The sequence below is a fragment of the Bufo gargarizans genome, chromosome 3 (assembly GCF_014858855.1).
Source record: "Bufo gargarizans isolate SCDJY-AF-19 chromosome 3, ASM1485885v1, whole genome shotgun sequence".
Lineage (NCBI taxonomy): Eukaryota > Metazoa > Chordata > Amphibia > Anura > Bufonidae > Bufo > Bufo gargarizans.
Genome location: NC_058082.1, coordinates 480,074,074 through 480,135,021, shown reverse-complemented (window position 1 = coordinate 480,135,021; position 60,948 = coordinate 480,074,074). Strand labels below are relative to the sequence as shown.

General features: G+C 46.4%; 1 protein-coding gene across 1 annotated transcript; it reads left to right on the top strand.

Annotated features, from left to right (window-relative positions):
- Positions 1-2,372: 2,372 nt before the first annotated feature.
- Positions 2,373-46,129, top strand: RSKR (ribosomal protein S6 kinase related). The gene is made up of 12 exons (XM_044288282.1): positions 2,373-2,399; positions 4,730-4,975; positions 25,051-25,134; positions 25,216-25,284; positions 27,466-27,535; positions 31,531-31,638; positions 32,164-32,204; positions 33,236-33,263; positions 33,344-33,433; positions 40,406-40,494; positions 43,125-43,235; positions 45,905-46,129. The coding sequence occupies exons 1-12, from the start codon at positions 2,373-2,375 to the stop codon at positions 46,127-46,129; spliced, it is 1,188 nt and encodes a 395-aa protein (XP_044144217.1).
- The last annotated feature ends 14,819 nt before the right edge of the window (positions 46,130-60,948 follow it).

The window sequence follows — 60,948 nt, the reverse complement described above, 5'->3', positions numbered from 1 at the left end:
ATAAATAGGCCCAACAACGTAGTATGATAAACATCCGCATATCGTGATGCTTGCGCCACCATGCTTCACTGTCTTCACAGTGTACTGTGGCTTGAATTCAGTGTTTGGGGGTTGTCTGACAAACAGTCTCTGGCCACTAGACCCAAAAAGAACAATCTCACTTTCATCAGTCCACAAAATGTCTCTTTAGGCCAGTCAATGTGCTCTTTGGCAAATTCTAACCTCTTCAGCACGTTTTTTTTCAACAGTGGGACTTTGCGGGGGCTTCTTGCAGATAGCTTGGCTTCACATAAGCCTCTTCTCATTGTAACAGTACTCACAGGTGACTTTAGACCTTTTTTGCCCATAGCAACCAATCAGATTCCACTTTTCAGAGCTCCTTTAGAAAATGAAAGGTGGAATCTGATTGGTTGTTATGGGCAACTAAGCCGTTCTTCTTTATACCAGTTTGATAAATCTCCCCCAATGTGCCCAAAAAAAAAGATGCAACTGCTTTTATACAGGTAAGACAGCATGTACAGTCGTGGCCAAAAGTTTTGAGAATTACATAAATATTGGAAATTGGAAAAGTTGCTGCTTAAGTTTTTATAATAGCAATTTGCATATACTCCAGAATGTTATGAAGAGTGATCAGATGAATTGCATAGTCCTTCTTTGCCATGAAAATTAACCTAATCCCAAAAAAACCTTTCCACTGCATTTCATTGCTGTCATTAAAGGACCTGCTGAGATCATTTCAGTAATCGTCTTGTTAACTCAGGTGAGAATGTTGACGAGCACAAGGCTGGAGATCATTATGTCAGGCTGATTGGGTTAAAATGGCAGACTTGACCTGTTAAAAGGAGGGTGATGCTTGAAATCATTGTTCTTCCATTGTTAACCATGGTGACCTGCAAAGAAACGCGTGCAGCCATCATTGCGTTGCATAAAAATGGCTTTACAGGCAAGGATATTGTGGCTACTAAGATTGCACCTCAATCAACAATTTATAGGATCATCAAGAACTTCAAGGAAAGAGGTTCAATTCTTGTTAAGAAGGCGTCAGGGCTTCAAAGAAAGTCCAGCAAGCGCCAGGATCGTCTCCTAAAGAGGATTCAGCTGCGGGATCGGAGTGCCACCAGTGCAGAGCTTGTTCAGGAATGGCAGCAGGCAGGTGTGAGCGCATCTGCACGCACAGTGAGGAGAAGACTTTTGGAAGATGGCCTGGTGTCAAGAAGGGCAGCAAAGAAGCTACTTCTCTCCAAAAAAAACCATCAGGGACAGATTGATCTTCTGCAGAAAATATGGTGAATGGACTGCTGAGGACTGGGGCAAAGTCATATTCTCCGATGAAGCCTCTTTCCGATTGGGGCATCAGGAAAAAGGCTTGTCCGGAGAAGAAAAGGTGAGCGCTACCATCAGTCCTGTGTCATGCCAACAGTAAAGCATCCTGAGACCATTCATGTGTGGGGTTGCTTCTCATCCAAGGGAGTGGGCTCACTCACAATTTTGCCCAAAAACACAGCCATGAATAAAGAATGGTACCAAAATACCCTCCAACAGCAACTTCTTCCAACAATCCAACAACAGTTTGGTGAAGAACAATGCATTTTCCAGCACGATATAGCACCGCGCCATAAGGCAAAAGTGATAACTAAGTGGCTCGGGGACCAAAACATTGACATGGCCTGGAAACTCCCCAGATCTTAATCCCATTGAAAACTTGTGGTCAATCCTCAAGAGGCGGGTGGACAAACAAAAACCCACTAATTCTGACAAACTCCAAGAAGTGATTATGAAAGAATGGGTTGCTATCAGTCAGGAATTGGCCCAGAAGTTGATTGAGAGCATGCCCAGTCGAATTGCAGAGGTCCTGAAAAGAATGGCCAACACTGCAAATACTGACTCTTTGCATAAATGTCATGTAATTGTTGATAAAAGCCTTTGAAACGTATGAAGTGCGTGTAATTATATTTCACTACATCACAGAAACAACTGAAACAAAGATCTAAAAGCAGTTTAGCAGCAAACTTTGTGAAAACTAATATTTGTGTCATTCTCAAAACTTTTGGCCACGACTGTATATCTGGAAATAGTCTTTTACAGTATTTCATGCTGGTGAACTGGTGGCTTTATTGACAAGAGATTCTGAAATCACATGCCCTAAATATTGCACCGTAGTTGCCTCTTATGTAAAAGAGAAGTCACAGGTTCCATTCCACAAATCTAGAAAGATGCATAAGTAATGACCAGCGCTTAGGAGCAGATTAAAGTTGTTTGTCAGACTAAAGCAGATTAATGGTGCACGTGACCCCACACTCAGATCACAAACCGTCCAGAGGGGCCAGGAAAACAAATCCTCTCCTAGCATGTAAACTGATAGGAGCGATGAAATGGGAGCCACAAGCAGCGACACAAAGGTAGGAAGAAACATATAAAACATGTGGAAGCTTGTGGTTAATTATTTTTTTTATGTTAGTAATTGCAAATTCTCAAAACTACAGTACATCTGTCGATTTCTGGGAATTTGAGCAGAGGACACTAGACGATTCGTCTCTGCAAAATGATAGCACATTCAATGTATTCTTTCCTATAAGGTTAAGCAGCTGGACTGAGGCTATGAGGGCCAGTTCCCATGACTGATTTTGAAAAACACACTTAAAAGATCAGCGCAGAATCCGCATGTCTTTTTTCTTTGTGTGGTTGTTGCCATGTTTTTTATGCAGTTTTTTTATGCAGTTTTTTTAACCAATGGGTGTTCAGTTCACTTCACTACAAATCTGCATTTTCAGCTTGAGGTGTACAGTCTACGCGGATCCGCACCATAAAAAAAAAGAGTGGAAAAAGCACAAAAACCGCATGGACTTACATGGAGCTGTTTTTTATGCTTCCCACTCATTTCAAAGGGAGATTCAGCGCTGATTTTGCCCCAAAATAGAGCACACGGCTTCTTTTTTACATGTGTAAAAAAAATAGCAAGTCCTGCTTCCCATTGGGATGCTGTTTTGAGGTGGGTTTTCTTTAGCTGAATTTGAGGCAGAAACGCTAAAAAATCAGTGATAAAAAACTCTGTGTGAACTGGTCCAAAGGGTGAATTCACATATGGCACATATTCCTAGAGGAAAAAAAGTCACTACAAAAACTTACACTAATCATTCTTGTGGGTGCAAATAGTACGATTTTGGGTGACAAATTTTATTTTATCATCGACTTCAATGCCACGTGAAATTTCGCATTGGATAATAGTAAATACACAAAAAAATCTGCAGCAGCAATTTCACTTTTGAGGATGCTGTGGCATTTTTATGCCATGTCCAAGTCAACACTTTTTTTTGCTGGCTTGATTTTGGCGTAGATGGCTGCGCAGTGAAGATTGTGGTGCGGCAGTTTAAAGCCGCAACTGTGCCAAGATGGGACATGTTCCACTCATGGCTTAGCTCTCTAACGTTAAGAACCGCATCAGAAACCACTGCAGCCTCTCTGAAGGTGTGAACGGCCCCTTGGACTGTTTTTTACTAGCATTTTTTAAGGGATTATGTTGTGTTTTTTAGGAGAAAAATGCCAGTTCCTGTTGTTTCATATACGTCTATGGAATATCTTAAAGGGGTTCTTTGAGCTTTTTTAACAATCAATACTTTATTTTATCCTGTGAAAGAAAGACAGTTTAGTCAGTAGTAATACTTACCTGTCCAATGCTTTATTGATGCTGCCTGTGTGAGTGCAATGGAGATGGAAGCATCAGCAAAACAATGGATGGGTAAGTACTACAGTAACTAAATTTTTATTCACAGGATAGAAGAAAGCTTGGATTTTTAAAAAGCCCAGAGAACCCCTTTAAATGTACGACATAGAGGCATTTTTTGTAGTGGTGTTTTTTTTTTTTAAATTGCTGCTGGCATTATCCCCCTCATTGCCTGTCATTTAAAAAAAAAAAAAAAAGAAAAAGCATGTCCAAGGTGTGTTGGTGTTTTTTTAATGGAGTTTTTGCATAGCGTTGTCTTTTTACTAATGTCAGGACATTGCAAGTGGTGAATAATTTTTTTTTTTACTCCTTTCTTGTCCCCCCCCCCAAAAAAAAAAACATGACAAAAAACTAAAATTGTGGGTGAAAGAGTCCGTAGGGTACGTGTACACTGTTTGGATTTTCATGTGGAAAATCTGCAGTATAAAACAGTCCCACCAAAGTACATGAGATAAAAAAAATAATAATGACATGCAGTGCAGATTTCAAGTGCAGATTCCACCCTTTAAGAGATCGGAGGCAAATCCATGCCAAAATCCACTACAAAACTCGCAAGTAAACACGTGCAAATTTAAATGTGGAAATGCAGCAAAAACTGTATAAATAACACAATGTGTGTGTATAATCTTAGGCCACCTGCACATGTTGCGGAATACATGCGTATTACAGTACCAGCAAAGTGTATGAGATTATACTTATCTCATATACACTTTGCAGATTTTTTCCATGCGGAAATTTACCTGCATTGCAGTTTTCTAATTTAATAGCATGTCAATTATGTTTGTTGTTTTAGTTGCAGATTTCACCCTTTTCAATGGAAGGGTCAGATCTGCGACAAAACTGCACCAAAAACAACTGTTAGACTTTGCGGATTTTGGTGGCAATATGCTGCAGCAATTCGTGTCTGTTCACCCGCACCCCTTTGCAGGTGACCTTAGAGTCGTGGTGGTTGATAACATTATACGTGATCTTGTTCTTAGCTATCTTACGCTTCTCCTTGTATGGCAGAGCTTTACCTCCTTGTCACCCAACCTGTGGGTTCCTCCCTGGAAAGGTTTCTGGAATGGGGACCTTCAGACTCCATCACGACTGAGCCAGCTGTGGAAGACTGGACATACAGTAAAGAATAAACTTAAGACATCTCATCAGACTAGCCCTCCAGAGGAGGCAGCGGAGCGGATTCTCCCACAGTGCATATCCATATTCCTGCCAGAGTTCCCAGTTTGGTCCCCGACTACAAAGCCAGAATTAAAGGTATCTGTAAAATGAATGGACTCTATGTAGATGTTTCTAAGTATTGTTCAACATCAGAGCCTAGACTGCTATGGTTATGCACAAAAAAGGGCTCCCACTTGGCTGCTTCTGTACCTTTCACAGAGTTTTATGTAGTGTCGGTGTACATACTCTGCCACCTCTGCAGTGTAACTCCCCTCACCATTGTCTTGCTAGCATGGAGCGATGGGGGGTTTGGGGTTCCTCATGCTTGTGTGAGTCCCACTGATCTAATATTTGTCACCTATCCCTTAGAATACCCATTGCATCACTGTATAATTTAAAGTATTGCAACTTTTAAGACATTTGAAGGTGTTTTAATTTTTTACCCTTTTTATTATCTCTGATTACTTTCAGCAAATTAACACAGACATTATTTACATCCAGAGGCTTAAAACCGTTTTGGTTATGTTGGTGTCACATCTGTGACAGGTCCCAGAAGGTCTGAAAGATTATCTATGCATTAGTGATCTGACAGCCTCTTTTGGTTTCACTTTGTCTGTGTGTTGCTGGTATGTCCACACCTCCTGTTCAGGTGTGGATCATGTGACCTTTACCTCGCCCCATTTAGTCAGACTTTTCCCATCACTCCTTGCTTGGGATAGATTCATTTGGTCTTGGAAGAGCTGGAGTGTGGTTCGTGTTGAAGTCCTGTTCATCCTTCATCCTCTGAAGTTAAGTGTTCCACTTGTCGTGTTTTGTATTCCCCCCACCCCCGGTTGTTTACTAGGCCTCAGTGAGACGCTAGTTCCTTCACCAGGGAAGGAACAGGTGGTCTCTGCCCTGTCCTTATCTTTAGGGCATCTGAGGGTCACCAGGGTTTTCTAGGTTCCCGTGTATGGGTATCTCTACCATCGAGAGGAGCCCATATGGATAGAAGTTAGGGCCAGGAGCAGGGTTTTATAGGTGGTAAACCCTTTTCCTTCCCTAGCGGTGAGGCCTAGTGTCTTTCCCTTTCCTTCTTCATTGTCTTTTGGTGTTCTCCCCTACTACATCCGTGACATTATCCCAAGCCCAACCGACATTTTTGTTTTGATCTGTGCAGCTATGGATACTATGTCTGCACTGGTTGAACAGATGCAGAATCTGACTTTGGAGGTAGCAGACCTCCGCGCAACTGTCTTGCAGATTCAGAGTCCACAGGCTACTGGTTCTGGTGGTGGGTCCCAGGCCTGTCCTGAACCGAAGGTGGCTCTCCCGGACAGGTTTTCCGGGGGTAGTGACAATTTCACCCGGTTCAGGGAGTCATGTAAATTATACTTTAAGCTGCGTCCATACTCATCTGGGGATGAGTGTCAACGTGTGGGCAGTGGTGTATCTTGGTTTTGTGCTGCCCTAGGCGAGACTAAACTCGGACACCCCCCTAATATAAATTTGACCCACCCCTTCCTGTCAAGGCCAAACCCCTTTCTCTCTAAACCCCACCCCTTCCTATGTGCCATCCACAGATCCCCTCTAAACAGTGCCATCCACGGATCCCCCTCCCCTAAACGGTGCCATCCACGGATCCCCCTCCCCTAAACAGTGCCATCCACAGATCCCCCTCCCCTAAACAGTGCCATCCACGGATCCCCCTCCCCTAAACAGTGCCATCCACGGATCCCCCTCCCCTAAATAGTGCCATCAACAGATCCCCCCCCTAAATAGTGCCATCCACATATCTCCCCCCTAAATAGTGCCATCCACAGAGCCCCCCCCCTAAATAGTGCCATCCACAGATCTCCCCCCTAAATAGTGCCATCCACAGATCCCCCTTCCCTAAATAGTGCCATCCACAGATCTCCCCCCTAAATAGTGCCATCCACAGATCCCCCTCCCCTAAATAGTGCCATCCACAGATCCCCCTCCCCTAAATAGTGCCATCCACAGATCCCCCCCTCCCCTAAACGGTGCCATCCACAGATCCCCCCCTCCCCTAAACGGTGCCATCCACAGATCCCCCCTCCCCTAAACGGTGCCATCCACAGATCCCCACCTCCCCTAAACGGTGCCATCCACAGATCCCCCCCTCCCCTAAATGGTGCCATCCACAGATCCGCCCCCTCCCCTAAACGGTGCCATCCACAGATCCCCCCCTCCCCTAAACGGTGCCATCCACAGATCCCCCCCTCCCCTAAACGGTGCCATCCACAGATCTCCCCCCTCCCCTAAACGGTGCCATCCACGGATCCCCCTCCCCTAAATAGTGCCATCCACGGATCCCCCTCCCCTAAATAGTGCCATCCACGGATCCCCCACCCCTAAATAGTGCCATCCACGGATCCCCCGCCCCTAAACGGTGCCATCCACAGATCCCCCTCCCCTAAACGGTGCCATCCACGGATCCCCCTCCCCTAAACAGTGCCATCCACAGATCCCCCTCCCCTAAACAGTGCCATCCACGGATCCCCCTCCCCTAAACAGTGCCATCCATGGATCCCCCTCCCCTAAACAGTGCCATCCACGGATCCCCCTCCCCTAAATAGTGCCATCAGCAGATCCCCTCCCCTAAATAGTGCCATCCACAGATCCCCCTCCCCTAAACAGTGCCATCCACAGATCCCCCTCCTCTAAACAGTGCCATCCACGGATCCCCCTCCCCTAAACTGTGCCATCCACGGATCCCCCTCCCCTAAACAGTGCCATCCACAGATCCCCCTCCCCTAAACAGTGCCATCCACGGTTCCCCCTCCCCTAAACGGTGCCATCCACAGATCTCCCCCCTAAATAGTGCCATCCACAGATCCCCCTTCCCTAAATAGTGCCATCCACAGATCTCCCCCCTAAATAGTGCCATCCACAGATCCCCCTTCCCTAAATAGTGCCATCCGCAGATCCCCCTCCCCTAAATAGTGCCATCCACAGATCCCCCCCTCCCCTAAACGGTGCCATCCACAGATCCCCCCTCCCCTAAACGGTGCCATCCACAGATCCCCCCTCCCCTAAACGGTGCCATCCACAGATTCCCCCCTCCCCTAAACGGTGCCATCCACAGATTCCTCCCCCCCTCCCCTAAATGGTGCCATCCACAGATTCCTCCCCCCCCCCGACGCTCACAGGAGAACATTTAAAAACAAATCAGTAACCTTAACTTTATTCATTGGTGATGTCTTTACTGTATTCCTTACTCTGTCTTTCAGCTTCGGTAACAGCAGGCAGTGCGGGTGGGCGGCGCTCACTCACTGACATCACGCGCCTGCTCCTCCCACTAGGCGGCGCAGGCGCGTGACGTCAGTGAGTGAGCGCCGCCCGCCCGCACTGCCTGCTGTTACCGGAGCTGAAAGACAGAGTAAGGTATACAGTAAAGACATCACCAATGAATAAAGTTAAGGTTACTGATTTGTTTTTAAATGTTTTCCTGTGAGCGGCGGGGACCTGTATATTCTAACCCCCAGGCAAGCATCCCCGTCACCATGGGAACGCCTGGGGGTTAGAATATACCATCGGATCTTCTGAGTATGGCCTCATGCACACGACCGTTGTGTGCATCCGTGGCCGTTGTGCCGTTTTCCGTTTTTTTTCGCGGACCCATTGACTTTCAATGGGTCCGTGGAAAAATCGGAAAATGCACCGTTTTGCAGCCGAGGCCGTGATCCGTGTATCCTGTCCGTCAAAAAAATAGGACCTGTCCTATTTTTTTGACGGACAACGGTTCACGGACCCATTCAAGTCAATGGGTCCGTGAAAGAACACGGATGCACACAAGATTGGCATCCGTGTCCGTGATCCGTGGCCGTAGGTTGCTTTCATACAGACGGATTCGAAGATCCGTCTGCATAAAAGCTTTTTCTGATCTAAGTTTTCACTTTGTGAAAACTCATTTCCGACAGTATATTCTAACACAGAAGCGTTCCCATGGTGATGGGGACGCTTCTAGTTAGAATACACTGCAAACTTTGTACAAGACTGCCCCCTGCTGCCTGGCAGCACCCGATCTCTTACAGGGGGATATGATAGCACAATTAACCCCTTCAGGTGCGGCACCTAAAGGGGTTAATTGTACTATCATATTCCCCTGTAAGAAATCAGGGCTGCCAGGCAGCAGGGGGCAGACCCCCCCTCTCCCCAGTTTGAATATCGTTGGTGGCACAGTGTGCGCCCACCATCGCCCCCCCTCCCTCCCTCTATTGTAATAAATCGTTGGTGGCACAGTGTGCCCCCACCATCGCCCCCCCCTCCCTCCCTCTATTGTAATAAATCGTTGGTGGCACAGTGTGCGCCCACCATCGGCCCCCCTCCCTCTATAGCAGTAACATTGGTGGCAGTGTGCGGTCTCCCATTCCCCCCCCCCCATAGTTGGTGGCAGCGGAGTTCCGATCGGAGTCCCAGTTTAATCGCTGGGGCTCCGATCGGTAACCATGGCAACCAGGAAGCTACTGCAGCCCTGGTTGCCATGGTTACTTAGCAATAGTACAACAGTAGAAGATTCATACTTACCTGCTTGCTGCTGCGATGTCTGTGAACGGCCGGGAGCTCCTCCTACTGGTAAGTTACAGTTCTTTAGCAATGCGCCGCACAGACCTTTCACTTACCAGTAGGTGGAGCTCCCGGCCGGACACAGACATCGCAGCAGCAAGCAGGTAAGTATGAATCTTCTACTGCTGTTGTACTATTGCTAAGTAACCATGGCAACCAGGGCTGCAGTAGCGTCCTGGTTGCCATGGTTACCGATCGGAGCCCCAGCGATTAAACTGGGACTCCGATCGGAACTCCGCTGCCACCAATGATGGGGGGGGCGATGGTGGTTGGCACACTGTGCCACCAACGATTTAATACAATAGAGGGAGGGAGGGGGGGGCGATGGTGGGCGCACACTGTGCCACCAACGATTTATTACAATAGAGGGAGGGAGGGGGGGCGATGGTGGGCGCACACTGTGCCACCAACGATTTATTACAATAGAGGGAGGGAGGGGGGGCGATGGTGGGCGCACACTGTGCCACCAACGATATTCAAACTGGGGAGGGGGGGGGTCTGCCCCCTGCTGCCTGGCAGCCCTGATTTCTTACAGGGGAATATGATAGTACAATTAACCCCTTTAGGTGCCGCACCTGAAGGGGTTAATTGTGCTATCATATCCCCCTGTAAGATATCGGGTGCTGCCAGGCAGCAGGGGGCAGTCTTGTACAAAGTTTGTAGTGTATTCTAACCTGAAGCGTCCCCATCACCATGGGAACGCCTCTGTGTTAGAATATACTGTCGGATCTGAGGTTCACGAAGTAGCTCATATCCGACAGTATATTCTAACATAGAGGCGTTCCCATGGTGATGGGGATGCTTCAAGTTAAAATATACCATCGGATTGGAGAAAACTCCAATCCGATGGTATAAAAGAACTCCAGACTTTACATTGAAAGTCAATGGGGACGGATCCGTTTGAAATGGCACCATATTGTGTCAACATCAAACGGATCCGTCCCCATTGACTTGCATTGTAATTCAGGACGGATCCGTTTGGCTCCGCACGAGCCATGTCCGTGGATCCTCCAAAAATCAAGGAAGACCCACGGACGAAAAAACGGTCACGGATCACGGACCCACGGACCCCGTTTTTGCGGACCGTGAAAAAAAACTGTCGTGTGCATGAGGCCTATACCGGAGGCAGATAAGACTGATTGATGGGACAAGGGGCAAACAAGGCATTTTGCCGCCCCATTGGCAAGTGCCGCCCTAGGCAAATGCCTTGTTTGCCTCGTGATAGATACGCCACTGCGTGTGGGTATGATTATTTCATTGCTTAAAGAGGACGCCCAATCTTGGGCTTTTTCTCTGCCGACCGGATCACTCTCCCTCCGGTCGGTAAATGAATTCTTCATAGCCTTGGGTCTTATCTACGATGACCCGGATCGGATCTCTCAGGCCGTAACCAAGTTACGGAGTTTGCAGCAGGGAGATCGTTCCGCGGAGACCTATTGCTCTGAATTTAGGAGATGGGCTACCGATACTGAGTGGAACGATCCTGCTCTCCGCAGCCAATTCTGTCAGGGTCTCTCAGAGACTGCAGGACGTGTTGGCCTTTCATGAAAATCCTGTGTCATTGGAGGCAGCTATGTCCCTTGCTGTACGTCTAGATAGACGCCTGAGGGAGAGATCTAGGGGTCCTCACCTTCAGGACGTACTGTCCAATAAGGGTACTGCTTCCTTTGACACTTATGGTGGAGAGACACTGGTAGTTGTGCCTTGTGATAAGCCTATGCAGTTAGGAGGAGCTACTCCTGGCAAAAGCTTGGGTCATGTAAAAGGAGTCTGCTTTTATTGTGGCAAGAAGGGACATTTTGTGAACATTTGTCCGTACTTGCAGCATCAAGGTGTAAACAAAAAGAAAAAAACTTTTAATCCTCAAATTACTATTGGTGGTGTGAATGGGGAGCAAGAAAATCTACATTTGTCTTTTACTGGTAGTACCCGTTTTCTCCTGTCTGCCAAGGTGGCGCTAGAGTCCAAAACTGTGAAAATCGAAGCATTTATCGACAGTGGTGCAGGCGTTAACTTGATTGATGGAGAGTTGATACGCATTCATTGGTTGACAGCTAATGCATTAGAGAAAAGTATTTCTGTCTTTGCAATTGACTTAGCACCACCTCTCACCCAAAAATGCCTATCGCAGGTAGTGAATGACATTCATTTAAGAATGGGTGATTTGCATCAGGAATCTACAGTATCTCCTGTTATGTATTGGAGGGTCTGCCTGCTCCATTGGTGTTGGGCTTACCATGGTTAAGCAAACATAACCCTAACATCAACTGGCAAACGAGACAGATTCTCGATTGGAGTGATTTTTGCATGGACAACTGTCTTAATGCATCATTCTCTATGGTGACCACTAAAAACTGTACCCTAGTTCATTTCAGAATTTTCTGATGTTTGCTCTGAGAGTGGTAATCAGGAGTTGCCTCCGCACTGGGAGTGTGACTGTACGGTCAATCTTATTCCCAGAGCTAAATTGCCCAAATCTCGGTTGTATAATCTGTCAATGACATCTTTCATCATCTGGTGCGGAGGTTTGTCATTGTATACCTTGATGACATACTAATTTATTCGCCTGATATGGAGACTCATCAGGATCATGTGAGACAGGTGTTACAGATCCTAAGAGAGACTAAGTTGTATGCTAAGATTGAAAAGTGTGTATTTGCTGTACAGGAAGTGCAATTTCTGGGCTACCTGCTCTCATCCTCAGGTTTTCGTATGGATCCCGAGAAGGTCCGTGCCGTGTTGGACTGGGATCGACCCGAAAATCTGAAAGCGTTATGCGGTTTTTGGGGTTTACCAACTACTACCGGAAATTTATCTTGAACTATTCATCGGTGGTTAAACCTTTAACAGGCATGACTAGGAAGGGTATGGATATTTCTGTCTGGTCTGATGCGGCATTACAGGCCTTTTCTGCTGTGAAAGAATGTTTTGCTTCAGCCCCTATTCTGATGCAATCGGACGTGACTCAGCCATTTATTGTTGAGGTTGACACGTCCGAGGTAGGGGTAGGAGCAATCTTGTCGCAAGGTCCTTCACCTAGTAAATGGCACCCATATGCATTTTTCTCTAAAAACCTCTCGACTGCTGAAAGGAATTATGATGTGGGGAATAGAGAATTGCTGGCCATTAAGTTGGCATTCGAGGAATGGCGGCATTGGTTGGAAGGAGAAATTCACCCTATTACAGTAATTACGGATTGCAAGAATCTGGCCTACCTGGAGTTAGTTAAGCGACTGAACCCAAGGCAGGCCAGATGGTCATTGTTTTTCACCAGATTTAACTTCATCGTCACTTACCGCCCTGGGGTTAAGAACGTCAAGGCGGATGCTTTGTCGTGTAGCTTTCCTGGGGGGCAGTGAGTCTAATGACCCTAGTCCCATTTTATCTAAAGAGGTAGTCATATCCGCTCTTTATCCTGATCTTGAGGCCAGGGTGTTGGAGGCACAGGAGGATGCTCTGGACTCTTGTCCTCCGGGGAGATTGTTTGTTCCTTCCAAATTATGTCACAAGGTGTTCGAGGAACATCACTGTACGGTGCTTGCTGGGCACCCTGGGAGCACGATCGACTGTCGATCTCATCTCTCACAGATTTTGGTGGCCGGGGTTGCGTAAGTGTGTTAGGACTATGTGTCAGCCTGTGGTACCTTCCGGATCTCTGCTTTTATTGCCCATCCTGTCCAGACCTTGGACCAATTTGTCCATGGATTATATCACAGATTTACCGAATTCTTCGGGAAAAACTGTGATTATGGTGGTTGTAGATCGTTTTAGTAAAATGGCACACTTTATTGCATTACCTAGTCTTAATTGCAAGGTGTTTGTCGACAACATTGTGAAACTACATGGCATTCCCTCTGATGTGGTGTCCGATAGAGGGACTCAGTTTGTTTCCAGATTCTGAAAAGCGTTCTGTACTCGTCTGGGTGTACAATTGTCCTTCTCTTCGGCTTTTCATCCTCAGTCGAACGGACAGACGGAGCGCACTAATCAAAATCTGGAGACTTACTTGAGATATTTTGTTTCAGAGAATCAGGAAGAGTGGTCTTTATTTTTGTCGTTAGCTGAGTTTGCTATAAATAACCGTAGACAGGAATCCACTGATAAGTCGCCGTTTTTTGGGGCATATGGGTTCCATCCACAGTTTGGTACATTTTCTGGTGCTTAAAATTCCGTAATTCCTGAGGAGGAACGATTTTCCTCTTCTTTGTCTTCTATTTCACGGAAAATCCAAAATAACCAGAAAAAGATGGGCAACAGGTATAAGCGTGTGGCTGACAGGAGACGTATGAGTGGTCCGGACCTGAGAGTGGGTGATTCTGTGTGGTTGTCTACAAGAAACATTAAACTTAATGTACCTTCTTAGAAGTTGGCCCCAAGATTTATTGGTCCATATAAGATCACTGCCATTGTTAACTGTAACGGATCTCCTGGCACCCCGACCGGGTACCTCAGTCGATAGATGCTCCTAGTGCTTTCCGAGGACTCCAAGCACTCCACTTGACACCGTACGCACTGCAGGCCCCACAAACCGCCGAAGCTTGGTTGAGGTCTCACCGTCTACTACCCATCCTGGCTCCAGTGGGTGAACCTCTCCTACATCCAGAGAGCCAGAACAGCTCTTACAAGAGCTAGTAGTTATGCCAGGGCAGTATAGCAAATCTTCAGCGTATAGCAATTCCCCAGTGTCGATCAGTTACCCAAACACCAGCCTCAACATGGTAAAGGGTAAAACAGGAACACACTTTATTTGAACACACAAGCCTTGATTTATACACATCTTCCAACAAGGTTACCACCCACAGGGTTTTGTAAAAACAGCCAATCACATGCATTTACAGTATTGAAACCTTCCCAGCAATTGTACACAAAATCCCCTTCCCTCTGTCTGTAACGCAATCAACAAAATACAACGAGCATTGTCTGTGACGCAATTAACTAACACACTGGCATTGTCTGAGACGCAATCAACAAAATACAATTACCAAACATAATGGGCTAACTTAATCACTCACAGACAGGAAACACACATTTTTCCCCAAAACACAGAAAACACCCCAAAACCCCACATCATGATAACATCCATGGATAGCTCTGATCTGGGTGAACAACATAGATGCAAGCTCTTCCGCTGGGGTAGCCTGTGGGAAGTCCGGCTCTGGAGAAGAGGATAGGGGAGGGCAGAGGCCAACTGCGCTCTGCCCAGATGCCAGCTCTTCTGCTGGGGTAGCCTGTGGGAAGTCTGGCTCTGGAGAAGAGGATAGGGGAGGGCAGAGGCCAACTGCGCTCTGCCCAGATGCCAGCTCTTCTGCTGGGGTAGCCTGTGGGAAGTCCGGCTCTGGAGAAGAGGATAGGGGAGGGCAGAGGCCAACTGCACTCTGCCCGGATGCCAGCTCTTCCGCTGGGATGGGGTCAGGGAATCCTACCCCCAGGACCTTGTTGCGGATCAGCTGGGGAGAGGAGGGATCGCTTACCTCCTCCTCCTGGCCTTCCTGCGGGGTTGGTGGGGACTCTGTACCGGCCGTCCAGCATCCCGGTAGGCCTGGTGCAGAGACGGCGGTCCCATCTGCATCATTGGAGTTAGGGGTGCTGCCCCCCTGTGGTTGGGGAGAGAGACTGGTTGTCTCCTCTCCCTTCAAAGTACACTGCCGCTGGGGAGCAGATCCAACTGTCCCTACTCCCTGAAACTCCGCCTGCCGTTGGGGATCTGGGCCAACTGCCCAGCATCCCTGTAGGGCCAGTGGAGAGATCTCGGTCCCATCTCCACCTGCCATATGGGTTTCCCCCCCAGGACCAGTCTATGAGGTCCCCTACCTCTGTAGCTGGTTGTTGCAGGGGTAAGGGACCGACCAACTCCTCCCCCTGGGATTCTACCTGCCACTGGGAAGAGAGACCGGCTGTCTCCTCTCCCTGTAGAGTATACTGCCGCTGGGTAGTGAGACCGACTGTCTCCACTACCAGTGATTCTGGTTGTTGCAGAGATGAGGGACCGACAATCTCCTCTCCCTGTATTCCCAGTGGCAGTTGGGGATCTGGGCCGCCTGCCCAGCCACCCTGTTGGGCCGGTGGAGTGACTACGGTCCCATCTCCACCTGCCGACTGGGGTTCCTCCCAGTACCAGTCTATGAAGTCCCCTACCTCCACAGTTGGGTCGGAAGTAGGGGATACCTCAGCTGTGACTTGCCAGGGGTAGGGCTGCAGGTCTGGGCCTGGTATCCAACTGTCTTGTATCTTGTGCTGGGCTTGAATGGAGCGAAACAACTGTTGATAATCTTGCTCCAGTTCCCACTCCCTTTGGACCAGAAAGGTCAGATCTGCCCTCACCCCACTAGTTGTAGGCCAATTGTGCAAGTCCCCCCTGTAGTCAGTAATGTCCCAAAGTCAATGTCTTCAAAAGACTCCCACAACAAACCAGGGCCATTATATTCCTCACCTTCGGGCTTGGCGTACTCCTCCATCCATGGAGACTGTCGTACTGTGTCCCACCATAGTGGATGGTGTGACGAAACCAACCTCGCCATGGTGTTTTGGAGGGGGCTGTTTGCCAGCCTCCTGCCTCAGGATTATGGCCCATACTAACTTTAAAGAAGACAGGCCGGCCGCATCTGTCTTTGGAATTGTATTTTGTTATGTTAGGGTACCCAGATGGCTAGTTTAATTGTATTCGTGTGGTCTGAGTGCCATTCGCCTAATGATATGCACTCAGACTTGAGCTATCTGGGAATATGTTAAATGTCTGTGTTTGCTGGGAGGGTGTGACATTGTGTGTTTAAATGGTGATTTCTGTCCTGTTGTCCCCACATGTGTATTGGCGATTTCCCTTTGTCCTGAGAGATAATTGGATTATTCCTCGGTTGTCTCTGGGGCAGAGAGGAGGAAACCATGATGCATTGTGGGGATGTGTTGTATCTGTTCTGTGTGTCGCAGTCTCCATTCTGGTCCCCTGGGGGCGTGTCCACCAGATGGGGACCTGCATAAATACGGGCGGGTAGCCCTCAATAAAGTGTTCCTGTTTTATCCTTCATCATGTTGAGACTGGTGTTTGAATAACTGATCAAAACTGGGGGATTGCTATACGCTGAAGATTTGCTATACTCCCCTGGCATAACTACTAGCTCTTGTAAGAGCTGTTCCTGCTCTCTGGTTTTAGGAGAGGTTCACCCACTGGAGCCTGGAGCCTTGTCGTAGGTCCAGGGTGGGTAGGAGACGGTGAGACCTCAACCAAGCTACGGCGGTTCGTGGGGTCTGCAGTGCGTACGGTGTCAAGTGGAGTCCTTGGAGTCCTCGGAAAGCACTAGGAGCATCTAGCAACGGAGGTACTCAGTCGGGGTGCCAGGTGATCCATTACATTGGTGGCAGCAGTGGGATGGCGTCCTAGTGTGAGGAGAAGCAGCTCGGAGACACCGTTCGTGGAGTATATTGAGGGCAACGCTAGTATCCGTACAGCTCCCCTGGCTACAGCAGGATGGAATCGGCTAGTCTTCAGACAGCGTTCTATGACGAGGAGGAGGAGGCAGCCGCGGACTACAGGGATGCAGACAGAAAGGAAGTCTGGTATGATGCCCTGGAAAATGCCCAGCGGCGGCGAGGTGAGAGTCTCCCCAGTTATGAGCAGCGGCTACAGAAGCGTGTGGCGATGCGGATGGGTCTCTTGGGAGAGCAGCCCCTGGATGACTGGGTAACAGAGCTCCAGAACCTGGTATGTAAGGAGCTTTGGCTAGAGGACGCTTACCAGGCCCTAAGGTGGCATGTCATTCAACATTCCCCCTGGATGGCTGAGCACGACAGACCTGAGGGTGAGGATTATGATGGACCTGGGTTACTATGGGATGCCTTGGAGGAGGACATTGATCTTGGCAGCACGGAGGAGTCTAGGTTTTGGGACATCTACGACTACCGGATGGGCATGCATGATTATGCTGACGGAAGGGAGGTGAGCAAAGACATGACCCACCTGGTAACAAGGGAGTGGGAGCTGGAGCAGACCTACCAACACCTGCTCAGCTCTGTTCATCCCCAACCTACTCGACAAGTAGAGCCAGATCTGCCCTCCTACAACTGGGAAGACTTGCCGGCGATACCCCCTGCTTCCCTACCAACTCCCAAAGTAGGGAACTTCATCGACTGGTTCTGGGAAGACCTCCCGACGGCAGGTAGAGATGGGACCAAAGTCTCTCCAACGGCCCTACAGGGATGCCGGGTAGCCGGCCCAGATCCCCAACTACAGCCAGCATTACCTGGAGTCCAGACAGTCAGTCTGACTTCCCATCGACAGCTTAACTTACAGGGAGAGATGACAACCGGTCTCTCTCCCCAGCGGCAGACAGGATCACAGGGAGAGGAGATTGTCAGTCCCCCGTCCCTGCAGCAACCAGCATTACTAGGAGTGGAGATGGTCGCACCCACTACCCAGCACCAGGCAGCGTTACAGAGAGTTGAGACAGTCGGTCTGACTCCCCAGCAGCAGTGTGTTGTAAAGATAGAAGAGACAACCGGTCTCTATCCCCAACCACAGGGGGACAGCACACCTAACTTCGATGGTGCAGATAGGACCGTGGTCTCTGCACCAGGCCTACCGGGATGCTGGACGGCCGGTTCAGATCCCCCACCAACCCTGCAGGAATGCCAGGAGGAGGAGGTAAGCGATTCCTCCTCTCCAGAGCCGGACTTCCCACAGGCTACCCCAGCGGAAGAGCTTGCATCTGGGCAGAGCGCAGTCGGCCTCTGCCCTCCCCTATCCTCTTCTTCAGAGCCGGACTCCCCACAAGCGACCCCAGCGGAAGAGCTGGCATCTGGGCAGAGCGCAGTCGGCCTCTTCCCACCAAGTACCTACAGCTCCAAGCTGGAGAACCACAAGGCAGCAAGGAGTCGCAGATGCCCACTCAACAGCTGGGGACATACAGAACAGAGCCAGGCCCCAAAATTCAACAGGTCCAGTATGGGGTTGTGGTTGGACTGCCAGACTAACTCAGGTACTGACCGTGAGGTCAGGTATATGGTTAGTCTTCCCTGGAAGAGGGAGATGTGTGACAAAACCAACCTCGCCATGGTGTTTTGGAGGGGGCTGTTTGCCAGCCTCCTGCCTCAGGATTATGGCCCATACTAACTTTAAAGAAGACAGGCCGGCCGCATCTGTCTTTGGAATTGTATTTTGTTATGTTAGGGTACCCAGATGGCTAGTTTAATTGTATTCGTGTGGTCTGAGTGCCATTCGCCTAATGATATGCACTCAGACTTGAGCTATCTGGGAATATGTTAAATGTCTGTGTTTGCTGGGAGGGTGTGACATTTTGTGTTTAAATGGTAATTTCTGTCCTGTTGTCCCCACATGTGTATTGGCGATTTCCCTTTGTCCTGAGAGATAATTGGATTATTCCTCGGTTGTCTCTGGGGCAGAGAGGAGGAAACCATGATGCATTGTGGGGATGTGTTGTATCTGTTCTGTGTGTCGCAGTCTCCATTCTGGTCCCCTGGGGGCGTGTCCACCAGATGGGGACCTGCATAAATACGGGCGGGTAGCCCTCAATAAAGTGTTCCTGTTTTATCCTTCATCATGTTGAGACTGGTGTTTGGATAACTGATCAAAACTGGGGGATTGCTATACGCTGAAGATTTGCTATACTCCCCTGGCATAACTACTAGCTCTTGTAAGAGCTGTTCCTGCTCTCTGGTTTTAGGAGAGGTTCACCCACTGGAGCCTGGAGCCTTGTCGTAGGTCCAGGGTGGGTAGGAGACGGTGAGACCTCAACCAAGCTACGGCGGTTCGTGGGGTCTGCAGTGCGTACGGTGTCAAGTGGAGTGCTTGGAGTCCTCGGAAAGCACTAGGAGCATCTAGCAACGGAGGTACTCAGTCGGGGTGCCAGGTGATCCGTTACAGATGGTAAGCGTCATCCAACCAGGTTTCCTGCCATACCAGTGTCTCAAGCTCTGACACCCACTCCATCAATGGTTGCTCTCCAAGTAGAGGTAGTTGCAGCGCCAATCGCATTCGTAATCTCTGCTCCTCACTGGGAAGACTCTCACCCCTCCGACGCTGCACGTCCTCCAGGGCCTGGTGCCATACGCCTTTCCGCTCTGCATCCCTGTATGCCCTCAATTGTAAAATCCATGAACGGTGTCTCTGAGCTGCTTCTCCTCTCACTAGGACACCATCCTACTGCTCGCCACCAATGTAACGGATCTCCTGGCACCCCGACCGGGTACCTCCGTCGATAGATGCTCCTAGTGCTTTCCGAGGACTCCAAGCACTCCACTTGACACTATACGCACTGCAGGCCCCACAAACCGCCGAAGCTTGGTTGAGGTCTCACCGTCTCCTACCCATCCTGGACCTACGACAAGGCTCCAGGCTCCAGTGGGTGAACCTCTCCTACATCCAGAGAGCAGTAACAGCTCCAATCACATGCATTTACAGTATTGAAACCTTCCCAGCAATTGTACACAAAATCCCCTTCCCTCTGTCTGTAACGCAATCAACAAAATACAATGAGCATTGTCTGTGACGCAATTAACTAACACACTGGCATTGTCTGAGAGGCAATGAACAAAATACAATTACCAAACGTAATGGGCTAACTTAATCACTCACAGACAGAAAACACACATTTTTCCCCAAAACACAGAAAACCCCCCAAAACCCCACATATCCCCATAATGTATACATCCATGGATAGCCAGGCCCCTCCAAAACCCAGTGGCGAGGTTGGTTTCGCCACATTAACCCTGTAGCCTTCCGTCTTGAACTTCCTCAGGCATTGAAAATCCATAACGTATTTCATAAATCGTTGCTAAAGAAATGTGTCGAACCTGTTGAGCCTTCCTCCTTGCCTCCTGCTCCTGTCATGGTGGACAGCAATTTAGAATATTAGATCAGCAGGATTTTGGACTCCTGAGTTCTCCGGAGATCCCTCCAGTATCTCGTTCATTGGAGAGGGTACGGACCAGAGAAGAGGATGTGGGTTCCAGCAACCAATGTTAATGCTAGTCGTCTGGTGAGAGCATTCCACAGAGCTCATCCTGATAAGGTCAGTCCTGGGTGCCCGGAGGTCACCTGTAGAAGAAGGGGTACTGTCACATCTGTGACAGGTCCAAGAAGGTCTGAAAGATTATCTATGCATCAGTGATCTGACAGCCTCTTTTGGTTTCACTTTGTCTGTGTGTTGCTGGTATGTCCACACCTCCTGTGTTCAGGTGTGGATGTCACCACCAGACATCTGAGAAGCTCTGTCAGACGTTCTTCAGAACCTCCTGCTTGAGGTTCCTTTTGTTTTGCTTTCGTTTTCTCATCTCGTTAGCCTCTCTCAGCTGTCATGTAGTTGCACTGATTGCATCCCTTTAAATCCCTTCCCATACTGCATCACTTTGCGGTTTATACAACTTCCTGGAGTGTGTGCATGCTGGATGCTACTACTGAGTCTTATACAGATAAGCTTTGTTCATTCATTTGTGTTTTCCTGTTTGCTGGATCCCAGGTGACCCTGACTCCCTCTGTATCAAGTGTAGGGAGCCGGTGGTCGTGTCCCCTCACTATTATAGGGTGTTCAGGTGTTATACAGTCGAGGAACGAGGATATGCAATCATCTACCATTGAGATTTTTGCATAGGCTGAGCAGTTAGGGAGAGAGCCAGGTCTGTTGCAGGGCTTACCCTTTGGTTCCTTAGTTTTGGATCCAGTCAGTCGGATCTTCATTTTGTGTCTTCTAGTTTTCTGTAACACCTTCCGTGACAGTGGATCATGTGACCTTTACCTCACCCCATTTAGTCTGACTTTTCCCATCACTCCTTGCTTGGGATAGCTTCATTTGGTCTTGGAAGAGCTGGAGTGTGGTTCGTGTTGAAGTCCTGTTCATCCTTCATCCTCTGAAGTTGTGTTCCGCTTGTCGTGTTTTGTATCCCCCCCCCCCCCCCGTTGTTTACTAGGCCTCAGTGAGACGCTAGTTCCTTCACCAGGGAAGGAACAGGTGGTCTCTGCTGTTATTATCTTTAGGACATCTGAGGGTCACCAGGGTTTTCTAGGTTCCCGTGTATGGGTATCTCTAGGGCCAGGAGCAGGGTTTTATAGGTGGTGACCCTTTTCCTTCCCTAGCGGTGAGGCCTAGTGTCTTTCCCCTTCCTTCTTGATTGTCTTTTGGTGTTCTCCCCTAGTACATCCGTGACAGTTGGACTGTTGCACTACTTGCTATTGGTATCACAGTTCTTTCTTTTGGAATGAGGTGTACACTATACACCTCTGTAGGTTGATCAAGGTAGATTTTCAGCCTATAGGTGTAAAAAATAAAATGACTACTCACTGACAGCAAACAGAGATCTTGAACATATCAACATAAAATACTCGCACATGCAAAGCCTGACTGCCTGTTAATCAAAATGTCTGAGCTCAGACTTCTTTACTCTTACTCGTTTCGGAATTCATGGATTTCTTTGTCGAGGATGCTTGAGTAAGGAATCTGTATATTACAAAATCTATGGGACCAAGTCTGAGCCTCAAAAGCATCCGTCCAATAGTGTGACGTCAGCAGAACTTTTTTTTCAAAAAACTTGTTTGCTTTCACTGTAGCGATTAGCCACCAGCCGGGGCTGATTTGCTTATTGAGAACTAATACCTAGTGCCATATTGATTAACAGGCAGAGTCAGGCTTTGCATGCGCAATATTTACTGGGGATAAAACCCAGCCCTGGAAAAAGTTGCATACCAGCCCCACAGCACTGCGTCATTATTTACTTGTTTATAATATGAGAAAGCATTCATTTTAAAACACGTGTGTAAACACAAATATGAACTTTGCCCCACGATAGCTCTTTTGTAGAACCCCCATTGTTCATATTATCACAGTGTTTTCCCAACCAGGATGCCTCCAACTGTTGCAAAACTACAACTCTCAGCATGCTCAGATAGTGTTTTACCACACCCTTTGACCCGCCCCTTTTTTGTTGGCCACCTATTTAATGATTGTTGCATGCAACATTTTACTTAACCAGCTATTTTAGATATTCTACGGCAGTCCTGTTACAATCCCCCCCAATGAGCCTTTCGACCAAATAATAAAAATATTTATAAAATCTTACCCATATGCTGCAAAAAAAAATTATAATCTGCAATGTAAAATCGATAATAAAGATCAACTACAAACATAAACATATTTCACATAAAAACTTACAGTTACTTGGCTTGGCCCTTGGGGATCTCGGACGCCACTTCAACACTTGGCCGGGGGCTCGGTGGAGCTGATGTTGTGCTTTATCCTACTGAGAAAGATTTTATAATAAGGATTTGGAGAAGGGGCAGAGGGATAGCAGAGCAGGGAGAGGCTGTGCTGCTACTAGCGGGTCATACCATGGGGGAGTAATAAAGCCCACCATAATGCCCCCCCCCCAGTAGTAATAATTCTCCTTATAATGTGCAAAACATACCCCTTTGTAATGCCCCAAGTTGAGCTAATGTTCCCATAATGTGCCAATATAAAATACCCCTTCTCAGTGCCCCCATAGATGACCCACATAGTGCCCCCCCTTCCCCATAGTACCCACCATAATGTGTCCCAGAATAAAATGCCCCTATACAGAGCCCCACATATAAAATACCCCTTCTTTTTAGCCTCAGTAGATGCCCCTATAGTGCCACCCAATAATCTGCCAGTAATAAGTACCTCAAAAGATGCCCCCCAGTAAGATGTGCCCCCATAGATGTCCCCAATCATGTGCCAGTAATAAGAGCCCCCACCATCATGTGCCAGTAGCTAGAGCCCCCCCATATCATGTGTAAGTAGCCAGAGTGCCCCCTATCATGTGCCAGTAGCCCACTCTTATTATGTGCCAGTAACCCCCCTTATGTGCCAGTAGCCCCCCTTATGTGCCAGTAGCCTCCCCTTATGTGCCAGTAGCCCCCCTTATGTGCCAGTAGCCCCCCTTATCATCTGCCAGTAGTCGTCCTTATGTGCCAGTAGTCGTCCTTATGTGCCAGTAGCCCCCCCCTTATCATGTGCCAGTAGTCTACCTTATGTGCCAGTAGTCTACCTTATGTGCCAGTAGCCCCCCTTATGTGCCAGTAGTCCCCCTTATGTGCCAGTAGTCCCCTGATGTGCCAGTAGCCCCCCTTATGTGCCAATAGCCCCCTTATGTGCCAGTAGCCCCCTTATCATGTGCCAGTAGCCCCCCTTATGTGCCAGTAGTCCCCCTTACGCGCCAGTAGCCCCCCTTATCATGTGCCAGCCCAGTAGTCCCCCTTATCATGTGCCAGCCCAGTAGTCCCCCCTTATCATGTGCCAGCCCAGTAGTCCCCCCTTATCATGTGCCAGCCCAGTAGTCCCCCCTTATCATGTGCCAGCCCAGTAGTCCCCCCTTATTATGTGCCAGCCCAGTAGCCCCCCCCTTATCATGTGCCAGCCCAGTAGTCCCCCCTTATCATGTACCAGCCCAGTAGTCCCCCTTATCATGTGCCAGCCCAGTAGTCCCCCCTTATCGTGTGCCAGCCCAGTAGTCCCCCCCTTATCGTGTGCCAGCCCAGTAGTCCCCCCTTATCGTGTGCCAGCTCAGTAGTCTCCCCTTATCATGTGCCAGCCCAGTAGTCCCCCCTTATCATGTGCCAGCCCAGTAGTCCCCCCTTATCATGTGCCAGCCCAGTAGTCCCCACTTATCATGTGCCAGTATTGTACCTATATAAATAAAAAAAAACACTTATACTTACCTCCAGCGATGCGATGCAGGCCTCTTCCGGCCTGTGTCCCTTGCTATACGGCTCAATGACGTCATCGCGCCGCCAGCATCGGCCTCTGATAGGCTGCCAGCACTAGGCATTCCACATTTACCTACTGAGGAAGGTGCTTCGTTCCGAAACGCGTCTAGTGTGGATTAGACCTGGCTATTGGTGCGGTTTTTATAATCTTGCAAGAAAAGGACTTTTTTTCAACTATCGCAAGAAGTCCTATACCATTGTCCATCTGCGAACTACCGACAAGGTAGTTTAATCTATGTTGATACATTCAACTTTGCCGAACAAATCAAGTACCAAGTAAACTCTGCTGTACCAACTTCCATTAATCCGACGGGCCCAAGCAACTTCGAACTCAGCTGCATCAGCTTCCGTCAACCCGACGGCTCCAAGCGCCTACGTCATCAACCAGCAAATTGCCATCTAGCTGGTCACGTGGGACACTGTGAGAACAGGTCGGAAGCTCGCTCCGTAAGAGGAGTAAGTGGAGCGCCATCGATCGGAAGCGGTGTAATTACCATCGACAAACGGCACCTGAGTACAGAGCTTTCTTTGTAGGAGACCGCAGTAAGGACATTCCTTGAACCTCTCCGGTTCCAACAACTGGTAAATCGGCATACAATCATATAGACATTTTGAGTGGTTAACCGAATGATTCTTACATTTTAGCCAAAAGGTCTTATTCATTTGTTTGGAGTACTCCAGCAGTATAGGTCTGTGCGTGAGCTCCGCACTATATATATCTATACAATATATATACTTATGTATTTATGCTGATATGTCGATATCAAATTTGTTTAATATTTAGTGGGTCAAAAAAAATTATATGCAAAAATACTGTGAGCCAGCCTATATTATTATTGATTTAGTTAAATAATCAATATTTTATCTGTTATAGATTTTAGGTTGTGTTGCTAAAGGTTCCTTGGGTCCAGTACTCAAGGTGCTCAACTGTACTGAACAGAAGATCTTTGCCTTAAAGGTATCAATTTTCCCCATTTAAACACACTTACCACACCTACGTGTTTCTGGTCGCCAAGTGAAGTTTTGTATTTATTCTCAGGTATTACCCAAAGGAGAGGTTCTCCGTCGCAACACACTGAGACAATGTAAGGAGGAAGTCAGCATACAGGTACAACCGCTCTTCTGGGTAGAGGGAACTGTTGTATACAGAGGGAAGTTATAACAAAATTATATTGTGGTATGTAATTAATACATGTGAGAAAATCACATTGCTATCTAATTTCCAGAATGATTACTGATGAGAGATTTCAGTTCCTGATAACATATGATTGATTAAAGGTATTGTCCAGCCATTGTCTTTAAAAAAAAAAAAAAGGCTCCGAATGGTGTATAATAATATAATAATTGGCAATCATTTCCTGTGTGTTGAGGGGGACCAGAAAATAGAGACTGGCGGGGGTCTGTGAAATATTAGAACAAGAACAGCAGGGAAAAAACAGTTGGTAGGAACCTAAGACTATTCCTGGGTTCTTCTTTAAAGCCCAAAGCAAGAAGGCAAGACTGAATGAACTTGACTGCTAGGAACCCAGGTTACGTCTGCAGAGTAAGGTAGCAGAAAACTGGTGCAGGTTGGCTAGAAGCAGACCTACCAGAATGACCAGGGATGCAAAGAGTAATTGAAAATAGGGTCAAAATTAGGAGAGACATATAATGCCAAAACAATAGATGCGGGTTAATCCTGAAAGCAAGTCACAGTCAAAATAACAGGAGAATCAGTAGAAACCAAAACAGCAGATGATGGACTAATCCAGAAAATAAGCCACAGTCACATACCAGGCGTTTAAATACAGACACAAATAGCACAAAACACAGCCATGATGCAAACAAAGTGAAATCACAGGCAATGTCAATCAATGAGCTGCAGTCTAAAATCTTCCACCTAGCTTTGGGATTGGATGCTGAGACAGGAACCTGGCTGGCTTGGCTTTCCGTCTCACTCAACTATTTTTGGAACTCCAATAGCAATGAATGGATGGATGCTGTACATGTCCGGAATGCTCTCCATCGCTTGGTTCTCCCCTCTGGGAGTGGGTCCAGAGGGGGGAACTGTACCTATCCGACATTGATGGCATATCCTAGTACTCATTTGAATAGGGCTGAACTTCGCCTAGGCCATGTGACAGATGAATGTGACATTACATGGCCTCTTCATACTGCTAATTGGTGCGAGTGCCGGGAGTTGGCCCCCCACCGATCAGATATTGATGATCTCTTTCGATCAGATATTGATGACCTAAATAGGTGATAACCTCTTTAAAAATGTAATAAATGAGCATAGTTGGATATGCTAATCGTTGATTTTGTCTCATTTACTGGTAGATAATCTAAAAGGACCTTCAGAACGCTGTGTTAGATTTTCAGTAACTGAAATCTCTGTGCAGTACCAAAGGGGACTGAGCTCACTATGGAAAGCAGTGATAATGTGAGGTCATTGACTTCACCAACGTAATCTTCTCACATATAACTATTACATTTCACATGATAGTTTTGACTGTGTCTCCCCTTTTGAGTCTTTTCACATAAGTGTAGATATACACCGTTCAGGTTCTTCTTCGCTCAATACAATATCTTATTTTACAATATCAGAAAAATCTAATATGAATGCCAGTCAGATAATTCTAAGATTGTTTTATGCAACTCACTTCGCAATACAGGGAAGGGTGACAATTGGGCAGTGAATGTGGAGATATTGAGCTCATCTGAGAATGGACAGATGACCATGCCATTAACCCTGGGACTTTGGCTGCTCCAAAAATTCATCACATTCTATGTTTCTCTATAGTGGAGCCTATATGAGGAAAAAAATATGTCTGAAACTGCGGGAGAAAAAGAATGGTACTCAAAGTGTGCAAATCAATACAGCCACAAATATTAAAGTGATTGTCCACTTTGTTGTTAGAAGGGTGCATAAGCTGATCACAGGGTTTCCCACACAGCCATATTCGGTGGGGGAACCTGCAGCGCCCCCACAGGAGAAATGAAGCATTGCATGTGTACCATTGAAATCAATAGACTGTCCATGTAATGCATGGACATGTTGTGTCTTCCAGATCCAGATATGCCCTTTGTTTGTGTCCTCTCTCTGCTCTAGCTAACAGATGAGGGTAGGGGGGTATGGAGGATACTCCTCAAAAATTTCATAATAGGGTATTAGGTGAAACATTTTTGTGTTATGGGTCTTTTCTGGACCAATATTCCTACAGTATTTCTGTAGTTGTGTGACTGAAGCCTAAGACTTAGTTGATTCCGTGCTGTTCATCAGTAATAACAGGTTTGTCTTTGGTTTCAGAGGGAGGTTAAGCATTCATTCATCCAATGCCTGGGAGAGAGCTGGCAGGGACAGAGCCACCTCTTCATCAGTAAGTGATGACGTCACACATTTCATACACTGGATTGCTATGTGACTTATTTTCATGTTAGATTTTACTAGACCATAGAAATAGATCAGCACAGTATTCATTCGGGCTCATGCACACAACCATATTTTCTTTCTGTGTCTGTTCCGCTTTTTTTGCATCCCATATGTGGACCATTCACTTAACCACTTCAACCCCGCTAGCTGAAACCCCTTTAATGACCAGGCCACTTTTTACACTTCTGCACTACACTACTTTCACCGTTTATTGCTCGGTCATGCAACTTACCACCCAAATGAATTTTGCCTCCTTTTCTTCTCACTAATAGAGCTTTCTTTTGGTGGTATTTCATTGCTGCTGACATTTTTAGTTTTTTTGTTATTAATCGAAATTTAACGATTCTTTTGCAAAAAAATGACATTTTTTACTTTCAGTTGTAGAATTTTGCAAAAAAAACGACATCCATATATAAATTTTTCGCTAAATTTATTGTTCTATATGTCTTTGATAAAAAAAAAATGTTTGGGTCAAAAAAAAATGGTTTGGGTAAAAGTTATAGCGTTTACAAACTATGGTACAAAAATGTGAATTTCCGCTTTTTGAAGCAGCTCAGACTTTCTGAGCACCTGTCATGTTTCCTGAGGTTCTACAATGCCCAGACAGTACAAACACCCCACAAATGACCCCATTTCGGAAAGTAGACACCCTAAGGTATTCGCTGATGGGCATAGTGAGTTCATAGAACTTTTTATTTTTTGTCACAAGTTAGCGGAAAATGATGATTTATTTTATCTTTTTTTTTTCTTACAAAGTCTCATATTCCACTAACTTGTGACAAAAAATAAAAACTTCCATGAACTCACTATGCCCATCACAAAATACCTTGGGGTGTCTTCTTTCCAAAATGGGGTCACTTGTGGGGTAGTTATACTGCCCTGGCATTCTAGGGGCCCAGATGCGTGAGAAGAAGTTTGCAATCAAAATCTGTAAAAAATGACCGGTGAAATCCTAAAGGTGCTCTTTGGAATGTGTGCCCCTTTGCCCACCTAGGCTGCAAAAAAGTGTCACACATCTGGTATCGCCGTACTCAAGAGAAGTTGGGGAATGTGTTTTGGGGTGTCATTTTACATATACCCATGCTGGGTGAGAGATATATCTTGGCAAAAGACAACTTTTCCCATTTTTGTTATACAAAGTTGGCATTTGACCAAGATATTTTTCTCACCCAGCATGGGTATATGTAAAATGACACCCCAAAACACATTGCCCAACTTCTCCTGAGTACGGCGATACCAGATGTGTGACACTTTTCTGCAGCCTAGGTGGGCAAAGGGGCACACATTCCAAAGAGCACCTTTAGGATTTCACCGGCCATTTTTTACAGATTTTGATTTCAAACTACTTCGCACACATTAGGGCCCCTAAATTGCCAGGGCAGTATAACTACCCCACAAGTGACCCCATTTTGGAAAGAAGACACCCCAAGGTATTCCGTGAGGGGCATGGCGAGTTCCTAGAATTTTTAATTTTTTGTCACAAGTTAGTGGAATATGAAACTTTGTTAGAAAAAAAAAAAAAAAAAAAAATCATCATTTTCCGCTAACTTGTGACAATTTTTTTTTTTCTAGGAACTCGCCATGCCCCTCACAGAATACCTTGGGGTGTCTTCTTTCCAAAATGGGGTCAGTTGTGGGGTAGTTATACTGCCCTGGCATTCTAGGGGCCCTAATGTGTGCAAAGTAGTTTGAAATCAAAATGTGTAAAAAATGACCTGTGAAATCCTAAAGGTGCTCTTTGGAATGTGTGCCCCTTTGCCCACCTAGGCGGCAAAAAAGTGTCGCACATGTGGTATCGCCGTACTCAGGAGAAGTTGGGGAATGTGTTTTGGGGTGTCATTTTACATATACCCATGCTGGGTGAGAAAAATATCTTGGCAAAAGACAACTTTTCCCATTTTTTTATACAAAGTTGGCATTTGACCAAGATATTTATCTCACCCAGCATGGGTATATGTAAAATGACACCCCAAATGATACCACATGTGTGACACTTTTTTGCAGCCTAGATGCGCAAAGCAGCCCAAATTCCTTTTAGGAGAGCATTTTTAGACATTTGGATCCCAGACTTCTTCTCACGCTTTCGGGCCCCTAGAATGCCAGGGCAGTATAAATACCCCACATGTGACCCCATTTTGGAAAGAAGACACCCCAAGGTATTCCGTGAGGGGCATGGCGAGTTCCTAGAATAATTTTTTTTTGGCACAAGTTAGCGGAAATTTTTTTTTTTGTATTTTCTCACAAAGTCTCCCTTTCCGCTAACTTGGGACAAAAATTTCAAACTTTCATGGACTTAATATGCCCCTCACGGAATACCTTGGGGTGTCTTCTTTCCGAAATGGGGTCACATGTGGGGTATTTATACTGCCCTGGCATTTTAGGGGCCCTAAAGCGTGAGAAGAAGTCTGGAATATAAATGTCCGTGAGGGGTATGGTGAGTTCATGTGAGATTTTATTTTTTGACACAAGTTAGTGGAATATGAGACTTAGTAAGAAAAAAATAAAAATTTCCGCTAACTTGGGCCCAAAAAAATGTCTGAATGGAGCCTTACAGGGGGGGATCAATGACAGGGGGGTGATCAGGGAGTCTATATGGGTGATCACCCCCCTGTCATTGATCACCCCCCTGTAAGGCTCCATTCAGACGTCCGTATGCGTTTTGCGGATCCGATCCATGTACCCGTGGATCCGCAAAAATCATACGGACGTCTGAATGGAGCCTTACAGGGGGGTGATCAATGACAGGGGGGTGATCAGGAAGGCTATATGGGTGATCACCCCCTTGTCATTGATCACCCCCCTGTAAGGCTCCATTCAGACGTCCGTATGTGTTTTGCGGATCCGATCCATGTATCCGTGGATCCGCAAAAATCATACGGACGTCTGAATGGAGCCTTACAGGGGGGTGATCAATGACAGGGGGGTGATCAATGACAGGGGGGTGATCAGGAAGTCTATATGGGTGATCACCCCCTTGTCATTGATCACCCCCCTGTAAGGCTCCATTCAGACGTCCGTATGCGTTTTGCGGATCCGATCCATGTATCCGTGGATCCGTAAAAATCATACGGACGTCTGAATGGAGCCTTACAGGGGGGTAATCAATGACAGGGGGGTGATTAATGACAGGGGGGTGATCAGGAAGTCTATATGATTGATCACCCACCTGTAAGGCTCCATTCAGACGTCCGTATGTGTTTTGCGGATCCGATCCATGTATCCGTGGATCCGTAAAAATCATACGGACGTCTGAATGGAGCCTTACAGGGGGGTGATCAATGACAGGGGGGTGATCAATGACAGGGAAGTGATCAGGAAGTCTATATGGGTGATCACCCCCTTGTCATTGATCACCCACCTGTAAGGCTCCATTTAGACGTCCGTATGTGTCTTACCTTCCGTTCCTGTGAACGTGCGCGCCTGTGTGCGCGCGTTCACAGGAAATCTCGCGTCTCGCGAGATGACGCGTATATGCGTCGTTGAGCGCACAGCTGCCACCTCCGGACCGCAGATCTGCGTTAGGCGGTCCGGAGGTGGTTAAATGGGTCCGCAAAAAAACGGAAATGACTCTGTGTGCATTCCATTTCTGTGTGTCCGTGAGTCCGTTCTGCAAAAAAAATAGAACATATGCTATTCTTGTCTGTTTTGCGGACAAGGACTGGCATTGTTACAGTCGACCCACAAAAGAAATGGACGCAACACGAACATTATACGGATGTCATCTGTTTTTTGTTTTTTTTTGCGGATCTGTGTTTTGCGGATTCCAAAATACATATGTTCCTGTGCATGAGCTTTTTGTATGTGACAATTCATTTTTTGCTGTTGGGGGGTCATTTTTGTTAATATAATTACTACAGTTAATATAACAAATGTGGGGTCTATTCAGTGCAGTAATAGCATCTAATACACAATGCTGTGACATTCTGTGTCTCTTTATGGCAGTGTGCAACTACTGTAGTTACGGGGACCTGTATTCCTTGTGGATGTCTGCCAAGTACATTGATGAAGACACAATAAGGCTATTTGCTGCTGAACTGGTCTCTGTTTTAGGTACGTTAACTTAGCCGGACATATAGCACAGGAGGTCGCGTTGCAGAAGTCAGAATGGAGCCCCTACTAGCATTAGTTCACTCAGGGGCATAGATAAAGGCTCATGGGCCCTGGTGCAAGGGTTGAGCTTGGGCCCCCCTTCCCTCAGTGCTTTAGTCAGGGGCAGGGAAGCACATTGCCTTCGTGCTGCCTGAGGCAAAAAATGAAACGGCAACCCCCCTCATGCCAAATACTTGACCGGACCCCTTTCCTCCAGCCAGAGGTGTCACTTGAGCGGCATGCACTTTCTATAATACTGGTGTCTTCTCATGTGGCACAAGGGTCTTTGGGCCCCCTCAGGCTCCTGGGCCCGGCAGCGACTGCTACCTCTGCACCCCCTATAGCTACGTCCCTGGGTTCACTCCATACAAAATACATAAGAATATAAAGCAATACCGAACTATTTACAAAATTGTAGTACCCCCAGGTCTGTTATTATCTCCATAATATAAAAGGCTACAAATAAACTGTGTTTTTTTCCCCCAGTGTATCTTCATGATTTGGGCATCATGCATCGAGATGTTAAGGTAAGGTTACACACTATCATGAAGGATTTATTGTCTCCGCACCGCACAGCCTCCATTGTAAGAATATTGAATAAATAAATTTTTAACATAACTTTGACGTCAGCAGGGCTGGCCTATGTGAGAGCAGGGAGGGGTGTCTCAGACTACCATAGTTCAGTGTGCATAAGGTAGTCTGAGAAGATGGTGGCCATTGTAGATGAATGCAGAGGAAATGGGAATTGGTGGCTCCACAGCAGAAGAACCAAACGGAGGGTGCTTTGCCTATACATTACCCATGGTAAATTAACATGTTATGGAAAATGGGAGGGTCAAGGACCAGAAATATAATTAACATATATATACGATTGCCTTAAAGGTTTTTTTTTAACCTGGACAACCCCCGTTGTGATTGCAGCTGCTCTAGATACCAGTTCGTTGTCTTTGGTAGCTGTGGTTGGCCACACATTTTGTTGTAGGCAAATTGTATGATACATGGGGGGAGATTTATCAAAACTGGCTTAGTTGCCCATAGCAACCAATTAGAGTCCACCTTTCATTTTTTAGAGCTACTTTGGAAAATGTAAGGTGGACTCTAATTGGTTGCTATGAGCAACTAAGTCCATTTTCCTGTAGAGCAGGTTTGATACATCTCCCCCATGCCTTTTTATTCAAAGGAAGAGGCAATTATGTAATATTCGATCTCACCGAATTGTCTAGCGTGAGATTTACTCTTTGCAGTCAGCATCACTCTTGCTAACAGAGGGGGTTATTCTGAGCTGACCCCTACAGTGCTGTCAAATGACATATGATCAGGGGTCCTCCAGTTGGGACAACCCCATTAGAGACATGTTGTCTTGTATATCAATCCCACTGACCACAAAAAGAGCAGATACATACTGTACATATGTGGGACATGTTGGGATAATATTATCAGAAGATATATCAGTCGTGTTATTATTTGGGGATTTTGATGTTCCACAGCATGTCATGTCATATTCCCTTTGTCCCAGTTCAGCTTCAATACATTTTTTAACAACTAACATTTTTTTCAGATGGAAAATATACTACTAGATGAGAGAGGTACGTAATACTCACCAACTTTTAACAATGTTTCCAAATTGTACTTCATTGTTGCTGCTAAGACTTTTTATTTTATTTAGGACACTTGAAATTGTCAGATTTTGGACTTTCAAGACACCTTCCATTTGGAGAGCGTGCATATACCATCTGTGGGACCCTTCAGTACATGGGTAAGGAAAGGGACTCGCTATGGAGTTACGTTACTCCTGCATGCAGAAGAGTGTTAAAGATAATGTCAATTTTATAACAAGACACGGAGGCTTCATATTGCTTTCTCTTCCTTTACTAAATCCATAGCAGCAAGAAGAGTAACCATGGTAACAAAAACGAAACACCCCTAAAGGTAACCCCTCCCTCCATACGTCCATAAATAGCCCTTCCTCAGGGAACACTTCCTCTTTCTTGCTGCTCCATAGCAGATAAGTAGTGAATTTGTGATATTCGTGTGTCTTCATTTTAATCTACTGTTTTTTCCCATATTGTGTTCGTTTTTTATCTCTGTCGGTGGTCTCCTCAGCCACCTACCCGGTTTTAACAGGCCGTTTTGTTTTTTCCACTTTAGTGTACTCCTGCGTTTCATTGTATACCTAGGTTCCCCCCTTAGGCGCCGCGTTTTTCTCCCCGTTCGGGGACCTCATATCCACCCTCTGTCTCCTCTCCCCTCCTCTTGCCGGTCAAATTCTTACCGGTTTCTTTCTGGTTCCTGTCGTCCTGGGCGTTCGGCGCCATCTTCTTCGGCCTTCTTCTTGCGCCCGAACTCCCGCGAGTCACGAGAGTTCGGGCGCCATCTTGCTTGTGGTCTCTTCAGGTCTCGGGCGCCATCTTGGTGTCCCTCGCCGCTTCCTGGACGCGCCTCCAGGGGCGGGCCTTCTGTGGGCGTCAAGTTCCCTCCTCCCCGCTCCTATTGGTCTGGGGGCGGAGGGGGCGTTTCCCCTGCATTCCGGCGACCGCGGTCTTGCTTCCCGGCGCCATTTTAGTCCCATCGAGTCAGGTTAGGTAGCATCAGCCTCCCCTCGGTTGCGGTTTCTTTTCTTTGGAGTGACTAACTCCTGATACATACAATGTCTGCCCAGGATTCGGCCACCCCTGTCCCCAGCCCTCTAGTCCCCATGCCCCAGGGGTCTGCTCATAGCCTGGGGTCATTCCCTGTCTCCTCTGCTGAGGCCCAGGCTCTGGCCCTTCAGCAATCTATATCCCAGGCGATTGCTTCTGCCATGGGATCTATGTCGTCTGTTATCACACAGTCCATTTCACAGGCCCTTATCCCTATGGCTTCTCCCAGCATTCCACCACCTGCAGCTACTGCCTCCAGAAACCCTGTCACTGATAGCACTGTTCTATCACATGAGAGCGTGCCTAGCACACGCAAACGAGCCTGTCCGCGCCAGGCAGAAAAGTCGCGTCGGTGGAAATCTGCTCGCAATCAGTACGAGCCTAGTGATCACTCTGAAAATGAGTCTGATGAGGAGGCTTTGAGTTTCCGCCCTGATGGTTCGGATGATGATATCGCAGGGGTTATGGTGGATCCTGACGTGGACGATTACGTCCCAGCTTCCCGGCCATCCACTAGTGGGGCCTCTGGGGCGGCTGTCTCTAGTGACACCCCTCTTACTGACCCAGCTGGGGAGCCGTTATTTGACCCCGATAGCCTCCACCATCCCAGGTCGGCTGAATGGGTCCCTGCATCCCATGTGGCTCAGTACTTGGAGGCTAGAATTAGAACTCCGTTATGCAAGGAGACCCGCAACAAGCTAAGGGCGGAATGCCCACGCCCCATTATCCCCAATAAAGTCGGGGAGACTCCTAACGTAGACCCTAAAATGGTCCAATTTCTGGCCAAAACGGGTTTTAACCCTCGCAGGGGCCTTGACTCGGCCCTGCGAGCTTGCCAAGATAAGCTCTTGGACATCTTAGGGCCCCTTACAAAAATTTTTGAGCTGGCGGAGTCTGCCAAGGCGGATGGCACCCGGATTGACCCGGATGAGCTCAGGGGCTGGGTACAACGTGCCATATGCGTCACGGGAAATGTCAACACTTCCCTGGCGATTGAGAGGAGGAAGGCTATCCTCATGAAAATAGAGCCTAAATTAACCAACATGGCCTTGTCAGAGTCTGGCAAAGATGCACAGGGACTCCTTTTTGGAGATCCCTTTATTAAGGAGTTAGGCAAATTTGTGGGAGCCTTCACGGCTTTGGATAAGGCGCAATCTAATATGCGCAAGGTTTTTCAGAATAGGGTCTCTACCAGGGCCGGCAGCTCAAGGGGCCGTCTGTCCGGCCGTACCCACTTTCAGACCCGTAACACCGGTCGAGGCTCCTTCCAGCAGCGCCAAACGTTTCAAGATCAACGACAGACCCCTTTCTTTCCGTCCAGAGGCACCTTCGGAAGATCCAGAGGCTTCAGAGGAGCTCCAGGTTCCCGACGTCCGTTTGGTAAGTCCCCATGTTCGTCCTCTGTCTTCTTCCCAATGCATTGGGGGCAGGCTCCGACATTTTTTGCATGCCTGGGATCGCATCACTGCCGACCCATGGGTGCGGTCTACGATCAGGGGTTTTCAAATCGAACTTATAGACGCCCCAATTTGTCTGCCCCCATTCAGACCGCGAGTGTTCCCTCTGGAGTCTCGCACTCTCATAGACACGGAACTCTTGTCCCTTCTGGAAAAGGGTGCCATAGAAAGGGCTCCAGACCCCCACGGGGGTGTGATCAGCGATATTTTCCTTGTGGAAAAGAAAGGGGGACAGTTTCGTCCAGTGATAAACCTGAAGAATCTGAACATTTATGTGCGATACCGCCATTTCAAAATGGAGGGCATTCATCTGCTCAGAGACCTTCTCCTTCCGGGCGAGTGGATGGTCAAACTCGATTTAAAGGATGCCTATCTCACAGTGCCCATTGCCCATCGGTCCCGGGATCTTCTACGTTTCCTGTGGGGGGATCAGATATGGCGGTTCACATGTCTCCCGTTTGGCCTGTCATCAGCCCCTTGGTGTTTCACCAAGCTCATGAAGCCGGTGGTGTCGTGGCTTCGGGGTCAGGGTGTCCGTCTGATAATCTATCTGGACGACATGCTCCTGATTGCCCAGGATCCTGCTACCCTCCGGGAACATCTGCGTCTGTCCGTCTCACTGCTAACCGGTCTGGGTTTTGTTATCAATCGCGAGAAATCTTGTCTTCAACCATCCAGGTACATGGAGTTCCTGGGATTCCGGGTGGATTCCTCCACCCGCACTCTTTGTCTTCCGATGTCCAAAGTTCGAGCCATCCGCAGGGAGTTACGTCACACTCTCCGGTTGCCTCGGGTGTCCCTACGTCACTTGGCCCGGGTCTTGGGTCTTCTATCTTCCTCTATTCAGGCGGTCTTTCCGGCCCCACTCCACTATCGGGCGCTTCAGCGGCTCAAGATCGCCCATCTGCAGGCGGGGGTTTCCTACGGAGAATCGGTGGTCCTGGATCAAGACACCAGGGACGAGCTGACGTGGTGGATTCACAATCTAGAAGCGTGGAACGGCAGGGCTATCGTTGGTCCTCAGCCGGACGTGGTGATAGAGTCGGACGCCAGCCTGCAGGGATGGGGTGCTCGCTGCAACGGTGTATCCACCGGAGGGCCGTGGTCTACGTCGGAAACGTCTCTGCACATCAACGCATTGGAACTTCTGGCGGGATCCTTTGCGATTCGGAGCTTCGTCAACGGCAAGGTCAATGCTTGTATTCGACTGAGGATGGACAATGTGTCGGCCGTTCGTTATGTGAACTCCATGGGCGGCACTCGGTCAGCAATGTTGACTCACCTGGCGAAGGAGTTCTGGTCCTATTGTCTGGACAGGGGGATCACTGTCGTGGCGGAGTATATTCCAGGTCTCCTCAACGTCCACGCGGATTGGAGTTCGCGCTACATCTCGGACTTCAGCGACTGGATGTTGGATTCTGCGGTGTTCTCCTCCATCGAATCTCTTTGGGGCCCGTTTTTATTGGACCTGTTTGCTTCTCGTTGGAACGCCCAGCTGCCCAGGTATTACAGTTGGAGACCGGACCCTCGTTCGGAGGCGGTGGACGCATTGCTCCAGGATTGGTCAGGCGCCCTCTTATACGCTTTTCCACCCTTCGCCTTGATACCTCGGGTACTTTCTCAGGTGCGTCTTCAGCGGGCGGAGTTGGTCCTGGTGGTCCCTTTTTGGCGTCCGCAGACTTGGTTCCCACAGCTGATGGAGCTGTTGATTGCGGACCCAGTTCTTCTTCCGACCCGGCTGAATCTTCTTCGGGGCCCGTTAGGTCAACCCCACCCCCTTTTGTTGGACAACTCTCTCCGTCTTCTGGCGTGCAGGATCTCAGGGGCCGTTGGGACATCGCTGGAATATCGGAGACGACTAGATTCCTCCTGGAAAGTGCGTGGGCCCCCGGTACCATTCGGGCTTATCGGGCAGCCTGGGGAGTCTGGTCTGGTTGGTGCGTGGGACGGAACCTGGATCCCCTTACAGCTCCTGTAGAGGAGGTTTTGCGGTTTCTATCTTCCCTGTTCGAGGATGGCAAGGCCTATCGTACGATTAATTTGTACCGGTCTGCCATTTCTTCCCGTCATCAAGGTTTCTCGGGTCTTCCGGCAGGTCAACATCCTCTGGTTCGCCGGTTGCTCAAGGGTTCTCGTCTTTCTAGGCCTCCTAGACCTCGGTTCTCCTCTTTGTGGGATGTATCCTTGGTCATTGACTTCTTATCTCGTTGGCCTTCAAACCCGGATCTTTCCTTGCGTCAGCTTTCAGCAAAGCTGGTTACGTTATTCTGCCTCGTTTCTTGTAAGCGTGTGTCGGATGTCCGGGCCTTGGACTTCGACGCGGTCTCGTTCACCCCAGAGGGGATTTCTTTTAATGTTTCTCGTCGGACAAGGACGAGTATTTCTACTGTGGACTATCCGGCCTTTCCTGATTGCCCCGCGGTTTGCCCGGTAGCCTGTTTTAGGGAGTACTTCTCTCGTACGGCGTCCCTTAGGTCTAGGGACTCGCCGCAGCTTTTTGTGTCTTTTCGCAGGCCGTTTGCCCCGATTACTAGTGTTACCCTTTCTCGCTGGGTCAAGTGGATTTTGTCTCTGGCGGGGGTCGATACTTCCATCTTTACCGCACATTCGGTGCGTGGGGCTTCCGCGACGTCTATGGCGGTTTCGGGGGCCCGTTTGGAGGATATCTTGAAACTGGCGGACTGGTCCAGGGCCTCTACGTTTAGGGATTTTTATTTCAGGCCTGGTCCTCATGCGTTTTCTTCAGTCATTCCTTAGCTTTGAACTAGCAATATGAAGCCTCCGTGTCTTGTTATAAAATTGAATGATTTTCCTAGTTTATGACGTAAAGTCATGATTTTATTAAAGACACGGAGGCGAATATTGCCCGCCCTTTCCCTCCCGTTTTATATGTTTACTTATATTTATGTGCCAGTTGATATATGTTTCAGTGCTTTTGCGTTTTCGTTATGTCATTTAGTGTCTATATGCTGCTCAGTTTCTTTTGACTGTGGTACTACTGCTATCTCTTTGCAGTGTTTATACTCTGAGATTACCGTACTGTTTTGTTTCCGTTTCCCCTAGGTTGACTCTCCTTCTCTGGGCGCATGTCTGTGCTGTTCGTTACAACTCTGGGCCGCGGTTTTGTTCGTCTCCCGTTGGAGTGCACCGGTTTAGCGGATCCCTGTGTCTTCTGGATTGTCGTGCTGTTACAGTTGGACCAAGAAAGAGGAAGTGTTCCCTGAGGAAGGGCTATTTATGGACGTATGGAGGGAGGGGTTACCTTTAGGGGTGTTTCGTTTTTGTTACCATGGTTACTCTTCTTGCTGCTATGGATTTAGTAAAGGAAGAGAAAGCAATATTCGCCTCCGTGTCTTTAATAAAATCATGACTTTACGTCATAAACTAGGAAAATCATTCAATTGTATAGTATACTAAAACCTGAAGGCCCCTTTCACACGAGCGAGTTTTCCGTGTGGGTGCAATGCGTGATGTGAACGCATAGCACCCGCACTGAATCCTGACCCATTCATTTCAATGGGGCTGTGTACATGAGCGTTGTTTTTCACGCATCAGTTCTGCGTTGCGTGAAAATAGCAGCATGTTCTGTATTCTGAGTTTTTCACGCAGCCCTGGCTCCATACAAGTGAATGGGGCTGGGTGAAAAACGCATTGCATCCACAAGCAAGTGCGGATGCGATGCGTTTTTCATTGATGGTTGCTAAGAGATGTTGTTTGTAAACCTTCTGTTTTTTATCACACTCGTTCAAAACGCATCAAAGCGCATTGCACCCACGTGGAAAAAACTGAACAACTGAACGCAATCGCAGACAAAACGGACTGAACTTGCTTGCAAAATGCTGCGAGTTTCACTGAACGCACCCGGAGCCAATCCGTCACGCTCGTGTGAAAGAGGCCTAAGTACAGTCTTCTAATATATAGGCTACATAAAATAAAAGGTCACCACCAAGATGTTTGGGGTAAGGTCTTATTTGCATGGAAATGTCATGGATCCATTGTCTATGGAGCCATGATAAGGTTCCTGTAAGGCCATATGCACACGACCGTTGTGTGTTTTGCGGTCCGCAAATTGCGGATCCGCAAAACACGGATGGCATCCGTGTGCGTTCCGCAATTTGCGGAACGGCATGGGCAGCCTTTTATATAATTGCCTATGCTTGTCCGCAAAGTGCGGACAAGAATAGGACATGTTATATATTTTTTTGAGGTCCACGGAACGGAGCCACGGATGCGGACAGCACGCGGAATGCTGCCCGCATATTTTGCGGCCCCATTGAAGTGAATATGTCTGCATCTGAGCCGCAAAAACTGCGGCTCGGATACGGACCAAAACAACGGCCGTGTGCATGTAGCCTAAGAGTGCATGAGGTCTTGTACAATATGGAGGCATAAAAAGTTTTTTCTGTTCCATCACATTGCTTCTATAAGACTAAATGACCCCATGTGCTTCCATGCTGTGTGCACAAGGCCATAAGGATGTTCACACAATCTTTGCAGAAATCTGTGCTACTGCATTTACGCTGATGAAATGCCATCATTATAGTATTGTTCAGTAACAACCCGGAAAATCAGATTCATTAATCCACACAATACAAATGAGGCATTGATTAATTTTGCCATTTGCTTTCCTAGCACCTGAAGTTCTTTCCGGGGGTCCTTATGGCCATTCTGCGGACTGGTTTTCCTTAGGAGTTCTATTATTTGCACTGGCAGCTGGGGAGGTGAGGAAATAAATGTCAATTAATGTTGTCTTTAAGGATATGTATTCATTCACAACCATTTATTGTTATTTCTGCAATGTATCTAAAATGACATATAAAGCAAAAACCCCCCGTGGTTCGTGTCCACAGCTCCTGCAATGTCTCTCCATTAGAGATGAGCGAATTTTCCAAAAATTCGATTCGCTGGTTCGCCTAATTTTTGGGGAAAATTTGGTTTGATCAAAAAAAAAATTGCGTCTATTTCCTGGCTGCAGAGAGCCTTTCTAGTGGTGTAGAACACTGTGCCGTGCAGTAACACCCATAGGGAGTCTGCTTTGGTAGTGAAATAATACTGTGAGTCCGTATGACATGCAGATGACAGGCATCGCACTTAGAATCACTGCACACTTCACTTATTTGGGCAGTCACGGGGCCAAAACTGACTAAATAACTCAAGTATGAACTCAGCCTTACAGGTCGATGTTGGCGCCAAGAAGAAGCGCACTCCTTTTACACCGTCATCATTCTATTGAATGCTTATAGAAGTAGAGCCCCCCGACTGAGTGGAGAGCAGCAGGTGTCAGCAGTAGTTCACGTCACTGATTATTTTGCTCTTCCTCTGATCCGCCAGCGCATTAACCGAATTAACCAAATTCCATTATCCTTTCATTGTTGAAATTTTTTATGTGAAACTGACTTTTTTCTGGAAAATTGATGGGTGATTGTAGACCTCCTTTTTTTGTATGGACCAAATTACGTCGTTGTGGGTCCAGCAGCAAACATAATGAAGACCCTTATGATAACACACCAGCAGACTTTGCCTTTACCATCTATTCACAATTAAATCAAGCAGCTTCAGTAAGTTGAAAATATTCATGTTATCAGTGACGACCGGACACTGCGCTGATCGGGCTGGCGCAGCTCCTGCACCCATCCAAACAGCCCGCCGTACATGTACGGCGCTGGTCCTTAAGGGGTTAAATCAAGCAGCTTCAGTAAGTTGAAAATATTCATGTGTTTTTTTTATGCTTCATGTGCATTCGATCTCCACAACACACAAGACATTACAGGAGAGCCTCTGCTTTGGAGTCCAAGTCCAGTTTCTTAAGATCAGGATTTCAATTAGAATTGTGCGTAACATTTTTGCTCCCTGTGCAAAGCCATAACAAAAGGACTCCTTAGGCATACACATCAGAGGAAGCTGAAGCTGGTTGCCCCAATTTTAATTCAGAAGCAGTAAACAGCTATGCCCCTCTCGCGATTTACAGCAAATACATTATTTTCATGTAGAGATCTAAGAATTATGTTGGAGGCATGTAGGGTATGCAAGCCATGTGCGACCCCTTTCATCACTCTCACACTGTTTTGCACCTGGTTTGCCTGGGCAAACGGAGTCACACTAAAGGCTACACTACACTAAAGGCTTTTCAACATATAACAGGTTTATACAGAACAAAGTCTACAATCATCCATCAATTTTCCCAACAAATTTTTTTGCCACTTTTACACTACACTAAAGGCTTTTCATCATATAACATCGGTTCATACAGAACAAAGTCTACAATCACCCATCAATTTTCCCCCCAAAAGCCTGTTTCACATAAAAAAATTCACCACTCCATAATTCGGTCCATATCACAAAAAGAGCTTTAGAACATACAAGTGCAACGCTGAACAGCGAATATATTTTTATCTTTTTCCGCTAATACACGTCACAAAAGGCTTTACCACAGATAACTGCACCGCTGAGTGGCAAATATATTTTTCATTTTCCGCTAATACACGTCACAAAAGGCTTTACCACAGAAAACTGCACCTCTGAGCAGCAAATATATTTTACTTTTGCTACTAATACACCACAAAAAGGGCTGTAATTTTCTCACTTCACCACACAACAGCTAATAAGCCCTTTTTTCCCCACTAATACAAGCTAAAAAAGGCTTTAGAACATATAACTGCACCGCACAAGGGCAAATAAGATGTAGAAATATTGCCTTGTAATAAACCCTGTTAATGTCTGTATCAAACAGCACTTGCACCCTAATAGGAACGGTTTGCTGGAATTACAGAGCTGTATAATTGGCAATATGGATCCCCAGTCAGTGCTGGAATATTACCCAGGCTGTAACCTCTACTACTGAACGCTGTTCAACATAAAAGCTGTGGAATGATTCCTCCCTATCCTTTCCCTACACCTTAAATAATCTTTCCCTGCACTTGTAAATCGTTTTTTTAGCACAAAGAAGTGTTTTCTAACACTGTCGCTAGCGCCTGCAGACGTCTCTCCCTGCACTAAGTACACTGGTAAATGGCAGAATCTAAGATGGCTGCCGCTATTTATAGGGCTGTGACATCCCAGGGCTGGCTGCTAATGGGCTGCATGCATGGCATTATGGGTGATCCCGCGTTTCCAGATTTCCTTTCTCCATGTCCTCACACGTGCAGCAGCCATTTTAGGAAAAAGTGTGATTCGTTACCACGAATCATGAGGAAATTTGGCTTCGGTGCAAATCCACTTTGTTAGCTTCGATTCGCTCATCTCTAGTCTCCATTTTAACAGATTACAAGCACATCCTGTGTAGTCTGATCCTGCAGTCATACAGCCATCTGCCACCTACTTCTTACTAACCTTCTCCTTCTGTACCTTCTAGTTTCCTGTTGCCTCCACCACAGACCATATAAGCATGCTGGAGAGGGTTAATGATGCAACATATGAAGTTCCAGAGACTGTTAGCCGAGGACTATCACACCTTTTAAAAGAGGTACTACATTTTAAGAATTCTATTCCCCCCAACCACTATCCATAACATAATACTGTAGGTAGGTAAAACTGATTTTTGCTAACTCACTGTTTGCCATGGTGCTAAATATTTTAGGTCCTGCTCTGGTGGCTAATACATATCATCAATGCAACTATTTGCAATTTTTTAAATAATATTTTATTTGGTTATACAATATAAGCATCTTGTCCATCTTTTGCACTCCTAACAGCTGCAATAGGTAACACGTTACATACACAGTACATTATGATGGCCACCAGCTAATATCCAGAGTAAGTACTGTGTGCAGCATGGACTGCAACTAGACAGACTGGGAGTGACTCAGTAAGGTCCTGGTAGGTTGTCAGGTATCTGGAGCCATGCTGACTGCAGTGCATCCCACAGCTATTGGAGGGTGATTTGTGGAGGATGCATAAAGCGAACCTGACAATCAAGGTGGTCCCACAGATGTCTAATTGGGTTTAAGTCTGGGGAATTAGGGGGCCAACGTAGTACTTGAACGTCTTGGTCATGGTCTTCCAACCAATGTTGGATATTTCTAGATATGTGACATGTTGCATTGTCTTGCTGGAAGATCCCATCTGCCCTAGGGAAGACAATCAGCATGTATAGGTGTACATCATCTGCAAGGATGGATTCATACATAAATCGGTTGAAAGTGCCTTCCACATCGATAAGTGCACAACCAGCTTGTGTTCTTTCAGCAATGGCTGCAGGGTGTTTCTTCTCTGATGTTTCTCATCTGACACGCCAACGTCCATCTGTTCGATGAAGCAGAAAACATGACTCATGGGAGAAGGCAACCCTTTCCCAATAAGTGGAGGTCCAGTTCCGATACTGGTGCAAAAATGTAAGCCTTTTCTGCCAACGCAACTCCATTAGCAGAGGTGCAGTGACCATCCGTCTGCTTCAGAGCCCCATACGCAGTAGGGTTCTCTGAACTGTTGTCTTAGACATGTCTGGTAGCCTCCTGGTTCATTTTGGTGTCAAGATGCTCCACTGTAAGGTGTTGGTTTGCCTTCACACACCTTCATAGCTGACTTTCCCCTCTCACACCAATGGCACATGGTGCTCCACAGTTTCCATGGTACTTATTCACAATGGTGCCATTTGTCCACTCATGATACACTTTCACTACAGCAGCACGTGAACAGTTCACAAACTGCGCTGTTTCAGAAATACTGCCACCCTTGGCTCGGAAGCCAATGATCATCGCTTTTCCAACTCTGATATATCTCCCCTTTCACCCATGACAGCAATGAGGGATAAAGTATGTGTGCAGACAGCCTATCGCACACCTTATATACCCACCAAGCCAGCTCACCACACGTTACTTCATGAGCTACATGCTGACGATGTCAAAAGTAGGAAGTGGTCATAATAATGTGACTCGACTGTGTACTACACTGCATTGTATTTACAATGTTGTCACCATATTACCTCTAGTGCCTTCTGGGTTGACATAAACCTGTGCGGTGCCTCCATCAAGAATTTCTGGGCCAAGGAGTCAATGAACCTCTGGGAGCAACAGGGGCATTGCTTTTACAACTACAGGCTCTATTCTCTCTGCAATCAAAGTTCGGAAGTTGTAGCAGTTAGCAGAGAGAGCAAAGCCTCTAGGAGTAATGGCAACACTCCCGTTTTTCTCAGCAATGCGGACACATATGAACATGGGACCAACACAGATGTCTTCAGCTGCCAAGTGCACATGTAACAGGCCAACCAGTGTCATAGGTACAAATCTGCTGACAGATGTCCTTTAAAAGTACAGATACATAAGCTATGATTGCCACTGTGGAAACACTGTTATGAATATCTGAGCACCTTTAGGCTGGTGAGATACAAACTGTCTTGTGAGTGCTACAACCTGTTGCCTTCTATCCTAATAATAACACCTGAAGAGCAAATTAGAGGTTGAGGGTTTTCAAGGATAGGATAGTCCATCAAAATCAGATTGTTGCGGGTCTGACTGCAGGCATCACTGCTGATCATCCGATTTTTGGGGATGGCTGTGCTTGGTATTGCACCTTACTGCAGCTTAGTTCCATTCAAGGGAATTGCACTGATTTGCAATACCAGGCACAGCCACTACCAAAATCATGGCGCTATGCCTGGTAAACAATGAAGAGGCATAGTACTCACTAGTGTCCACTAATTAATGGGGTGCCAAAGTCAGAACTGCACCAATCTGACATTTATGATTTAACTTAAAGATAGGCCATTGGTATTATAGTCTTGGAAAACCCTTTTTAAAGAGCACCTGGCAACAGGATCAACCCTATTTAACCAGACATACTGCTTGGTAGGGCTGATTCTGCTTATTAAAATGGTACCTGTCTTGTTAACGTTGGTTGTGTTGTTCCTGGGGAAAAAAATTATGACTTTTATTCTCAATGCAAATGAGGGCTTCATTTTAGCAAAGGGTGGACTTTCAGTGCGCTTCAGCTTTCCAGTGCTGGTCTTTCATGGGAACCTGCAACTTATTTTGACAGGACAGGTATCAGTTTAATCAATCAGATGAAACCTATCAGGCAGTAAGCCTGGTTTAATAGGGTTGATGCTGATGACAGGGGCTATTTAAGAATCCATGGCCAGAAATGTGTGTCATACCTGAGAGTTTTTATTCATATAAAATATCATTATTTCTTTAGCTTCTCTGCAAAGTTCCAAGACAGAGGCTCCGTTATCTCCATCAATTCAAGAGCCACATCTTCTTCCGAGGAATGACTTTTGATCCTGCATTGCTCCAAAAATTCCCAGTTGAGCTGGTCTTAAAAAGGCGGAAATCAGAAATGACTGTACAGTCAGACTTTGTTGGTTTTGAAGATTTTGACTGGGATTTAAACCAAACGCTTCAATTTCCTTCCCCAGCCTAAGGCGTGAAATAAAACGAATGCATTCACCTTGATGCGGCCACTGCCTTTCAATTGCAGTTACAGGAGTTTTCTCCTATCTGATCTGACATCAGGCCTTCAGAGATGATAGTGGGCACTGAGCGAGCGGGAAGGGTGTCTAAGTGCCCCCCGTCCTAGTGTGCACTGGCATCTCTTGGTCAGGGTTTGCTGTTGCAAGGTCATCACGTTGTGTTCTGCAGGTCACCGAGATCTGCAATCAATGCTCCCTCCCATTGGATCCGCATCACAGACGGGTAGTGGTGTGTCGGCAATTATATTCAACACCACTAAGCACTGCTTCAGACAACCCTGTGAACACCATCGCTGAAGAAAGTGGGCTCACTCATGTCACTGCCTGGCTCTAGTGATCATTGGTGTGAGGATTGCCACTGTGATTTGTCTGAACGATAGAGCCACTACCACTCTCATCCTCTGCCTCGCTCCTCCTAGGCTTGCAGCAATAGCAGTTTGACACCACCCAACAGATGCTTAAGGGCTGTTTCACACGAGCGGATGCCGTGCGTGGCATCCGCTCTGTGAAAGAGTGCCAAGACCCGATGCAGACTGCAGAGGCACGGAGCATTATCAGTCATGTTAATGCTCCGTGCCTCTGCAGTCTGCATCGGGTCTTGGCACTCTTTCACGGAGTGGATGCCAAGCACGGCATCCGCTCGTGTGAAACAGCCCTTAGTCCTTTCGTCTGGACAGGGAATAATTTAAATTCATGGCACAACCCCTTTAATTATCAATGCAGGGGATTTGTACTGCCTGCATCAGAAAACCAGGGGTCTATCCTCTAAAAGGTATTTTATGAAATTAATCATCATTTTGAACCTTTTAAAATTAGCAAAAATGGTGCCCAAGGGAGGACAATACCTAAAGCTCAAGCGCTAACAAGATAAAACATTATCTTTTTCAACTCTATTTGTGTATTAAACCCAAGGCGTGTTAGGATACTTTCACACTTGCAGTCGCCGGAACTGCCTGCCGGATCCGTCAATACGAATGCAAACTGATGGCATTTGTCAGACGGATCCGTCTGACAAATGCAATGAAATACCAGATCCGTCTCTCCGGTGTCATCCGGAAAAACGGATTTGGTATAAATATTTTTTTGCATTTTTAAGGGTCTGCGCATGCGCAGACGGGAAAGACGGTTCCGTTTTGCCGAAACACTTAATGCCGGATCCAGCACTAATGCACTTCAATGTAAATGAATGCCAGATCCGGCATTCCGGCAAGTGATCAGTATTTTTGGCCGGAGAGAAAACTGCAGCATGCTGGGGTATTTTCTCAGTCTAAAAAACGTAAGAGGGACTGAACTGATGCATCCTGAACGGAATGCTCTCCATTAGGAATGCATTAGGAGAAAACTGATCAGTTTTTTTCCGGTATTGAGCTCCTGTGACGGAACTCAATACCGGAAAGCAAAAACGCTAGTGTGAGGGGTTGTCCATCTTTAAGATTTTGATGACCCATCCACCAGATTATCAATATGTCAGTACACAAACGGATTAGAGCTCTTTTGCACGGCCTAGTAAGCAAGTGAAACCAAATGGAATATACTGGTCAGGCAAGTCATGGAACAAACAGACCAGCATATATAGGAGGGCTTATGGGCTCATTAGTCAAATAGCTGAACTCAGAGCAAAAAGGGGAATTAACCCTTGCATGCAGCCAGGAGGTTCAATGAAAAGACACAAATACACACACAGAAAGAGATCTAGCAGTCAGGCTGTAGCCTGTACCATGGGACATAGGAGTCTGGCTGTCGGCCTTTGGCTGACGCTAAGTGAGTGAGGCGACAACGGTGCCCGCCCCGGGATGGAGGTGAGTTTTTCTGAAAAAATTGGCGATGGACAGCAATATGGAAGGTAGCATTCTAATATGGGGAATGTAATCCTAGGTGATTTTAGGTCAAGGACTCGCTTAAATATTTTTTTATTTTTTTTTATTTATTTTTTTGTCTCTTACTGGTCCCATTCATAGAATATGATTTGAGAGACAAGAATGAACTACACTGCCATCTACTGACCAAATAGCAATAGACATATGTATTTGTCCATGTTCTAATCTTGGTCTGGTAGTTGTGTTTTGGTGATTTTGCATGTAGAAACCTTTTCAGTATTTATGGTCTATATGCTCCACATAAGTGTATTTAGTGCCAATAAAATGTTACTCTCTGCATTGACGATGGTGCCATGGTCTCTACTTACGGTATGTTTATTGACAGATGGATTGTATCCCTATCACATGGCAGCTTGAGCCTGTATCCTGTTGTTCTGGCCATAAGGAGACACTGGAAGGAACCAGGTTGGACATGTTCAATTCTAACTCAGTCAATCTTTTGTTCTGCCAGATGATAGTCCAGTGTCTGAAGTGTCCGGCAAGCAACTTCTCTCTCTCCTTTATTGAAAGAACATGTTAATGGGGAGACCGGAGGGATGGAGCTGTCATCAAAAGAAGAACATGGCCAGTTGTGGATTAAAAACTAAAAGTGGCTCCATGTTGTAAGTGGGTCCAAAGTGGCAGATGGTGGGGCCAACACAAGTAGGCAGAGTCAAGAAATGCCACAATGCAGCACAAAACACTGCCCCAACAGAACCAAATATCACAGTGCAGCACAAGATACTGTTCCAGCAGCCCCAAATAACTGGCACATGTGGGACACAGCACTCAGCCAGTCCTACCGTCAGCATCCTGCCTGGCCTTTCAGTTCTATCAAACACACAGGAGAATACAGCTCTACATACCTATTACATTTAGTGATGTCTCCTCTGATTGTAAACGATCTCTTTCCTCATCATCTCCATTTCATCCAGACCACCATAACAACTTCTTCCAGACACATTTCACCTTTTCAGAGTTTGCCACCCAAACATCTTACGTTTCTCACTTTTACATTACTTTCCCCACTTTCTCAACAAACTCTCCATCCTGGTGCTTCAACAGTGCAATCCTTCTGCTACCCTTATACCGTGTTCGCTGTGCATCTCAATGCCTCTAAATACTATACTGTAGATAAAATAGTACCGTATATTTAGTCCCCTGGAAAGCACTACTACCATACAAAAATTGTGCTAAGCAGAGTACCCTCAACAGTTATAGTACTCCATTATAGTGCACAGGTATCAATAATGCCACCCTATATTGGCCCCTGTGGTACAATGCTCTCCCATTGTTGCTACAATAGGATTAAAGCCCCTCGTAGTGCTCCCAGTAGCAATAATGCCCTTCTGTAATGCACTTAGTAGTTATAAAGCGGACGAATAAACATTGACACAATACAGGGAGTGCAGAATTATTAGGCAAATGAGTATTTTGACCACATCATCCTCTTTATGCATGTTGTCTTACTCCAAGCTGTATAGGCTCGAAAGCCTACTACCAATTAAGCATATTAGGTGATGTGCATCTCTGTAATGAGAAGGGGTGTGGTCTAATGACATCAACACCCTATATCAGGTGTGCATAATTATTAGGCAACTTCCTTTCCTTTGGCAAAATGGGTCAAAAGAAGGACTTGACAGGCTCAGAAAAGGCAAAAATAGTGAGATATCTTGCAGAGGGATGCAGCACTCTTAAAATTGCAAAGCTTCTGAAGCGTGATCATCGAACAATCAAGCGTTTCATTCAAAATAGTCAACAGGGTCGCAAGAAGCGTGTGGGAAAACCAAGGCGCAAAATAACTGCCCATGAACTGAGAAAAGTCAAGCGTGCAGCTGCCAAGATGCCACTTGCCACCAGTTTGGCCATATTTCAGAGCTGCAACATCACTGGAGTGCCCAAAAGCACAAGGTGTGCAATACTCAGAGACATGGCCAAGGTAAGAAAGGCTGAAAGACGACCACCACTGAACAAGACACACAAGCTGAAACGTCAAGACTGGGCCAAGAAATATCTCAAGACTGATTTTTCTAAGGTTTTATGGACTGATGAAATGAGAGTGAGTCTTGATGGGCCAGATGGATGGGCCCGTGGCTGGATTGGTAAAGGGCAGAGAGCTCCAGTCCGACTCAGACGCCAGCAAGGTGGAGTACTGGTTTGGGCTGGTATCATCAAAGATGAGCTTGTGGGGCCTTTTCGGGTTGAGGATGGAGTCAAGCTCAACTCCCAGTCCTACTGCCAGTTTCTGGAAGACACCTTCTTCAAGCAGTGGTACAGGAAGAAGTCTGCATCCTTCAAGAAAAACATGATTTTCATGAAGGACAATGCTCCATCACACGCGTCCAAGTACTCCACAGCGTGGCTGGCAAGAAAGGGTATAAAAGAAGAAAATCTAATGACATGGCCTCCTTGTTCACCTGATCTGAACCCCATTGAGAACCTGTGGTCCATCATCAAATGTGAGATTTACAAGGAGGGAAAACAGTACACCTCTCTGAACAGTGTCTGGGAGGCTGTGGTTGCTGCTGCACGCAATGTTGATGGTGAACAGATCAAAACACTGACAGAATCCATGGATGGCAGGCTTTTGAGTGTCCTTGCAAAGAAAGGTGGCTATATTGGTCACTGATTTGTTTTTGTTTTGTTTTTGAATGTCAGAAATGTATATTTGTGAATGTTGAGATGTTATATTGGTTTCACTGGTAAAAATAAATAATTGAAATGGGTATATATTTGTTTTTTGTTAAGTTGCCTAATAATTATGCACAGTAATAGTCACCTGCACACACAGATATCCCCCTAAAATAGCTAAAACTAAAAACAAACTAAAAACTACTTCCAAAAATATTCAGCTTTGATATTAATGAGTTTTTTGGGTTCATTGAGAACATGGTTGTTGTTCAATAATAAAATTAATCCTCAAAAACACAACTTGCCTAATAATTCTGCACTCCCTGTATATCTGATTATCAATAATTTGAGAACATCTTAAAGGGATTTACAGGATTAGAAAAATGATGCTTTCTTCCAGAAACAGTGCCACACCTGTCCACGGATGGGTTGTGTCTGGTATTGTAGCTCATCTTGACTTAAAGGGCTTGTCTCATTTCAGCAAATGGCATTTATCATGTAGGACACTTACTAATGTATTGTGATTGTCCATATTGCTTCCTTTGCTGGCTCGATTAATTTTTCCTGCTTGCACAATATAGAAAAAAGCTCTGGCCTATGTACACTTCAACGGTCATAGTCACCAGAGAGGCCGGCATTTTTTCCTATTGTGCCAAGCACGGCCACGGCTGATTGGTTGAAGAGTGGTTGTAACCATGGATATGAAATACATAATATAACGTGGTCTCAAGCAGCTAAATGTTTATTTGACTCATGGATATGAGCAGTATATAATGTTATGGAAAAATTAATCCAGCCAGCAAAGGAGGCAATATGGACAATCACAATACATTAGTAAGTGCCTTCTGATGAAGTGAGACAACCGCTTTAACTAAATGGGGCTAAGGCTACTTTCACACTAGCGTTTCTATTTTCAGGTATTGAGATCCATCATAGGATCTTCATACCGGAGAAAAACGCTTCCGTTTTGTCCCCAAACATTTTCAATGGTAACAAAAAGTAACTGAACAGAACGGAATGCTCCAAAAGAATTCCGTTCCGTTTGATTGTGTTCCCATACCGGAGAGCAAGCTGCAGTTTTCTTTCCATCAAGGGATGTGAAGCAAAACAGATCCGTCATGCCCCACAATACAAGTACTGACACAAACTGCCACAATAGAAAACGGGTCCGTCCATTGACTTTCTTTTTTTTAATCAGATATTTTTATTAACGATTTTCAATTTTTACAAAAATAAACATGGAATATCAGCAGCGGATACAATAATGGGTACAAGTAATCTATTTGACCTGCAGAAATGTACCGTATATCTTTCCAGAAGTAATAGTACAAGTTACATGTCAAGGTCCATTCATCCATCTTTTAATACACTGCCTGTCCAAAAGAAAAGTCGCCACCTGGATTTAACTAAGCAAATAGGTGAGCCCCCTATTGGGTAATTACTGCATGGGCGATTTATCTTTCAGTTGGCAACAAGTTATTTAACCCCAACTGGTGCAATGCGTTGCTTCTCATTTTATAAACAACCATGTCGAAAGACACATCTAGTGGTCGTATTTTTCGCCCTTTAAGATGCACTTTTTCCCCCAAAAGTGTGGGAAAAATAGCAGTGCATCTTATGGAACGAATGCTGCATTTTGCAGAATTTTCAATGATACGCCGCGCCGCGATGCCGCGCCGCGATGCCGCGCGGTGGGTGTATCAGCTGAGATGGAAGAGGGGCTGGGGGCCGGCATCTTTTTTATAATGACAGCGGGGCCCGTGCAGTGACTGTATTCTACTACCCGCTTACTGTATATAATCGTATCTGTAATTGTAGGCATTGTTAATGTATAAAAATTCTGGGTAATCAGCGCCTGTATTACGGTACTTACAAGCGCTCAGTAGCAGAGTGGAGGGAGGAGGCAGGCCGGGAGGACGGGTGCTGGCAGCGTGAGTCACTACGTCAGACGCCCACGCCGCCTGCTTCATTCATAAAGTGGGCGGCGCAGGCGCGTGACGTAGTGACTTATGCTGCCAGCGCCCGTCCTCCCGGCCTGCCTCCTCCCTCCACTCTGCTACTGAGCGCTTGTAAGTAATACAGGCACTGATTACCCTGAATTTTTATATATTAACAATGCCTACAATTATAAATAAGATTATATACAGTGAGCAGGATCCATGTAGTAGAATACAGTCATTGCACGGGCCCGCTGTCATTATAAAAGCAGATGCGACCCCCACCCCCTGTATTGGGGGTCATTCACACTACAGGGACACTGTTATGGAGGGGATCTATGGATGACACATAGCATAAGCATCCACAGATTCCCCCCATAACAGTGTCACCCACAGATCTCCCATAACAGTGTCACCCACAGATCCCCCATAACAGTGTCCTCAACAGATCCCCCATAATAGTGTCATTCACAGACCACCATTAGTTCAAAACCCACCAAAAGCACACCTTTTGGTTAAAATTCTTTTTTTCTTATTTTCCTTCTCAAAAACCTAGGTGCGTCTTATGGGCAGGTGCGTCTTATAGGGCGAAAAATACGGTAGTCTGTTTGAGAAGGGTCAAATCATTGGCATGCATCAAGCAGAGAAAACATCTAAGGAGATTGCAGAAACTACTAAAATTGGGTTAAGAACTGTTTAACGCATTATTAAAAACTGGAAGGATAGTGGGGACCCATCGTATTCGAGGAAGAAAAAATGCTGACTGATCGTGATCGGTGAACATTTGGTGAAATCAAATAAAAGAAAAACAACATTAGAACTCAGGGCTATGTTTAATAGTGAAAGTAAGAGCATTTCCACACGCACAATGCAAAGGGAACTCAAAGGATTGGGACTGAAAAGCTGTGTAGCCATAAGAAATCCACTAATCAGTGAGGCAAACCAGAAAAAAAGGCTTCAATTTGCTAGGGAGCATAAAGATTGGACTCTGGAGCAATGGAAGAAGGTCGTGTGGTCTGATGAGTCCAGGTTTACTCTGTTCCAGAGTGATGGGTGCATCAGGGTAAGAAGAGAGGCAGATGAAGTGATGCACCCATCATGCCTAGTGCCTACTGTACCAGCCTGTGGGGGCAGTGCTATGATCTGGGGTTGCTGCAGTTGGTCAGCTCTAGGTTCAGCAACAGTATGTGCTCCAAGAATGAGATCAGCCGACTACCTGAACATACTGAATGACCAGGTTATTCCATCAATGGATTTTTTCTTCCCTGATGGCACGGGCATATTCCAAGATGACAATGCCAGGATTCATCAGGTCCAGACCTTAACCCCATTGAGAATCTTTGGGATGTGCTGGAGAAGGCTTTGTGCAGCAGTCAGACTCATGGTGAAAAATTAATGCAACACTGGATGGAAATAAATCTTGTGACATTGCAGAAGCTTATCGAAGCAATGCCACAGCGAATGCGTGCCGTAATCAAAGCTAAAGGCGGCCCAACAAAATATTAGAGTGTGTGACCTTTTTTTTGGTGGCAAATTATTTTTTGGGACTGGCAGTGTATTAACAGTAATTACCCCACCCTTAAACCATCCCATCCACCCCCCACCCGGGCGATGAAAAGGGCACAGCAACCACAATAAAGGTATATTGTATTGGAACACCAACAGACAAACTCTTGATACACTAAGTATGGGCTTCATGTCCAACTGCATCAAGACAGTGTTACCTATCCACCTCCACGCCAGGTCTACACACCTATTCTCCATTCTACATTGTGGGATTCATATGAGAAAGTCCTGCATCTACACCGAACTCTGCGACCCTTCCTCCCAAAAAAAGTTCCACAGCAATGAGCCCTGTTATACCACAATAGACCTACATTCAACTCATTTGTCCCATATTTTGTTAAACTTAGCCAGACATTGCCCTTTAAGATAAACACCCTTTTCTAGGTGAAGGATCTGTCATTCTGTCCCAAAATTCAGCCCTAGTTGTGGGTTGGGGTCTAAGACAGTGTTTAGCTATTAATTCCCTGGCCTGAAAGAGCAAGCGATGCACTCCAGTGCGTGAGTGGCGGTTTTGAATGTCCAATATTCCCAGTCTGATAGCATACCTGACCAGAAGTTTCCAAGCCCCGCACACTCCCAGAACATGTGAAGCAAGGATGCAGGACTCTAGGGCATGAAGCATCATTCCTAACACCAATCTGAACAGAAATGCTGGAGTTCTATATACCCGGTGGACAAGAAACAACTGGGACATACGCTGGCCATCACAATCATAACCTCATTGACCTCATTCTTGGAGCACATACTGTTGCTGAACCTAGACCTGACCAACTGCAGCAACCCCAGATCATGGCACTGCCCCCACAGGCTTGTACAGTAGGCACTAGGCATGATGGGTGCATCACTTCATCTGCCTCTTTTCTTACCCTGATGCGCCCATCACTCTGGAACAGGGTAAATCTGGATTCATCAGACCACATGACCTTCTTCCATTGCTCCAGAGTCCAATCTTTATGCTCCCTAGCAAATTGAAGCCTTTTCTTCTGGTTTGCCTCACTGATTAGTGGTTTTCTTACGGCTACACAGCTGTTCAGTCCCAATCCCTTAAGTTCCCTTCGCATTGTGCGTGTGGAAATGCTCTTACTTTCACTATTAAACATAGCCCTGAGTTCTACTGTTGTTTTTCTTCGATTTGATTTCACCAAACGTTTAAGTGATCGCCGATCACGATCATTCAGGATTTTTTTCCCGCCACATTTCTTTCTCTAATACGATGGGTCCCCACTATCCTTCCAGTTTTTAATAATGCGTTGGACAGTTCTTAGCCCAATTTTAGTAGTTTCTGCAATCTCCTTAGATGTTTTCTCTGCTTGATGCATACCAATGATTTGACCCTTCTCAAACAGACTAACATCTTTTCCACGACCACGAGATGTGTCTTTCGACATGAGAAGCAACTCATTGCACCAGTTGGGGTTAAATAACTTATTGCCAGCTGAAACATAAATCGCCCATGCAGTAATTATCCTATAGGAGGCTCAGAACTATTTGTTTAGTTAAATCCAGTCGGCCACTTTCTTTTTGGACAGGCAGTGTATCTATCCTGAAAAATATTGTTGTTGAATCCAGACAGGGGAATTGTGCAAAACATACATAAGCTTTGGCATGAGAATCATTTTAAGGAGATTGCTCCTACCTGTCTCAGACATTGGTAGTTTGCACCACGCATTGATTTTGTAATGTTTGTTGAGACCACAATTCCCAAGTACTTAAATTCATGGACAACCTGCAGCTGAGTGTGTAAAAGGGAGAAATCAACAGGGGTCTGATCCAGTGGACACAGAATGGACTTGTCCCAATTTATGCGAAGACCAGACCTGTCTCCGAAATCCTGTATAAGAGACATGATAGGGCCCAGCGACTGCTTCACATTTCCCACATATATGAGCATATCATCTGCGTAAAGAGATACCATCTCCTCTTTGGCTCCCATAGGGAAACCCACGATTTTTTCAGAGGATCAGAGTAAACATGCAAGTGGTTCAAACGCAATGTTGAATAAAAGAGGGGATAACGGGCACCCCTCACGTGTGCCTCTGCCCAACCCAAATACCTGAGATGTACCACCATTAGCTTTACTCCTAGCTCTGGGACTGCGGTATAGTAGTTTAACCCAGGATATATATGTGTTTCCAAAGCCCATGACACGTAATACTTCCCAGAGATAGTTCCATTCTACACTATCAAAGGCTTTGGCCGCATCAAGAGATATTATGCCCTGATATCCCACCGATTCTGCCCTTATTAAGAAATAGCCTCCTGAGGTTTATCGAGGTGGATTTGTCAGGCATGAATCCTGCCTGATCATTATGGATGATAGTCGCGATAACAGCCTGTAGCCTATTTGCTAGGACCTTTGCCAATATCTTAACATCGGAGTTCAATAGGGAGATTGGTCTATACCAGACATGCTCAACCTGCGGCCCTCCAGCTGTTGTAAAACTACAACTCCCACCATGCCCTTCTGTAAGCTGATAGCTGTAGGCTATCCGGGAATGATGGGAGTTGTAGTTTTGCAACAGCTGGAGGGCCGCAGGTTGAGCATGCCTGGTCTATACGAATCAGGGAGGGGAGGGTCTTTCCCAGGCTTTGGTAGTACAACCACCACTGCCTCCTTCATTGAAGCTGTCAGTTCCCAGTTTTGAAAGGCATCATTAAAGACAGATAGTAGTTATGGTAATAATAGTTTGGTATATTTTTTTAAAAACTCAGCCGGTAAACCATCCATCCCAGGAGCCTTTTCATTCGGGAATGATTTAAAAGGATTCTGTCACCTCTTTTTACCCTATAGAGATGCGGACATGCACAGCTAGATCGCCGCTAGCATGTCCGCAATATACTTGTCCCATATCTCTGAGTGCTTTTATTGAGTGTAAAAAATAATTTTATACATATGCCCCCCTGTGAACGAGCCCAAGGGGCTGTACTAACCGTTCTGGAGCCCAGCCATGCCCCCTGTGAAGGAGCCCAGCACTGCCTGTATCCAGCAATCTCCTCCTTGCTCACAAAGTCAGATCACTGTAATCTCGCGATGTGCGAGCTCGCGCATGCGCAGTGCCGGCATAGTGTTCCTTCTTTGTGCTGGTATCAGCCTCAGGGAAGGAACTGCGCATGCGCGAGCTCGTGCATCGCGAGATTACGGCGATCTGACTTTGTATGCAAGGAGGAGATTGCTGGACACAGGCGGTGCTGGGCTCCTTCACAGGGGGCGTGGCTGGGCTCCAGAACGGTTAGTGCAGCCCCTTAGGCTCCTTACCAGGCTGATCATATCTATAAAATCATTTTTTCCCCTAAATAAAAGCACTCAGAGATATGGGACAAGTATATTGCGGACATGCTAGCGGCAATCTAGCCGTGCATGTCCGCAGCTCTATAGGGTAAAAAGAGATCACGGGATCCCTTTAAGAGCCAAATCTAGTTCGGTTACTGTCAGGGGTTGGTCTAAATAGGCTGCATTTCCTTCTGAAAGCCGTGGGATGCGGATCCCAGCAAGATAATCTGTAATATTTTGGGAGTCTACTATCGACTTGGTTTGATATAGTGTTTGGTAGTACGTGTGAAATATTTCCAGGATACCTGCGTCAGTCGTGACCAGAGAACCATCAGTTCCCCATATGGACAGAATTTTTGATGGGCCATCCTGTGCCCTGACGACCCTGGCCAATAGTCTGCCAGAGTTTTCTCCAGCCTCAATATATTTTTGTTTAAGACGGGCCTCAACCTCCGCGGCTCTCACCTCCGACGCGGCGCCACCTTGCCTCGGCGGTGCAGGAGTCCCGGCGTCTCTCTGCTCCTTCTCTTTCTTTCCCGCACGCTTCATGTCGGCGCAGGTGAGGTCCGCACACCCAGGGGAGTATTCCGAGGGCCAGCTAGGCTGTCAGCTAGCAATATAGTAGGAGGATGGAGGATGATTGTAGGAGGCAGGACGGGAGCCTCTCAGTATCGCGTCCTCTTACATGCCCGACCAGGCCACGCCCCCTCCATTGACTTTCAACGGTGTTCATGACGGATCTGTCTTGGCTATGTTAAAGATAATACAACCGGATCCGTTCATAACGGAGGCGTTTATGCTGAGCCCTGCCGGATCCAGCAAAAACGCTGGTGTGAAAGTAGCCTACACAGCAATATTACACACAACCTGTTGACAGATGTGGCGCTGTTTTTAGAAGAAAGCAGTCATGTTTTTCTAATACTGTACTGCCACAATTTCCACATAACATCTTACTTTATACACCATGGGTGTGTTACTCAGTGAGAATAATAGAAGGAGTGTGTGCCATGACTCATAGCGATGATTGTGCAGAATTACAAAACAATAGAGGAACTTCCCGTTAGTACCTGGAATAATTAATGAAGCAATTTTAAAGGGATCAGTTTAACCACTTCAACCCCGCTAGCTAAAACCCCCTTCATGACCAGGCTACTTTTTACACTTCTGCACTACACTACTTTCACCGTTTATCGCTCGGTCATGCAACTTACCACCCAAATGAATTTTACCTCCTTTTCTTCTCACTAATAGAGCTTTCATTTGGTGGTATTTCATTGCTGCTGACATTTTTACTTTTTTTGTTATTAATCGAAATGTAACGATTTTTTTGCACTTTCAGCTGTAAAATTTAGCAAAAAAAACGACATCCATATATAAATTTTTAGATAAATTTATTGTTCTACATGTCTTTGATAAAAAAAAAAATGTTTGGGCAAAAAAAAATGGTTTGGGTAAAAGTTATAGCGTTTACAAACTATGGTACAAAAATGTGAATTTCCGCTTTTTGAAGCAGCTCTGACTTTCTGAGCACCTGTCATGTTTCCTGAGGTTCTACAATGCCCAGACAGTAGAAAAACCCCACAAATGACCCCATTTCGGAAAGTAGACACCCTAAGGTATTCGCTGATGGGCATGGCGAGTTCATAGAACTTTTTATTTTTTGTCACAAGTTAGCGGAAAATGATGATTTTTATTTAAAAAAAATTTTTTCTTACAAAGTCTCATATTCCACTAACTTGCGACAAAAAATAAAAAGTTCTAGGAACTTGCCGTGCCCCTCACGGAATACCTTGGGGTGTCTTCTTTCCAAAATGGGGTCACTTATGGCGTAGTTATACTGCCCTGGCAATTTAGGGGCCCAAATGTGTGAGAAGTACTTTGCAATCAAAATCTGTAAAAAATGGCCTGTGAAATCCGAAAGGTGCTCTTTGGAATATGTGCCCCTTTGCCCACCTTGGCTGCAAAAAAGTGTCACACATCTGGTAACGCCGTACTCAGGAGAAGTTGGGGAATGTGTTTTGAGGTGTCATTTTACATATAACCATGCTGGGTGAGAGAAATATCTTGGCAAAAGATAACTTTTCCCATTTTTTTATACAAAGTTGGCATTTGACCAAGATATTTTTCTCACCCAGCATGGGTATATGTAAAATGACACCCCAAAACACATTCCCCAACTTCTCCTGAGTACGGCGATACCAGATGTGTGACACTTTTTTGCAGCCTAGATGCGCAAAGCAACCCAAATTCCTTTTAGGAGGGCATTTTTAGACATTTGGATCCCAGACTTCTTCTCACACTTTCGGGCCCCTAAAAAGCCAGGGCAGTATAAATACCCCACATGTGACCCCACTTTGGAAAGAAGACACCCCAAGGTATTCAATGAGGGGCATGGCGAGTTCATAGAAATTATTATTTTTTTGCATAAGTTAGCGGAAATTATTTTTTTTTTTTGTTTTTTTCTCACAAAGTCTCACTTTCCGCTAACTTAGGACAAAAATTTCAATCTTTCATGGACTCAATATGCCCCTCACGGAATACCTTGGGGTGTCTTCTTTCCAAAATGGGGTCACATGTGGGGTATTTATACTGCTCTGTCTTTTTAGGGGCCCTAAAGCGTGAGAAGAAGTCTGGAATATAAATGTCTAAAAATGCATTTGGATTCCGTGAGGGGTATGGTGAGTTCATGTGAGATTTTATTTTTTGACACAAGTTAGTGGAATATGAGACTTTGTAAGAAAAAACTAACAAAAAAATATATATATATTTCCGCTAACTTGGGCCAAAAAAATGTCTGAATGGAGCCTTACAGGGGGGTGATCAATGACAGGGGGGTGATCAATGACAGGGGGGTGATCACCCATATAGACTCCCTGATCACCCCCCTGTCATTGATCACCCCCCTGGTAAGGCTCCATTCAGATGTCCGTATGATTTTTACGGATCCATGGATACATGGATCGGATCCGCAAAACACATGCGGACCTCTGAATGGAGCCTTACAGGGGGGTGATCAATGACAGGGGGTGATCAGGGAGTGTATATGGGTGATCACCCCCCTGTCATTGATCACCCCCCTGTAAGGCTTCATTCAGACGTCCGTATGATTTTTACGGATACATGGATCGGATCCGCAAAACACATGCGGACGTCTGAATGGAGCCTTACAGGGGGGTGATCAATGACAGGGGGTGATCAGGGTGATCACCCCCCTGTCATTGATCACCCCCCCTGTAAGGCTCCATTCAGACGTCCGTATGATTTTTACGGATCCATGGATACATGGATCGGATCCGCAAAACACATGCGGACGTCTGAATGGAGCCTTACAGGGGGGTGATCAATGACAGGGGGTGATCAGGGTGATCACCCCCCCTGTAAGGCTCCATTCAGACGTCCGTATGATTTTTACGGATCCATGGATACATGGATCGGATCCGCAAAACACATGCGGACGTCTGAATGGAGCCTTACAGGGGGGTGATCAATGACAGGGGGTGATCAGGGAG

Excerpts from the sequence above, each read along its gene's own strand:
- RSKR (XM_044288282.1), top strand. The coding sequence starts at position 2,373 with ATGGGAGCCACAAGCAGCGACACAAAG. Across the intron at positions 31,639-32,163 it reads TGAACTGGTCTCTGTTTTAG|TGTATCTTCATGATTTGGGC; the intron begins GTACGTTAACTT and ends TTTTTCCCCCAG. Across the intron at positions 33,264-33,343 it reads TATACTACTAGATGAGAGAG|GACACTTGAAATTGTCAGAT; the intron begins GTACGTAATACT and ends TATTTTATTTAG.